Source organism: Wasmannia auropunctata, unplaced genomic scaffold (assembly GCF_000956235.1).
Source record: "Wasmannia auropunctata unplaced genomic scaffold, wasmannia.A_1.0 LD336076.1, whole genome shotgun sequence".
Taxonomy (NCBI): Eukaryota; Metazoa; Arthropoda; class Insecta; order Hymenoptera; family Formicidae; genus Wasmannia; species Wasmannia auropunctata.
The window spans coordinates 1,121,303-1,187,539 of record NW_012026814.1 but is presented as its reverse complement, the minus strand read 5'-3'; the positions used below and the strand labels follow the sequence as shown (position 1 = coordinate 1,187,539).

General features: G+C 39.7%; 2 protein-coding genes across 2 annotated transcripts; both read right to left on the bottom strand.

The window, feature by feature from the left end:
* Window positions 1-5,523: 5,523 nt before the first annotated feature.
* LOC105449184 (nuclear receptor subfamily 2 group E member 1) lies at window positions 5,524-14,516 on the bottom strand. The gene is made up of 4 exons (XM_011688189.1): window positions 14,282-14,516; window positions 7,069-7,305; window positions 6,668-6,891; window positions 5,524-6,192 (listed from the first exon to the last, which is right to left on the bottom strand). Exons 1-4 carry the CDS (start codon window positions 14,346-14,348, stop codon window positions 5,524-5,526), a joined length of 1,197 nt encoding a protein of 398 aa, XP_011686491.1. The 5' UTR covers window positions 14,349-14,516.
* Window positions 14,517-39,517: 25,001 nt separating this feature from the next.
* Window positions 39,518-41,778, bottom strand: LOC105449482. The gene is made up of 2 exons (XM_011688739.1): window positions 41,743-41,778; window positions 39,518-41,380 (listed from the first exon to the last, which is right to left on the bottom strand). The coding sequence occupies exons 1-2, from the start codon at window positions 41,776-41,778 to the stop codon at window positions 39,518-39,520; spliced, it is 1,899 nt and encodes a 632-aa protein (XP_011687041.1).
* Between the last annotated feature and the right edge of the window lie 24,459 nt (window positions 41,779-66,237).

Here is a 66,237-nt window from a genome sequence, read left to right as displayed (position 1 = left end):
CTCTCTCTCTCTCTCTCTCCCCTGTTTCTCTCTTACCGTCTCTGGACCTTCGAGGATCGGCGACGAAATCGAGATTGTAACATATAGTCGAGTGCCCTTTGTACATATACGAGCACCAGTCGCCACCGTGGGGCGCAATTATATCGTCGCCCCATTGTGCCTCGATCGCGTTTTGTTACTGTTACTTATACGGCGATACATACCGGGATCAGCGGAGGTGAGCGATGGGAGATCGGCGTTATTGTTTCCGGTATTGTTCCCCGGAATGAGCCGCGCGTTCTCGAATTGTACCGTGTGTTTTCATCGCGACGCGGTCGGGGGGAGGAGAGAGAGTGGCAAGGTGTTGTCCAATACACCACCGGTGGGAACCGCTCGTACACAAATTGGCATATGCACACGAACGGCCAATTGAAATTGCCAATAATCTTCAGCAAAATTTCCAAGAATCATTCTAAACTGCTAGACAAACTCTTGTTACGTTTCTTGCAAAATGTTTTAAATCGTGGACTTTTTCATTTTTTCGTTGCCGTATAATTTCTTCAAAATACGGTATAAATTATAAGATTATCGAAATGGTAATATGAAAACAGATAAATAATCTGTATTAATTGAAATGCTGTTCTGAGGATATATAATTTCATCAGATATATTAAAAATTGTTGTTATTCATGTTGGTATTAAACACATACCTACATGCGCGTACTGTTTGTGCGCACCGTGTGGAACAGCTTTTATTTTAACCAGAGAAATTCCGCAACGCCAGGCTATAGACCTGTGACGTTATAATGCCGCCTCTCTGTTATCGTCATTGTTGCCGCCGAAGTGGCTCCGTCATTGTTCAGAAGTCCCGGGATTTTATTATTCACTCACCCGGAAACGTTACAGTGTTACTTGCTGAAGTGCGTTGGCCTCCTCGATTACGAGAGTAGACTTCAGGGGGTTCAGGGAGGAACAAGCGGGTTTTCTCTCTCTCTTTCTCTCTGTCTTTCTTTGTTGTTAGTAGACACTTTGTGCGGGAAATGGTAACATACGGCGGCTCGAGGGCTTTATTAAATCGAGATGTTAATTGGGTGCTGCGATATCGCTCCTCTCCGTTTCTCTTGCGTGACACACGCACCCCTCGTCTCGCTCTCGAGGAGCTCGGTGATTTGAGTAACCACAACTGAACTCGCGATTTTGATCAAATTTATCAATGTTAAAATTAACAATCATTACATTATTTACATTATTATTTAAGGATATATTATTTTTGTATTGCATTAATACAAAAATTTGTAACGATTGTATTTCAAAAGTTTTAAAGTTTAAAGTTTTAAAGTTTCTTCACAATTTTAACATAAATTCTGTGGAAATTTAACTGTAAAAATTTCACATGACACATTCTATATTAGAATCAATCTAAAATCAATTAAAATACAAAAAATATAATTTATATCCAATGCTACCGGTCTTTGGCATGTATAGGAACTTGACCTTCCTAAAATGTACAAAAATAAAATAGAAATAATTATGGAATTTGTAGGTGAACCGATTATTCGGATGATCGATCTTGAATTATATCAGTAGCCGACCAAGCGTTCAAGCGGATGTAGCGGAATCCTTCAAAAGGTATTATCCTTCGAAAGGTAGAAATTTTAAGTCTGTATGCTGGACTTAGCTTGCGCCGGGTCCAAATACTAATTTGGTGAGATGTATTGGATTCGGCAAACCAGATCTGGTAATTATTTGGGCCTTTTTCAAATGCCGAACAAAAACAAAAAATTAAATAATTTTTTATAAAACATGAAGAAATTATATTTTATAAAAAATATTAACATAAGTGTAAATACATACATTTTTATATTTTATTAAAAATTATATAATTTCTTATTTACGGTTCGGCACATAAAAAAGCCCAAATAATTTCCGGATTTAGACTACCAAATCTGGCATACTCGATCTGAATTTATTTATGTATATAACTTCAATTTTAATATTATATATAAATTAAATTTATATATCCAATTCGATTATTAGTTATACGATAATAAGAATCCGATAATTGTTTAGTTTTCTTCGTGTGCCAAGCAAAAAAACTTATATTATTTTTTATTGTACTAGATTCCACAAAAAATCAAGAAAATCAAGAAGATTACAAATTTCTATAGAAATAGCTAAATTGCTGATACTATAAATTGTTAAAGATTAAGCTGTAAAAAAGCCGGATTGCCATACTATTTATATTTATCCGGTTCATCATACATATACAATGATAGTATGATCACTTTGCTTTAAATTAAATAGATTAAAATTATTTTTAAAAGACATAATGTAGTTTGATCGTAACTGGATAAAACTAAATGACCATCCCTTTTCCTATCAAATTAAATTCACGTTTATCTTCATCACGGAAGTATGTTAATTCTTACGAAACGATTGAAAGATATATAATGACCGCTGGAAGTCGAATATATATAAGGATGCGTCCTCACATGTTTCAAAAACATTTGAAAAACAACATCTTGATCATTGACTGACATTGTGAGTCAGTCGTAAATTTTTAAAATTTTATCTGAGTGTGTGTGTGTGCGTGCGCGCGCGCGCGCCATTATCTGTTAATCAATCAACACGTTGCTCCAAATACTTTCTTAACATATTTCCTATGAGACATTGATTATGAGACATATGTTAATGCACCCTAAGCACTATAAACTGAACGTTATTATGTAAGCTGCACGTTCAGTAGTGGAACTTGTTAATAATTACCTGTTAGAGAACTTTATTCTATTTCTATACCAATATCGGATACATAATCCAACCCAAATCTTCAAAACGCGTTCCCTTATTAACGCCAAATTTAGGTAGCCAGATATTAAGACCGAATGTATACCCAATGACCCAGTGCCCAATTCGGTTCTGACTTTTCCGGGACATAATTTCTATCCGAAATGACCTGTCGACTTATCCAGGCGAACACATTTCACCTCGGCGCTATTGGTGAAAGTTGTAGCTAAACATGACAGTTACATTCTCCAACGCTTTGAGATTTGCAGAATTTTCTTTCGGAATTTGTATACGAACAAATATAAAAGTTCTGCGAAAAAAAAAATATATATATAGTACTATAAGAGTCGGCTTCTTGACATATTAAAAATCTTCATGTATTGCTTTTTAAAAAAAGAATTATGTTTTTAAATAGGAAAAATATAAGTTATTTTATTAGAAACGGCAAATAAATAGAAAAGTTGTATAAACGGTTGCAATTCTATATAACTTATAGAATTATACGTATAATATAACATAGTTATACCTTTCTCACATATCGTTAATATTTTCAGATGTTTAGAAAACTTTTGTGCGTGCACGCAATTCAAGTGAGCAAGAGGAATGAAAAATTACAATATGTATCGACATAAACATATTTAGGCACAAGGAAGTACTAGTGCCGATAAGTAGCAACACTCGAGAGTCCGCTCATGCGAATAACGAGAGTCATTCAGATACAGTTGAATCGAACGGCGATATTATTTCACGTATCCCGCATCTCGCAATTTCGTGAGAATGTTCTTTAGTTCTTCTTCAGTAACTGACAAAGTTTGTCCTGATTTCGTTTCGCATAAATTCTTTCGGTTTCATTTTAAAATAACTTTTTTGCATAATTATTATGGTATAGTTGCAGGATACGACATGCATACCGACTCAATCTTAAGAAGAAAATCGGATAAATCTATGTTTTTAAAATAAGCGATCCTACACAAATATCTAAATTTAAATAGATAAATAAACACGATTCAATGTGCAATTAGTTCCGTTAGAAATTAAGCATCGTAGATTTAATTCCTTGATTTAGTTCCCTTTTGTCTACGTTCTTATTTGTACAGGTAAAGTTTTTTTTATGACTGCACTAAACTGCATCGAACTGTACTAAAACTTTCTATATCTCCCGCTTTTACCAAACATTAAATATATATCTATTTCATTTGAACAGATCTTTTACAACTAAACTGTGTGTACGACAAGTATATAATAGTTCAGTTATAAAAGATCAGTCGCGTTGCTTACACTTTTTACACTTACAATTAGAATCTTTGCTTTCTCTCTCTCTCTCTCTTTCTTCAACGTCTGAATATATATTTATCTCTTTCAAGTGTAAAAATTTTCAACGCAAACAAGCCAAAGAATAGACCTATAGAGAACTCAACTAAGGAGCTGACAGAAGTTTTACGAGACAAGTCAATGTAACAAAGATTTTGAAAAGGAAATCAAATTGAAATAACACAACCGCTGATGGAAGCGTGACGGCCGTTGACAAAGATGTCGACGATTTTACAGGTCTGTTGACTGGGACTATTTGGCCGAATAATTACATGCTGGCTTAGAAACACGAAATGTACTGACAGCGCCGTCCTGAATTCGGCACGGTTCGCTTTGTACCGCGATTAGAGTTTAAATCACCGTGAAACGCATTCTGTTGATCCCGACAGGTATATTTCGGGCGAAATCTCTTTGCTTTTCTCCGCTACTATGACGAATGGAAGATAGATCTGTATCTCTTCTAGTCAAGTAAATTTTTATAAGAGCAGACAAATATACCTAAAATAATTATTTCGCGCTGTTGTCCCGAAACTTGTAAATATATACTCAGGATGAAAATGTTAGGAAATATCAAGGAAGAAAAAGATTGCAGTGTTGTATAACGTTTTATTTACATATTTTATAATCCTATTTATACACACCTTTATGTTTTCAACATGTGTGCATCGATATTATTCTACCTTTCCCTAATCTTAATTAGATAGAATGTAACGAAGCTATATTATTTTTACACTTGTATTTACACGCGTTTGTATATTTTCTTACGTTTTCAATACATTTCTTTCATCGAAGCACTTCATTTGAAATATTTTAGACTGATTTTTTTAAATTAACTTTTTTGCACAACTCCAAAGCCTTAGAAAATATAATTTTATCTTGTTTTCGTATTCCTTGTTAATAAAACTTAAGTATATTACATATAATCATTCCATTCTCACTCTGGTATTTCATGTAAATCATGTTTGTTTTTTATAATCATCGTGTCCGAATTATGTAATCTTTGTCTTTTTTAACAACAAATTCGATTGGATGCACTAATATATAGATGGTAATTAGATAGATCGGATCTACGTGAAAAATAATCACATTAAAATTCTCCAATAAAATTGTTATAGAATTATTGCATTTGTCACATTTTATGCGACATATACAACATAATATAATAATAATAAATTATAAATTATTATATTGTGATGTACACAGCACACTATAATAATTCAATTATAAAATAAAATTTTGTATATTCTCTCTTATGTAGTAATAAACAAATAAAAAATAATTTTAAATTATATATACAGAGTTTCTCTTTCAGAGTTTCATCTAAATAAAATACGTTGTAGTATTGGGTATCAAAAAAAAAGTCTCAATGCGTCGCAATAAAAACATAACAAATAAGTGCTTTCCTCAAATTTCATATTGCTTCGTCGGGACGGGCCTGCCTGTTAGGCGTTAGGATGCCTTGTACACGTCGCAGATGATCCTTTCGATCGGGATCACGCCGATAGTCGTCCTGAAAAAGAGCTCCTCGATGGCGTGCGCGGACACGGAGCGCAGAGTGGGCAGTAGCAGTAGCAGCTTGTTGAGCCTGAAGGTAGTTCCGTACGAGGCCTCCCTGAGCCGTTGTCCTAGAGCCAATTGCGCGCTGTCCATCAGCCGGGCGACGCAGACCGCGTCTTTGAGCCGACTTCCGGGACTCGGTGAGTTACTGCTGGTGCTCCTACTGCTGGACACCGGTTCGCTGTCCAGACCGGCCTTGAAGAGCACTATCGCCCTGATGCAGGCGAACTCGTGCTGGTCCAGATTCATCGCGTGGAAGCCGGCCAGGGTCTCGCGGAAACGGTTCACCTCGATCGCGAGCCCGATACTCTGGATGTTCAGCGGTAGCAAGGGCGTGGGATCGAGGGTCGGTATCAGTTGCGCGGCGGCCAGCAGGAAGAGCTCGCGCCAGGAAGACTCGAGCAACATCAGCTGATCCTCCATCACGAGATTCGTTGTCGACACCAAATCTCGCGCCCAGTGCACGTTCAGAAAGAGCAACCTCGCGGCCTGCTCGCATATAGACTCGGGATTGATCGAAGGTATAAACGGCAACTGCAGATTCGGGATACTCGATGGCATCTGGAATAAACAATAGCCCCCCAACGATTCGCTGTTAAAAATAAGTTCTCCATTCTTTTTTCAATTTTAGAAAGAGAAACGTTTACAAAATGTTCAGATTTTATTAAGAAACTTGTCTGGACTTATAAAAATATCAATAAGATATATAGGGTACAGCAGGATAATTTAAATAGTGGGGTAATTTGGATAATAGTAAGCATTTACAAGAATTTCAGAAAAAAAAGAGATTCTAAGATACATTTCATTATATCAATGTCTGATATAAAAAAAGAAATTTTAAGATACATTTCATTACATCAATGTCTGATATAATAAAATACATCTTAAAATCTCTTATTTTTCTGAAATTCTTGTAAATGCTTACTATTATCCAAATTACCCCACTATTCAAATTACCCCGCTGTACCTATCCTATAGATTTTTTATAAAGAATATTTAAGAAAATGACACACTAGATGTGCATATACAGACGTACTTTTGATACTGTCAATGCGTTGCAATACGCCGGGTGCGGAAGAGAGGGATGGGGCGACGGTCCAGGTACGGAGACGCGTTGTTCCGACGGCGCTTTGGGCAAAACAAGATCTAAAGCCGTTGGCGGCGGCGCTACTATGCTATTCATAATTTCGGGCTCCTTAAAATATAAAGCCATTTGTCTACGAAGCGTCGAATTCCGTGGGCCTCGCTCGTGTTGCACTGCTATAAAGAGAGCGATTTGGTTTTTCGGTTAGTGAAGACTTGTTGACATTAACAAAGCCGGATAATAATCGAATGGTATGACTAAGGAGTTTTATTTCACAAAAGATTTACTAAAAAAAAAAAAAATATTTTAAGAAGTGATAAAAATGTAACGGCATTGCAGAACGCCTTAATTACCGTCTTTATTCATGCCGGCCTGAATGCATTTTGCCAATCGGCAGGCACGACATTGATTCCGATGCGTCTTGTCCACCATACAACCCCCCTCGGACTTTGCCTTGCACACGTATTGGCGATTCCTTCTAATTGATCGTTTGAAAAAACCGGCGCATCCGTCGCAAGCAAATATCCCGTAATGCTTTCCCGAAGAATGATCCCGGCATACCTTACAGGGTATATCGTAAAGAATGCGGCCTGAAACGGAAGAAAAACATTCCAGATGAAATGATAGCAATATAGCAAGAAATTTCATCTACGTGCCAAATTTTTTTTTTTTATCTAAAAGACATTTTATTGAAATCGTTTTATTGATTTTTCTCGTGGAAAGTAGAAAAATCTGAGAAATGTACAAAGTGGGGTGCGAGCAGCTTGCTTTTCTCCATATATTGTTGCATATTCCAACAGGTAGCGCAATGCCCTTAAAGAAATATTAGCGCAATTCGATCCTCCCGATTGACAACACAAGGTTTTCGCAAGGCAGAGACGACTTCAGTAGTCCGAGAAACGCGTTGACGCGAAGAGGCACTTCATCATTCCCTCGTCAATCAATCCGATACAGGCCTCGCGTCAACTTCGCCGCGCTCGACGGAAGGAGTCGTTTTGCCGGCCGGCGAGTAAGCACGGCATTGTCGTTGACAATCGGTGGAAAGGGCGCGTTAATCTCGAATGAAAATGCCGGTATTTTGGCTCGAAACCCGTTTACGAGCGACAACATGAGTCCGCTGAATGACGTTTCGGACGTGAATGGATCGATTTGTCGCCAATAGAGTTCCCGCAGGAGGGAATGCGGTACAATGTGTGCGCAGGCACACGCACACGCACAAACCCCCGGGCCCTATAAGGCGCGCGCGGATAGCGACGGGGACGACGCGGCGACGGCGGCGGCGGGGGTGCGCGCCACCGCGTCATCCGTAATGGGGCCACCAGCTCCTTGTCACGGGCTCCGCCTACGCCATTGAGAGCGACGAGATCGTGAATGGGGGCTGAATAGACCGGATGTGGCTGCTGCATTCAGTGATCCTAAGTGAGCAGCCAGAAACACGACACTTTGCTCGATATCGGGCCCCCCGATCTCTCCCGTCGGTTTCTTTATCTCTCGTCGTAGTTATTATAGAATATAGCCGCGGGGAGCCAGTGCGAGAACAACGCGGCCAGGGCCGCGTTTAATCCCTTAAATCGCGAGCGTCGCGTACGCGGTAAATACCGCGCAACAACCTGTTGATTGACGCGTGATCCTAACTAGCGACGATATAATGACGACTTTACATTACGGTTACCGTAACTAAATACCGCACTTCAGACTCTTCTAGACTCATCAAAAGTCTCGAGGGTCTCGTGGTTGTTCGTGAGAGTCATACGCTCCGGCTATCAAAAGCCTCAACTTCCATATTACACGTTTTTCCACCGCGCTTCTTACCTATGATTGCCGGTAATAGCGACAAATCGAGAAGTTTCTCGGTCGCCCCGCGCACGCGAGCCGCTCTTCTTCTTTAATAATATTCGCGGTTAAAAGACGCTCCCCCTTCTTGGCGGCACCGAGAGAAAAGAGTGGTTCCTCCGCGGTGTTCCTGGGGGTAAATCATTAACGAGGAGTTACGGGAAATGCGCAAAATGCGGCGCACATGTTCAAGCGGAAAGCAGACGGGTTGCGGGTCGAATGACAGGGTAATGCGCCCCTCGCCGCGAGGAATGTCCACCTTTTCTCTCCCTTCCCGAGAGAGGGAAACTCGCGCGCGCGCGCGTCGGAATCACGCAAAGCGTTTCTCTGCACTCGCGCCGTCACGTGGTCGCGCATGAAATTTGCATTCGGCCGGCTCGCGAGTCACTCGCGATTGAATTTTTCATCGTCGTGTGGAATCGAGCCGCGGGCTCGGTTATTCCGCTCGGGCGGCGATCATCTTCCTTCTGTCACGCGTCGCGCATCAAATATTCACGGGATTTTTATAGTAACGATCGCGAACGCGGACTCTTCCTCCGTGTCCTCCTCCTTTGCCGAAGCGGGCAAAGAGGGAAGAGAGAAGGAGGAGGAGGAAAAGAAGCTTATAGGGGAGGAGAGAGAAAGCCCCCCCTTTACGGGGTTGCTGTAAAAATCGGGTGAATATTTGATGAGGCGCGTGAATGCGCGCAAGCGCGCGTTTTCAATCGCCCGTTTATGCGAAAAATACTGTCATTAGCCCGGCCCGGAGGTGTGGCACGCGGAAAGAGGGGAATGTAAAATCGTACGTTTGCCGTACGGCACGAAGGCGGTAAGTATCGCTCTAAAGCGCGAGCACGTGTTTCACCCGCATCAATTATTTCATTTGAACCCATGGGCCACCGACGAAAACGGAACCCGAAAAATACGCGTTTACGTCAGAATTGGAAACTTCAGTGGGAATACCCCGTATACACGTGGAACATCCGACATTTGAAATTCGGCGGGGCGGAGGGGGATAGAAGACCAAGTTCCGCGAATATGGCCGGATATGTGATTCACCGGCTAGCGACTAGCCGGTGGCTTTATTTCGGCCGACGTTTTTTCTCTTTCTCTCCCCGAAAGAGCCGAAAGTTGCGAACCGCGTGTTCGTGACTACGAAATTAAGGGAAAAGTTTGTCGCGCGCATCCCCGCGGCTGGTGCGCGTTCGCATGCAAAGGGTGAACGAAAACAAGAGAAAGCGAAAGAGGGAGAGGACGGTCACCGGCCGGCCGACGAGGACCGGCGAAATGGCGACGTAAAGTGTGTCCTCCAGCCGAACTTTCATAGAAAATTACGAACTTCTTCATATAATTGCATGGGGACTGATAGACCGAGTCTTTCAGTCCGCAAAACGTATATGACTCGTTTTAGGCTCGTCGTTACCTCGTCGTTCGTACGGCACGAGTTTCATCGGCAAAAAATAACCGTTCTGTCGTCAAACTTTTTTTTTCTATTGGTTTCCACGAATTTTACTTTCTGACGCATTTGCATGTGTGTCGGTGGGAAAATCGAAAGTCATTACTAATGTTACGATTAAATATCTATTAAATTTTGACGCGTTAAAATGGCGAACAAAACATTAAGATGAATAACAGGAAGATTTTTTTTTAATAATTTTGAGAGAAATATAGGAAATTTTATCTATCAATCAATTTATCATAATATGTTCATATGACTTACAATAACATTAAATTGTTTATTTCTGTGCATTGAGAGATAAAAAGAGAAGGCGCTTGAAACATATATATTATTCACTTATCACAATCGAATTAAAGAAAAATCATCGTAAATAATAGAAAAAGATACACATAAAAAAAAGCGTAACTAAAGTGTAACTTTTCGTACATAATGTTAAATGACTTGTTTCCCGTAATTCTATCATTTCACGCACCATCAGGTGGCGCGCCGTAAATGAACATGGGAATGTAGTGACATGTGTTTAAGAGCCAGCCGTTTGCTATCAGTATACGTATTCATATATAATTGATCGAGTAAAATCTAACCGTCATCTGCTCGCCTCACCAATGCACCCCTTTTGCAAAGATAGTTTTATCTTCACAACTTCGAGAGACGGGATCGAGTTTTTCTACACACTTCATAATTCTAAGAATCCAATTAATCTTATGTCTTAAGTTCTAAATTTGTTTCATTAATTTGTCATCGTTATCATTACATATGTCTTACAACGACATATTACAAATTGTTATATTATTATTTATTTGCGTGTATTAAAAAAGAGTTGAAAAGAGAAGTTGCCAAATGATTATTTATTTACTATAATCAAATTATAGAAAAATTATTGTAAATACTAGAAACAAATAGGACATATACATAATTTTAAATGGGTTTGCATAACCACGCTCTAATTAGCCCGATGTGCTACACTGATTGGAAGCCAACTGACGCTGTGTTCAACCACCCGCGTCAACCTGCTATAGCCGACCACCACGGTGATTCGTTCTCGGCGCATCGGTTTTGAACCATCTGTCGTTACTTTCTCATGGATGAGCTACGCTCGGGGATGAATCGTTTTAAATGCACAGTATTCGCTACGTTTAAAGGCCACATGTTTGTTGTTTCACACGAGATGAAATTAGCATGCCGCGGCAGGGGCCATGAGAATCGTTAATTGTAATTGGCACGCCATCGATCGATCACTTCGACAGATCGCGACAGGTATGTCACGGAAATGCAGGCGCCGTAAACTTTTATTGCGTGCGTTTATACGACACACGGTCGGGGTGTAATTTTACTTTTTTTTTTGTAAAATGAAGGTGTGAGTTATTGACCACTCGGAGTTTTGTCTCTACATTGACGGCAATAAATGTGCGAAGCTCTCGAAGCACGACTGAACGAGCAATTCGGACTTCAGGTAGAAATTGTATAAAGTCACTGATAGATCCTAGAAAAGGAAAAGGGTTAAATATGTAGGAAATGTCTTACTTACAAAATAGAAAAGGGCAACAGAATTGTAAAGAAACTCGTGAAAAAAGTTAATATACATATAAAAAAAATTTTCCATGTTTTTAGAAAATTCATAAAAAATGAAGAGATAATATCTATTACATTGATTTTATCAGATACAGAAATAATTTCAAATTTTCTATCTGTTAATTGTTGCAACTCTTGTAAACTATATCTCATCGAAATTTTTGCACTTGGAAGTCTAATTTAAATATTATACAATAAATATTTAATAATAAATAATATATTTATATATATATTTTATTATATATATTACATGTTGAAGCAAGACGATAAAATAATTCTTTTGTCAAGATTCTGTAATGCATAAATATATAAGCTTATGAGTAATTAATGAGTAATTAATAATTACACTAAAATCGTATTCGAAGGTTAGCAAAAATTATATAGCGTCTTAACGCAAAATATAAGTTAAGAGAAAACAAAGACAAGGTATTATTAAGTTAAATAATATTTATTACAGTGTTCTACGCATAGTGTTACACGCGCGCGCGATTTCGTTTATTCCTTTAAATCCGAAATTCGAGTGCCCACTTTGTCGATTTTGAATGATTTCAAAATTCAAATTCTCTTCATTCGCATTTTAGTATAGCATTGAACTAAGTAAACATAACCCACATTCTTTACAAATGATTTTAAGACTCAGACACAATGAAAAAAATAAGGGACAGGAAATTGAATACAAGCAATTAGTCAAAAGTCAGAGACATGTGATTTTTTTAATCCGATTTTTCATTATCTGATTTTCCTAATTCTTTAAGCTTAGTTCCCTTTTCCTTTATTGTGTCTAAACCTTTACAGTTAAAAGATATCATAAATAATATAATAGAAAAAGAAAAATTTCTTTTAGTGCAAGAAAACAGGAAGTTGTTCATACATTATTTATCAATTTTTTTCGAATACAGGTTATATTCAGAGAGAATATTTTTTTAATAGAAAGCTCGAAATTGAAAGAAAGATTTTATGTAAAGTTTCACTAATATTGTATGTATTATATACTCGGAAAATTTAACATTAGTGAAAAAAAAAACGTCAAGTTTAATGTTCCATTTATCATCTTTTCAACAATTGTTTAAAGAGATTAGACTATTGAGAGATTATTGTAAAATACATTTAAATCTTAATTAAAAATAATTATGGAAGCTGTTACATGTATATAAATTCTATTTAAAAGATCTATTTCAGTAAATTTAATTAATTTTATTATTATTAAATAAATTTTATTATCTAAATATTAAAAACGAAAGAAAATAGAAGTCAATAAAATAAACAAACAAAAGATGTCAGAATATAACCATTTAAATTAACAATATTAAAGTAAGACATTTCGACTTGATTAAATCTGTTTCAGTTTTGCAAATACAAATTTCAATACATTTAATTATTAGTAATTTATTAATTAAATCGGAACACAGCAAATTTTTAACATTAAAATAAGACTATGTTCTCTGTGTGAATGGATCAAGAAAATCCATGTTGATAAATCGGTGGATTAAAAATCATAGCATGTATCAATTCTTCTGTAGCGTACGTTTCGTAATTCTGATTGTGAGTCTAATTATTCCTCGTTTGTCCGTACGAGAATGTATAGAGTTTAATATTTAAAATAAAAGTTATTTTCTTTAGTCATCGTCAATAACTTTTTGAAAAAACCTTTACATTAATTCAATATTTGTAATAATTATAGATCAGAAACAACTGGATAATGTAGATTGCAATACAAAAAGATCTTTTTTAATTTTTAGTCAATGTTTTTATAATAAAGGAGGAGGGCCCATAAGGGCCGATTTCGGCATTTTTCAAATTTTGTCCAAACTTTCAAAAATCTATATCTTGAGGTCAATTACATTTAATTCGAGCGATTCCAGCTTAAACGGAGCGATGGAGTTGCCATATTTATTCGGAAATCAATATTTTGATTGTCGTATTGGAAAATAATTTGAATTATTCTGGAATTATTTGAATTATTCTTTATTGAGATTACAGTTCTCAAATCTCGAATTATCAAATCTCTTCTCTTTTGTAAATTTTTCGAGCAGTGTATTTATTTTTATCTCATTATTATAGTGAGATAGCAATCGGTTAGCGTACGACCTACTCAATGAAAACAAAGCGCGTAGCGTTAGCCTCATGATTCAATGTCCGCGGGCCATAATAATGAGATATAAATAAATACACTGCTCGAAAAATCCACAAAAAAGAAGAGATTCGATAATTCGAGATTTAAGAACTGTAATCTGAATAAAGAATAATTACAAATTATTTTCCAATACGACAATCAAAACATTGATTTCCGAATAAATATGGCAACTCCATCGCTCCGTTTAAGCTGGAATCTCGAATTGAATGTAATTGACCTCAAAATATAAATTTTCGTGAGTTTCGACAAAATTTGAAGAGAAACCGAAATAGGTCCTTATGGACCCTCCTCCTTTATTAAATATTATTTATTTCATATAAAATGTAAAATAAATTCTCTTTGTTCAGTGCAATCATAAAATAATTGAAAGTTTATAAGTAAAAAGATAACAAGAAGGAAAAGTAGAACAAAATAAAAAGAAAGTTACAAAAAGCAAAAATATTAAATATTAAATACCTGAACGAATAGTTTAGCATACGGCACACTAAGCGGCACATACATATTTTAAAGCTTCAAAATAAAATATCTAAATATATATTTAAGTATTCGATGACGTTGGAAACAAACATAAAAATCGTGGGCTATTTACTTGAAGAAGTCGGCATCTTTGGCGGTGGAACTGACATATGTGGCATCTGTGACTCCTGATTCTGCATCCTTCGTAATCGTCACTACACAATGGTCATTGGAGAGGCTCGAGCGAGAGACAGAGCTCTGAACCAATCGCACCGTGCACACAATGGAATTTTTTCTCAAAGCCGGACTTTTCGGGCGGCTAGTCTTCCGTGTTTTTACGACATCACTTTCTGGCTGCGGCGGCGCGCTGAGGACTAACACCGGGGTGAAATGTGACTGAGAGTCACCTTAGTCGAGACTTTTTGATGCCCAGCACGATAGTGAACAACTTTGATGATGCTATGTGGAAAACGTGCCCCATTGGCCGAGGGCGTCCCTACCCTCGGCGAAGGGCGGATCTGACGAAAGGAGTGGCTCGTTTCTGATATCTGGGGGGTTGAACGTCGCCCCTGCGAGACGACAGGGGGTTGCGTCATCATCCCCGCCACCGCGAGCAACCACTTCGCGAGAATCACCTTCGAAACGAAGGTGAGAAGGAAGGTATAGCTTCCTTATACCCCATGCGGCGTCGCGCATAGCAATCTTAACGCATTTTATGTTTGCATTCTCTACGAGCAAATGATGAATAGACAATAATTATCAATGTTGCTAGCAATTATTTAACAAGTTAATATTAATACTATATGTCGCTATGTTCCGATAAATTTAAGATGTCTATAACATTTTTCTAATTCAATATTTACGTTTTTTTTTTTACGTTGCAAGAAAAATGGCTTACAACTTTATGAGTTGTGAAATAGATGATTTGATACAGAATGATTAATTCGCAATATTTTTTTACAATTTATTAATATAAAGCAGAAAACTTATACGCTAATACCTAGATATTAAAATCGATCGAGAAGATTTCTATGAAATTCCCACCTGGCTAAAATAAAAATCGGAGCATAAAGCAAATGCAAGACAGAAACACGAAGTTCCTCCAGAAAGTGCAAATTAAAATAGCGAAACGTAAAAGAAGCGTTTTGAGAGATAAATACCTCTTTTACATTTCGTTATTCCATTTTACCCTTCCTAGAAGCTTCGTTTACGGTTCACTCTCTCGTGTTGCATCTTACGCTCAAATTTTTACTTTTTCAAAGTTTGGTCTAATATTTACGTTTTCCGTTGCAAGAAAAATTGTTCACAATTTTGTAATATAGATGATACAAAGTATTACAGAGTGACTAACCAATAATAACAATTCGGAATATTTCCAGCGCTATATTAATATGTAGAAAGCAGCAAGACCTGTATTTCGGATATTAAAATAAGCAGCTGTATTTGCGGTATCATCCAGCGATCCTGCATTAAAAATTCCCACATATAGCCGCTGGTCCGGCTAATCGCCCGTAATTCTGCGGCGCCGTAATTCTGGACCGCGCTCTGTTTAGGACCGGAATTAAATCCCTCGCTCGCTCTCGCGGCCGTTGAAATTCGTTGATGCGTGCGCCCCGAGGAGAGGCTCAGGTAGAGGGTAGACTTTTGTTGGAGGTTTCGCCATTCAAAATGCCGCGGAGATACACCGTGGAGGAGGTTAAACGGCGGAGTGCATGTACTTGGAATAATAGCGACGCGGGCAGATGCGCCGCGCCTGACTCCCTGACTCCATCTTGAATTATCTCGTGCCCGATCCCTACCTATACCCGGGGCCACCCCTCATGAATGCGTACTGCAGCGTCCGTGTGTATGTATATCGCACGCGAAACAGGGTTGGGGTGCGAGGCTGTTCTTACACTCGGTGAATTACGCCAGGAATCCGTCATAACCGATGTAATATCGGCGGAGATTAGATCTCTCGATGGCATATCACGCTCCCCCTCGAGAGAGAGAGACCTACTCGAGTCGATGTTATCTTCGCAGATTGCACCAGGTGTATTTTTATGATGCTTCGCGTGCAGCAACGCGGAGGCACTCGCGGGGGTGCTCTGGTGATCATAATTAATCGCGCGCGTTATTAACCCCTTCGGATCCGAATCTTTAAATATTGAAGAAATTATTTGAATTCTTTCGATATTATTCTCTGTATGGCTATATATAACATAGGTACTTGAACTAAAAAACACGGAAGGTTTTATTGGAGAGTTATTTCGACTGATACTTTTTTGAAAGAAAAACCGTCCCCAACTATATCTGCACTATTAATGTATCTTTCCCGATGATTACAGGATAAAAAAATTGTAAATAATCCGAAGCGAGAGAGCTATAGCGGCACATTCGTCCACAAATCTTTCGTCGTAGATACGAATATTGTGTATGTTACAACGCATTTCCGTAATCTTTTCTTAAACATTGACACTTCAGGGATTCTGAGAGAAAAATATTTCTGCGCGGATAGAAACATATTCTTGGTTTGTATGTTTGCACCCTCGACTTGGCCGCCATTGAGAGACCGCCGAATGCTCGCCCGACCGTGCACCGTTTTAGCTTTGGAGCAATATGGGATAGAAGATTATCTACGTAACTGCCTCGGGAAATACGAGGCCTAACAATATAATAGCAACGTTGCTTGTTCATTCCTCCGAAGGAGGAAAAGTTTCGCGGGACATGAGTAAGAGATTCGAGTTGCTTTGGCAAGAAGGCAAACGTGCCTAATGGGGCCAAAATTGGAATATATTTGTATGCTGAAGCTCGTAAAAGAGACGGATTGAGATAAGCAATAACAATAGTATGTTGAGATAAACGATGTTATTTTAAGAAAATACCTTTTCGCCTTACAGGTATCTTACGCAAAGGACATGAGAGACATTTTATGTTAATTTTAGACTTCGTTGTGTTATCTAGATATAAATTTGACTAACAAAAAATTAATGGATAGTAAATTTATGACGTCGATCAGGGACATTTATTGAGTCGCACAAATAAATACAAAGAAGAATAACGGGATATAAATAGAAATTTGCTTTGAAAATCTATCTTGGCTTCTGCACAGAGGACGCGGCAACGTTTGACAAAACGCGCGACAAGATGTAATGCGATAACCAATTATATTTTCTATGCAAAAACGATCGATCACCGCGTCGCGTCTTACCGCACGTCAAATGTTACCGCGTCCTGTGCAGGAGTCATAAAATAACGAATACAAGCTTGTTGCGTATCGTATCTTTTTTCGTATCAATTCAATGACACTACATGATGCGCCTTTGCATATCATTTTAAAGATCATATTAAAAATTTCAATATCATGTTTGGTCTTTTTAAAGATTTGGAAGATTACTGATTACAAAAATGAGGTCGAAATATAAAAATTTAAAGTGGCATATCTAATATGATGAATCCAAGAAATAAAATATTATTATTAAATTATAATGAAATGATTTATAATGGGGAGAGAGAAAGGAGAGAGAGAGAGAGAGAGAGAGAGAGAGAGAGAGAGAGAGAGAGAGAGAGAGAGAGAGAGAGAGAGGAGAAGCGAGAAGAAGGAGAGAGAGAGAATTTTCCATGTTTTACACTGTCCAACAGCATTTTGCAATACAAGTATGAATAGTTATTTCAGACATATTTTTACAAAATGATCAAAGAGTCAACAATTTTAAGTAAAAAAAGAAGTCAAATGTTACCGGCCAGTGTGTTAGTCCGAGAAAACTTTTTTTACGTAAATAATTTTTTTAAATCTTATGATTATATTTATATTACAACATTTTTCAATTAAAAGTTTAGATAATTTTCTTTAAAATAAACCTTGATTGTACACAGATTAACTTTCTTTACAGTACAATAAAAGTTTCTTGCATCGCGTTGGGGGGAAGAATCTTATTAAATGCTTGTACGTATCAGTATTATTAAATTGATAATCAATTTTAATATTGTGATATTATTAATATATATATATATAGAATATATATGAAATTATATATAGAATATTGTGATATTCTAGTTCAATTAAGAACTGCGTCAAAACCGAAAGTAACGGCGCGCAGTTTGTATAGAATTTAAAAAAAATGTATATAAAATCATACGAAATTATAGCATCAAGCACCAAGATCCTGCTATGACCGTCATTAGCTTATTTCACGAATTTTAATTGTGTAGATTAATATGTACTAAAAATATGATTTTTATAGATACGGTACATATATGTATCACTAGAGACCAAAGGGTTAAATCGTGTTAAAAAATATGTGAAAGTAAAATTGAAGCTAGGTCACAGGTAAAGAAAAGAAATAAATAAACTATAACCTTCATAATGATCCTAATGTTATCTTTCGTTATCTGACTATGCAGTTCAACTAGTCAGAAAATAATCAGACATAGCTATGCACAGTTAGTTCGCATTTTTTTTTCACGACTTTCTTTTTCATTATATTTCAACCTCAGGTAATATACATACTTAAACTAAACTCTGCTTTTTTTCAATATCCTTTCTTGCAGTACCTGTGCGATGTTATGACATCTATAGAAAAGTTTTTATCTATAAAAAAGTTTTCACCGCTGCGGAAAAGAATCAATAAACTTTTCGTTCTTAAGCCGATGAAACGGAAAATTTATTACTGAATCTTATTCCAGTATTATTATAATTATTTTGACCGACTTTTTGTAACTTACTTTCGCAGAGTATGCTTTGACGTTAGCAAGAATCGGAAATAATTAAATTAAAATTTATTTGATTTGTGACGCCCTAAATAAGACATTAGAGTTTTAGTCATTATTTTTAAGCAGAAGAATTCGATTCTTGCGTAAAATGGTTTGTTAAAAAAACTTTAGAGGAAAGTTTTATAAACAAAATTATCCTATTTTTATAGCATTTATTCATTTATTTATTTTTGGGCTTTTATTATTTCTACGCTAAAGGTAAAGGCATTTTATAAAAGTGAAAGGATAATCTTCACAAATTAGGAGATTATCAAAACTCACATAGACCAGCATTAGTACTAAGACGAAGAGTAACATGACAGGAAAAGGCTAGTTAGGTACCGGTTAGTACTAGATTTTTGAGTCTTTTGGAATTACAACGTCCACAATACAATTCTTTGTCAGGATTATTATAATCTCGCATTCATGTTTTCTATTTTTGTACATTCACATTCATTCAAATAAGATATTTACTTTTAAAAGTTGCTTATATTATTATCAAACGAATTCTTTTTATGCCAAATATGATAAAATAACAGAAAAATTTCTTTATATTTCTTAGTATTCTATATTTAATTAACTGATAAAATAACTAAAAGAATTAAGACATATATGTATGTAGGAGCAAATGTGCTATTTTTGATGGAAACGCATTTAGATATATCCAAATGTTATTTACAATCTGCAGTTTTTATTTAAATGCAAGATAATTTAATAATAAATGTGTTAACGAAATGCCTCAAAATTTTAAAAGATACGAAAGTTTAAATTCCTTTTGTGTGTGTTAATACAGTATTTATTGAAAAATCTATTAAAATCGTCTTTTCCCAATTCGATTAATCAACGATATGTCGTGCAATTCTAAAAGTCAAATATTACGCTATCTCCAGTATTTTACGATTCCGCACTTTCAAATTTTAATTTATACCACGTGATTGCATTTCTTATAAATACTTTTTTCATTGATCTCTAATGAGCATAAACTACTTAATGACGCAGCGCGAAGACATGAAATTAGACAATTGTAGTTTGCGTGATCGGACAAATCGTCAGTTCGCTTATCCCAGACGTGATCAGACGTGACGGAGTGATTAGAACAATGACGGAGCACCTACCTGTTGCTACCTCCATCTAGATACCATCACGTACAGCAGCAACGTTAGAATGGCAATATTATGGGAACTAACGAGCATATGGCCGGGTCAATATCGCGTAAACGCGAGCATCGGTGATGCCCTCGCGTTTTACCTGATCGTTGGGGGAGTAAAGCGGGCGCCCTTTGGCGATGAAATCATACGAAAATCCGCCATATGCGCGAGCTCGCGCTCATGAGAATACTCGAGTCCTCGGTTAAACATAATTTGACATGGGAAGATCTCGCGTGGAAAGCGTGTTGCGCGGCGTATCGACGATTCACGAAAATTTCCCGTATATAAGAAACGTTTTATGCAGTTAATTTATTAAATTCATTTCAATTCTATTGTCATGAGATTATTTATCATAAAACTATGATAAAAACTCGTAAGAACAAAAAAATGGATGTTCAGAATCAAATATTTTTTTCTCAAGTCAGACGTTACGAGATTTTCGCCAAGATATTAGCCAGTACGACAATATGTCGCAAAGAGTGACCCGTCGACTTTTAACCCCTTCCGGCTGCCCGGTAACCATGAAGTTCTCCATCATGATTATAAAACCGATGGTGAAAAACGAGGGCGCGAAGACGTCGACGTCCGTTAGTCGGCCGGAAGTTCAGTGTTATGAAAATCAGACGTCGGTTGGTCTGGCACTCGGGGACACGTAACGAACTTTCCGCGACTGTTTTCGCGTTTCTCCTGCGCTCCTCTCAAAGTGGGCGGTGCAGAGCGCGGAGCGACAAGTAGTTACACCGGCTAGTATTAGATCAGAAATCAGAGACGGCGCACCTTGAGAAAGAAGACGAAGGAGCTTCTTGAGGAGAGTACCTTACAAGACGCGCATCCATCCTGGGCGGAGACATCCGGCCTCTGGTTACGCATTCATCTATGCGCGAGAGACTGCTTGAGATTGTCGTTATATCAAAAGGAAAAAGAAAGGGAAAAGGAGAGATAAAGAGAGAAAGGAGAAGAGAAGGCAAGACGATCGGTGGGAACCGTTCCTAGAACCAACTTGCAAAGGAGAACTTCCATGATGCAACGTACTTTTGATGGGAGGATTACTCTCTATAGTTTTCGATTCTTCGTCAAAGGATTGCGTTTCGATTGAAGCAAATCTAATAAAGAAATGAGAAAAACGTAAACATTTTTAACATAATCAAACATAAAATTTAACATAAAATTTTGATTTATGCGTTTCAACTTATATTATAATACTATTGTGGAAAATTGCATTTATTTAGTTCGTTTATTTCAAAGCGCTGTGTTTTGAATTTTACTTAAAATGATCTTTCATGAAGCCAAAAAAGTATGGAAGATGATTTTTCACCATCTTCCATACTTCTTTGACAACTACAATTATATGTATTTGTTATCCCTTTTCTTACACCTAAACAATTTATTATAATATTTTAGCAAAATGATCTGTACTATTTTTTTTATCAAGATTCACTTAAAAAATCTTACACATAAACACATTCGCGTGAACATAATTAAGCTAGATAACATTTTTTATTCGGACGATATGCATTGAGATTCCTGTGCTTCGTGCAATGGCCGACCATTCCGGCGGGACCACTCCCACATCGGACGCTTAAGAAAGATGTCTTCTTGCACAGATCATGTGGGCACCGAGCAGCATGTAAGAAGCATCCCCGTCGATTCTCATAGTCGTCTACCCGCACTGACTGTGAAGCGCAGCTTTGAATGGCCGTTCTAAAAAAGCACAGCGGCCCCGACCAAGTGACGTAATTCGAACCCGCTGTCAGCACTGACAGTGTGCTGACAGTCGATTCTTTGTCAGCATTGTCGATCTCACCTACTCTTACATTCTTTTTCTTTCCCTGTCTCTCTTCACCCAAGATGAAAACAAATTTTTTTAATGCTGATCTTTTTACGGTCGTTTAGATGATTATTATCAGTGGAGATTAAAAAATCATTGCTTGTCCCGCGTAAAGTTTTTCCCGTTTGTGATTATTTGAGTCATTTGAAACAAAAATCATTTAATTTCGTATTTTTCATTCTAAGTAGTGAAGTATTAATGAATTACGTAACATATAGTATGCATTTTTATAAGTTACAAAATAATTAATAATTATTTTTATAATTATATTTTATATTAAGTTATTATAGTATATTAATATTAATTAATTATAGTATAGTATATTAAGTTTAAGGAAAAAAAACATATTAAAATATCTCAGAGAGAATTAAATACAAAAATTAAGAACATTGCAAATTATCTATGCGTTTCCATTATTTGAGTCATTTGAAATAAAAACCAATTAATTTCATATTTTTCATTTTAAGTATTAGTAAAATATTAATGAATTACGTAACATATAGTGCGCATTTTTATAAGTTACAAATTAATTAATAATTATTTTTATAATTATATTTTATATTACACAGTTTAAGGAAAAAAAAACGTATTAAAATATTTCAGAGAGAATTAAATACAAAAATTAAGAACATTGCAATTTATCCATGCGTTTCCACTTGCTATACGTAGATTATATTTACCGTCCTACATTATAATTTCTTTTTTTTAAATATTATCTACTATTTTTCTATTTTCCTTTCTTATATAATTCTTACTTTTCCGTCTCACTTACTCTTCGTCGAAACACAATGTCTCGTATCCTTCTGACAAAATCTCGCCATCCCTTTCAAGTTGCGCGCCTTTTTTCGCCGGTTCTTACCCTGTTAACGAGTACCCCCGTCGTTTGCTCCCATTTCGCCTCTCCTCGGCTTCTCGAATTTCTACCGACGGCGTTTCGACGCTCGCCTTCCCCATTTCATTCGTGTCCTCGCCCGAGCGATTCGCCTTTTGACGAAGTGCTTCTTTAGTTTGAAAACGCACGTCATTCAATACTCTCGCCCGCGCCAAACAAAGCGCTTCCGGAAACGCCGTGAGATTTAACTATCTCGCTGCATCGCAGGTAGTTGATGCTGGCTGATTTACCCACTTCGCGTCCAACCTGTATAGCACCGACGAAAACTTTTGTGAAAAGAAAACGCGTTTTTTCGTAAATACTAGAGTCAAAAAACAAATATGTTTAATCAGTTTCGTATCTGAAAATAATTTAATGTAAAAAACCTTTCTAATAAATAATAATTCTAATTTAACAGTAAAGGAAATAAAAGCCAATAAAACAATTTATTATAAACCGCCTTAATATAATCGAATAAAATAATTATTAATATAAATAATATAATTAAATTGCAACATATTTGTTTAATGAAGTTTCTAATTTTAAAAAATCCGAATATATACATGTATATATCAATTATAAATTGTGGTATATATAAACTAACAATAACTATGAAGTGCAGCTACAGAATATGAGACGCAGAAGTGAAGAAATGACCACTTATAAATAATAATGTAGTCTTAAATAGTCATAAATAGTATTAATGCATAAATTTCTTAAGATCTTGATTTTAAAAACTTCTAATCAAATTATACATCAAGTTCTATAAAATTTTTTTAATCGCGTATGTTAATTTTACAACTTATATATATTCTTTCACTATAACTATAAATGTGTGTGTGCGCTGATTTTGACATATTAATGTTTTAGGAAAGTATGAACCAAATAAAATTAATTTCAAAGTCAGCTGTTTTGGCGTAATAATCATGTAAATCTATTAATTGATTCACAGAACATTCTTTCGCAGAGCCTTATAATTGAAAGAATGAATATTTCAAATATTTTCTGATATACTATTTATTTCTTTCTTTTTCAAGAATGTGATTGAGCAAAACATCGCTATAAATTCATAAAAGTGAACTGTTTAAATTTTATGGATTTTCCCAAAAAATTGTGGCTTTTCCTTAAAACAAAAAACAGAAGAAAAAATAAAGGGTCAGTTTCCAGTGACGCCGAAAGGCTCCTAAAATACCATAAACAAACTGCATTGCGATACGTAATTCCGCATCATATGTTCGTGAATAAATGCGGAACAATATTTAGTTAATAGGCACCTGCGGCGTCAAAGAGAAAGCGAGCTCTGGAGCAAAATATTGGAAAAATATATATATAGAGGCACTAATGATTGTTAAACCTTCGCAAAATTGCACATCTGGTAGACAGTCATAAAAAGTCGGCGCCGTAAGGATCATAAAGTATGGTGAGAAACACTTCGGCACGTCGTAAAACGTCGCGGAAAGTGATTCATAGTATAACTAGTATAACTAGTATAACTTAAAAGTTAGTTAGGTTATACATTTGCTCACGCATGTTAAAATATAACTTTGTAATTAATAAAATATAATATTTTATAAAATTATATTTTAAGAAAAACAAAATTATTTTGATATATAAGCAATATAAAGTTAAACTAGACTGCATAAGTAGATATTACAAGTAAATTTGAAAGCGCTTTTTACGGTGGAGATTGAATCTTGGCCTAATGATATTTTCAACGTATATTCTAAATCCATTATTCAGACATTTAAACAGCGCCGAATTAATTTTAGACTTGTAACACAATTATAAACTAAAACCGGAATTAAATCGATCTACAATACAATGCGAATAAGCATCTTAAAAAACTTTAAAAAACTTATTGGGAAAAATATGTATTATTCTCAGCCAGGGTTGAAATCTAGAACCTCTCGACTTTCCGAAGAGGACTGCCTTTATCAATTCGATCACCGAGACGTAATAATATTTCACAATAATCATTGCTGAATAATGGGTTTAGAATTCACATAGAAATATTATTATCCACCAAGATCCATCCTCGACTGTAGAAGGCGATCATAAAATTATTTTGTTTTGAGTTAAAACTTTGCAAAAATTTTGTACTTGCTATTATTATATACTTCTTTAATTTATTTTACCTATGTAAAATACCAACATAATTATTAATTAAAATTAATATTAAAATATTTTGTAAAAGTTTTTAACGAAATTATTGAGACATTAATAATTTTTTAGTTAAAAAATAATTGAAAATTTACAGATTTTTTCACAAATTAAGTTTGGCAAGTACAAATGGATAGTAAGATCTTTCGCATTTATCTTTCCTAGATTGCTATCGTACGTATCATTAGCGGAAAGCAGATAATTGCTAACCAGACATTTTACTAATCGGTCGCTATCAATCAATCTTCCAATTTTGTCGACGGAGTGACGCGAGATAAACGGAGGATAGGAGGTATCCACACGGGGCGAGACGTGATTCATGCGAAGCATAGTACGCGGCATTCTAAGGCAGGGGATGGCGCGACGAAGAGAAAAATCCGAGGGAGGATATAGGAAAAGGAGGGAAAACGGAGCGCACGTGTTTCTTGTATGAGAGCGTTCACACGAAGACTACCGTCGGTTAATCTAATCATTCGAATATAAGGTACATCACGTATACAGGGTGTTCTTTCTTATTCACAGATTTTTTTTTATAAACAACACTTGACCTTGAATTTTGACTAAGCGTAATTTTTTTGTAACTCGTTTAATTTAACTAATCTTGTTGTAGCGACGAAAAATGTTGTTATTAATTTTTAACAAATTTTATTATTAATTAAAATAAAATATATACATAGATATATGTATGTATGAAGAGGCGCATATATGATGATTAAAATAATTTACAATCATCTTTCTCTCCGATACATTAAATCTCCTTAATATTAATATTAAATATTTCAATATAATTCATATTTTTTATCATTCAATTTACAGCACGGGAAATCTGTATACATGGAACAGCCTGTATACTGAGGCTGTCCATACAGCATCGTTCCTTCGCCAGTACCTCATCCCGCGACGCCGCCCTCGATTGCGACGCCTGATCTCTATTCGCCCCCGCGGCACACGACATTTCGCAGCCGTGTCAATGCGACCCCCGTTGAGAATTCCATTATCGCGGCCACGATTTATGCCCGTCCCGACTCGCGAACGACGAGCGGCGCACTCCTCGTCGAGATGGAAGCGAGCGTCGTCATCCTGGACCCCCTTTGTGCCTCGCCGATGGCGCGCGGAATGTATGTCGCGGGGGGTGTGGGCGGTTTCCATAAGCGACGCTATTTTCGCGCCGCGCGACCTTGCGCGGTTGGATATCGTCTGATTTATAGTGATCGAAAAAGTGACGGGCTGGGAATCGCGCGATCTGCCCCGCGAATGTAATGTTATATAGAATCATATCGATTTTTAATTAAAGATCGCAAAATACAATTAAGATGTGTCGTAGATTCGGCGATTAACCGCATTTTCTTCAAGAAATATATTCTCAAAGCGAGAGAATGCGTGTCTTAGCAAAAATTCACTATTAAAAAGTTGTCATTTGTCTTATTTTCTCAATTTTCACATATTTTAAAAATCGAAATTTTTTAGACGCGACTCATGCTACGAATTTAATGCAATGGCGTGACAATATTTTTCAAAAATATTTGAAACGTCCGTCTCTAAATAAATATATATGTAATACATAATATCAATATCGTGCGGCGGTCAAATTACTGAACTATTAAATTTCAGAGTCAATTATTAAATCAATTCTTAAATCATTTTAAATGCGACGCATCATTTTTATCCACTTGCCTCTTTAAATTTATGTACGGTATGAATTCGATGACGCGAGAGATAGAGGAGAGCGAGAGGGACAGAGGGACGCGGTACCAGGTGTTAATGGAGCCGTTAGGGGTCGAAGAGGAAGGGGGATGTACGCCCGCCAAAGAGATCAGATCACCACGCCTTCCGCGACGTCCACCGACGGCACCCGCATGCGCGCGACGTGCCCGGCGATGCGCCTTGTGGTGGTCGTTCGTGCCACAATGGTACAACGTGACGTATACTTAACTATACGCGATATACATGCGACCTGTTCGACGGGGGGGAATGTACCCCCTGCGTATCCCCACGTGTGAATTTCTGCCGGCGCGCTTCGTGCAACAATGTGCTGTGGGGATTCTATGTCATTACGCTTAATAAATTACATGTAAATACATGTATATGTTCCGGGAATAGCGCACGATTCTGAAACGTGGTCAAATTTGGGTAACGCAGCTACACCCAATGTGATGAACTCGTAATCTTGTTAAATATACGATTATATCGGGTTTTACAATAATGTCAGTTAATAAACTGAGGATTGCATCCGTTCTGTTTGTCGATACATATTGCTTTCCTTCTTCAAGAATATAATTTTGCGATGTCGGAGCGATACAGAGAAGAGAACGGAGAAGACGATGCGAAAAGAAATGTTACACACCGACATCTCACGCCCCGTTATTGTCTATCATTTTTCTTACGCGAAACAATTGTATTGCCGGCGATTACTAATTTATCGTGCTGTCACGTATCGAAAACCGTGAAGAGTCGGCACGGAAAAAATACGAGGGGGTGCACCGTGCCTTTAGCGTTGCCGAGGTACGAAGTTGCGGTGGAAATTGTAGAGCGCGTCATGCAACCCGCTTGCACGAAACGCACTCACCCTCACCACACTCTCCACACACGTGGCTCACGTGAACGTCCATGAGAACTCCGCGGTGCTGCGGTGCCGTGCAATCGTCATATGGAGCTCATTAGTCAACTAGCCGATGACGCGCGATCCACGCATTCACGCTCGAGTGCACAGTCGACGCACTCGAACGCATCCAGCAGGTCCGGAATTATCAGTGCAGTAATTTCGAATTAATATAAAAATGAAGAAAATCGTTCGCTTGATCTATCTTCGAGATATAAGCGCCGCTTTCTAAGATCATTTTAATGAAATTACATTTTATTCCTTTTCGTGTGCAGATTTATGAAGCACGCAACTTTATCGCGTCACACACTTATCTGTATAAATCATAAGTAAAAGAGAAATTTGTGACATATTTTATTTTGTTATTTGAGAAATTTTTAGCAAGTCGCTCAAATAATTCCAACAGAATTTGTCAGTGGTAGTGTACGGTGTATCTTACAATATCTGCTATCTTTTGCATGACTAGAATTCTTAAAGCAGTAGTAATATTTATATATTTCTAATGTTTTTTTTTTTAAAGTAACTTTTCTTTATTCAGCTAATGTTATAACATTTTTTTAATTTGTATTACAAATTTTTTAAAAAACATTAACCTCCCAAAAGATCAAATTTAACGAATCCAAAGAAGAGAATTCATGCCCGCGTGGAAAAAAGCAAAGGTGGAAGACGGCATCTCGCTCAGGAATTAATCGGAGCGAGAGTAGCCGACACGGATTCCACAATGCGAGCACAGCGGGTGCTCGCGATATAAATATTTGTCTCGCGTGAAGGGAGCACGAGAGGGTACCGGGGGCAAGCGCGAGCCGTCGCGAGGGATGAAGTACCTCGCGGAGGGCCTCGAGAAATAATGGCGTGCACGCGTGTGCGCGCGTATGCGTGAATACGCACGAGGTCGGGGAAGTTCTTCAGTCGGGGAAAGCCCTCCCCGGTACTCGAAAGACAAAAACATCTTGGCCGTCAGCGGCCCGCATGTCTTCGCCTTTCAGGTGAGTTTTGTGGGAAAGTTTGTCGGACTTCATCCTACATTTTCAATCGTGTCTTCGCGGAAACGTTTATTGAGATGAGAAATAGGAATTTCTGTGTTGTATTTTTATAACAATCATAGTATGTATCACGTGACAATACGCTTCTTTTGTCGCTCGGAATTCGCTCGCCATCAGGACAAATAAGATTCGAGAAAGCGGAGACACCGGTTTGTGTAACGAAATTTATTTCAATTATTTATTTATTATTAACAACACATTATGCACATTAGTTACTTTGCTTTCTACATGCGCGCACGGAAAGAACAATTTTGCTGAATTCAGATCTGAAAATAATTTTTGTTCAATAATCAAAATAATTTTGTGCGAAAGTCAAAATGATTGCTAAAATATCAAAACATTTTATAGCAATACTTATCAGTTTTAATATTCCAACAAATTATTTTGATGATTCAACAAAATATTATTTTTAGATCTGTTTTTAGCAAAATTTTTAGACCTTTCAACAAAATCGTTCTTTCCATGCGGAGGTGCAAACCGCAACTAGGCACGGACGATCGGATTCCGCTGTTGATCGATGGTAACTAATCTTACGACCTATCATATGACATATTACTACAGAATTCAGCGGACCGAATCGCAGACGGAAACCGTCGAAAACAGCAGGAATTGCCAATCGGGAAACGTCTGGCTGTAATAATTCGCACACGTACCCGAGTACGTTGTTAGGCCCGTTCTACAATAACGTCGGAGTCATAAGTCGTAAGAATTGATCAATTATAGTCGATTATAAGAAGAATATTCAATTACGATTGGTTTTACCGCGGCTTACGATTTACGACGTGACGTATTGGCTGCGTTCCATTTAACGCTCGCGAGCATTATTTGTCCTTGTTTGATAAACAACAAGAATGAAATAGTTCCAAGAGCATTGCGAGCGTTAAATGGAACGCACACGGAAAGAACGATTTTATTGAAAGACCTAAAAATTTTGCTAAAAACAGATCTGAAAATAATTTTTTATTGAATCACCAAAATAATTTGTTGGAATAAAAAGAAAGAAAAGAATTGGTTAAAAACTGATAAGTACGTTTGCTATAAAACGTTTTGATATTTTAGCAATCATTTGACTTTCGCACAAAATAATTTTGTTTATTGAACAAAAATTATTTTCAGATCTGGATTCAGCAAAATTGTTCTTTCTGTGCAGCCATTGTAAAACGGACCTTACACGACTTACACCGCACGGCCGCCGCGGCGCTTGTCACCGGCACGACAGAAAGACCGGCAGCACTCGGTTCGGAGACGGAATCGATCAGGAGTACGCCAATCGGTAGCGGGACTATGTGATCCGCACACCGGGAGCATCCGCTTGCGGACGGGATCATCCGTGCGGCGCGGCGAAGAGGTCGGGACAACCCAGCTTAGAGTCAGGCTCGATGTGGCGAACCGGGAATACGGTTGCTGAACTTCGCACATCGGGAGCACTTGGCTAAAAACGGGAGCGCCTGACTAAGAACAGGAGCGCCTGGCTAAGAACGGGATTTAGACCCGACCGGTCTAGTAGATAGAATAAAGCGCCCGACACGGCCGGTGTGATCAAGATCGGGACAGAACTATGTAAAATATTTCAAAAAATTTTTGCTGACCAAAAGAACTAGCTTTATTTGTCATTAAATAATTATTTATGTCAACAAGCTTTAGATGTATAATCCTTTACATTATCTCTACTTCATTATTATATATTAGTTCCATTTTTTATTAATATATTATTTTATTATTCATTTATAATTTATAACTCATTTATTATTTCTTTATTAATTTTCATACGACAATAGGAGAAAATCTCATCGTATAATATAATTGGCCTTAAAATCGAGTGGAATAGATTTCCTCGAGAAATTAGCAATGGGCGATGATTGATTCGTCCATAAGTGCGAGTAACGTTCGACATTAAGGTCTTCGTTTTGCCTGGCGAGTCCTTTCTGGAAGGACGAGAAGCGGTCCTCCCTTTCTCGATCGTACGTCTGTATTCACAACGGCGCATAATGGTGGCTCCTCGGGGTGGCAAGGACAAATCACTTAAGACCCGACGCTGCGCGCCCGACGTACGCTGGTATGGCGCCGACGCTCAATAGCTCGCGCGATGTGACAAATTACTCCTCCATTATAGCCCGCCGATGACGCGCGGTGTCGGTGATAAAATATGGAAGGCGCTCGCCCGTGTCGGGACTTACTTAATTAGCGAGACGCCCGAGTGCCGGGGCGCGGCGTAATGCGGTGCAGTAAATGCGACGGAGACCCGCTTATCTCGCCGCGCGACTTTAATTGCCGAGCGTGAGATAATTGCCGATGAACGCGGGGCGCGTTAGCCGCGTACGCGAATCGAGAGAAAACCAAATTCCCGAGTCGCCACTTAATAACTATTTGCTCGGACGATATTTATACGGCCGTCGAGAACCTGGCTGAATTTATTGCGGTCGCTCATGATGGTCTTTGTTGCTCGATAAGCGGGCTGCAGCGAGCTTGATTGCACTTCAGATTTCTTCGCCGAAAGACGGATACAGTCTCTGGATATGACGTGTATTTTAAGACCCCATAAGACTTTATATATTTTTATGAGGCGGTTGATGCACACATTTTAATATGATAACTGAAAAGGTAATTGGACAAAAAGATATCGCATATATATAACACGACGGAAAGTATAGTATTTATATCTAGTATCTTTTAAGGCCATCAGTTTTTAAGGTTCAATTACACGGTCATCGAACGTAACGTAACATTGTATACTCTCTAAATTTTCTGGAGTGAATCTCACTTCAAAAAATTGAAAATACTGCCACTTGAGTGGCAGAATTTTCACTCTTTAGAAGTGAGATTTACTCCAAAAGAGTGAAAAGTCACTCTAAAAAATTTAGAGACTACGGATCCTTCAATTAAACAACGTTATTAAAAGTTTTTCGCATTAAATCTTTGACATAAATTTGACGGAAACGTCATGTATAGACGTCGCTTGGAATAGTAAAACGTTAAGCAGATCTTCCGTATACAAGATAGAAACTTGTTCGACGCCATTGTCACTGTTATGGTGACCTGAAGAACCGTCGTCGAAATTCACTCGTCTTTATATCACGCAGCAGTTGTTAGATCGGATCTCAAGCCAGGTCGCCTCGCCAGGCCGGAGATCCGCCCGGATAGGGATGCGACGACATTTCCACGTTCGTTTTGTGGGCGTGCGTGTCCCAAGGAGTCTCCACGGGAGCGGGATCGGCTGCTGTTGAAGAGTGGCGGAGGGACGGATAGGGCTTTGAATGGACGCGGCATTCAATGTTTTATCGTGAATCTACGTTGGCTGAATACCTCCGTCTCGACTATACCTTTGTACCAGATCGCGTTGCGAGATCCTTCTTCGTTCGTGGAATAAGAGAGTGGGAGGAGTAACGAGTCGCAAAGGACGAAGGATGTACCGGGCCTTCCCTTCTCTCCCTCTTTATCTCACCGTCGAGTGGATATTTCCCCCGTTGTGACGGTGGTAAGAAGGTGCGCACAGGTGGTACAGCCTCTTGGTACAGCGGCTTACGCACCACTAATTTCCCGCTCGTTATATCCTCCGTAGGTGGTCATTCAGGGCGCTCTCCAAGGGGCATTTCTTTCGCATTTGCCTAGCTTGCCGGTCGTTTGGTACCGTAGAACTAAGAATTATACCGGCTTGTAGCATGGCTTTGTATACGTCTACGATATCGGCAATCTCTGTCATCAAATCTGCCGAAATGCGAACTGCGGAAATATTATAAGGACCCAAGAAAAAGGACTTAAAGAAAGAAAAAGAAAAGGATTTTAACAAAATCTGACGCTAATTTTAGGCTGTACTGATTTATCTTAGAACTATAAAATCTTGTAAACTTCTTATGAAATTGTTTTGTAAGTTGTAATTAAGAAATCCATTAATTATTCTATTCTAAAATCTCTTCATTGTAGAATAAAAATGTAGATGTTATTAAATTATAGAATATTTGGAATCCTAAATTATTTTAAGTTAAAATAAATTTTTGATTTCTGAATTTTTCAATAAAAGCGAAGAATTTCACTCTATATATTCTATTTTCATATTCTCTACACTTTTCGATATTTTGATATATATAATCCTCATATATATTTTCATTTCAACTTCTAAGACCCATGATCCCCTGCCTTTTGCGCATCAATCCTTTAATCCTCCATCTCTAGAATCGCGCGAGCGGTTCTCGTTTTTTCAACTGCAGAGCAATCTAACGTATCTTCTGTCGCGAGCAAATATACGAGACAGTCGTGGGCGATAGTTTAAAGCGAAAGTGTATCGGAGTCACGTGTACCCCCGCGGGGTGAGTGCGTTTGCGCTTCCATTTTTACGGCGCTCATCCCGTTCCGGGGTCGCACCCCCTCGAGCACGCACTCCTAAATAACGTCGGGTCGTCGCGCCACGTCCGATCACGTCCTGACTGTCAACGCGAGGGCAAAGGGGATTAGTGTTTCAATTATTTGCACAATAAGGAGCGTGACCAGACGGCGCGCGTCAGGACCGGCGCTACATCGAGTGGCCGAGTCGCGTGACCATATTTATTCGCCGTCGAATCCCCGGCGGTTGCTCCTTTGAACGCGCCATTCCTCTTTCAAATCGAGCACACGCCGCATCGGTAATCCGACCGTGTAGCGGTAAGACCTTCCGCTAACTTACCGGCTCCTACCTGCCTCGGGTGACAGTTACCTGGTTCCATCTACACGTTTGGATAGCGTTAGAGCAGTGATCGATCGGAAAAATATCGTATAAATTTTTTTTAAATATATTTTTGGACAAAAATTATTTTATAAAAGATTTAAAAGCTACATGAAAAGTTACATGTATTTTAGAAAGTTATATATGTATTTTACAAATATATTTTTATGTTATTATTACCCTTTTGCATTTATAAGTATTATAGTTTATTTTCATTTTTATAAACATTTCCTATCAAAATAATTCTAAAAAATTTTGAATAACAAAAAAATTTATAATAAGAAAAGATAGGCTGAATTTGTTAAATATTTTAGCGTAATCTCAGACTAATTTAAGATTTATTCAAGTGGAACATCGGATTAATCGAACCGGATGTCGATCGATTCAAATCAATTCAATTCATTTTAATGGAAATATTCGGTGAAATTTTGTTGTACGTATAAATTATCGCTGTAGACAAATTATGATTGATTTACCAAAGCAGATGCCACCGCACACGCGTGGTATAATTTGCATATATTTCATCCAATTAATACGCGTCAGTGAACAGATCGATTTCGAGATGCTTTCTCATTCGACATATGTTGTCCGATGATTACCATTATTCATGAAATTGTTCGGCCTCGAAAACACGTAGGAAAATTTCCAAGACCTTTGTAAGTTTTATTAGACACTAATTCAATATAATAATGTTATAAAAAAACAGTAAGAAGCCTTATCTTTTAAATAAATAAACTTAATCATACGCGAAAAATAGAAGTATATACAGGTGTAATTAAATACCGACTACTAATCACATAGCATTATTCCTTGTAAAAAAACTGAATCGAAAAGTCCTGAACTATTTTTTTCTACAGTGCTAAATAATGCGATCATCATTGCAGTAATTTTTGCTTCATTAAGCATTGTAGACAAAAATAGTTCTTAAATAGCACTCACTAATCATATAGCACTACTCTTTATAAAAAATTGAATCGAAAAGTATTGCACCATTTTTCTCTACAGTGGTCAATATAAAGCAGTAATTACTGCAGTAATGATTGTTTTATTTAGCACTGTAGAAAAAAATCGTTTAAGACTTTTCGACTAAGGTTTTTTTTACAAGGAATAATATTATGTAATTAATAGTCAGTACTTAAGTTACATCCGACATATGTTTATATGTTAATAACTGAGTAATAGATAACTAATTGCAAATGCAATTAAGTAAAATTTCTTACATGCTTTTTATAAAGTGTCAGCTTTTTTCACGAAATCCAGAATATTCTTCAAAAACAAAACAAAAATGTTGATTATGATTCCGACATCGTTGTTCGCCGGGCTAGATCGTTGATAGCGATCGTCGAGTTATCGAGACGCGGACGAAGGTACCTGGTGGAGAAAATTGCCTGGCCTCCAAGGACGTTCATTACTCCCCAAACCGCACGAGTACCTCACGAGCACCTCCTGTCTGGCGCCACGATAATGAATAACCGGTCAATGTCGCCGCACGCGAGTATTTGGACTCCTGAACGCCTCTTCGATCGCCACGGGCAGAATTTAATAATTACGGCGGAATTAAGATCGGCTTAGAGATGTTTGTACAGCACACGTAAAAACGCAGAGGAGATCGCATCTTGATGGCCGTCAAGTTTATAAGTATTTCTGACACAACGAAATCCGTATAAACACGATTCAATCTTTAACAGAGCCGTCTTGCATCGATAAACGTTAAAATATCCAAACATAAAATACGAAGCTTCTATTTACTCAACATTATTCAACTCAACTCATTCTCAAAGAGTTTACAAATTTAAAATTTTCATAGGGCAAGTTCTTTTTTTTATTATAGAAGTGTCAAAATTTCTGATATCTGACATATATAATGCCTCTTGCTTTTAAGGTTTTAATATCCAGAATTATAATTAGATTAAAAAAATCAATAATTATTGACGGTCTTCCTAATTTATGATAATTAAAATTCTGTATAATCTATAAAACGTTGTAGATAAAATGATCTCCTTTCATTACAAAGAGTCCAGCACTCCAAGAGTCTTGCAATAAAAGTTGCTGCTGATGAAACATTGAACTGTCAATATTTCTTCAATGGAAGCATCCCGGCAGGACGCTGTTATTAATGTCGCCCCGCCCTCTGATCCAGCACCGACATTGATCACAGTGAAATTATCGCGTGATTTATACGAGTATTATTAGTGCGATTATTAGGTCGCAAGAAAGAGGATTATGTGAGGTATTCACAAAGGGAGAAAACCCTCGTTTACCATTTTTTTTTCTCTGTGCATGTTCGGTAGCACAAGATTTCGATCTCCAAGATCAATTTAATCGAAAGTTTCCATGTTTAAACAGCTGCTTACTTAATTGCTATAATCTCTAACTTGCAGCAAACGCTCGTATCAAAACATGCATTATCCTCTCTTTGATAGCACTAAAGTCTTAAGTGGCTCCATTATGTGCAAACGTGAAAATTTCAACGACGGTCGTGATCCGAATAATCCTTTCCTTTTTATTCGCTACAAGTCATGCAGAGAGGGAGTTATGGTTGTTACGCACGCAACTAAAAGTTTCTGAAAGGTTCAACTTCATTTTTAATACGTACTTAATTTCTCGGCAGCACTGACTTCTTAATCAATTAACGTATAACGCTGATGATGGACCTATTTGCGTTCGAAATCGGTAAAAATAGTTATCAGATGCGTCACGATGTTCATTTGTTTATTTTCAAACCATTAATAAAAACGTAAAATAAAAAAAAGTTTCAGCATCGGTAATTAAAGAGATGCCAAAGTGCTTGATAGCAAATTTTCTCGATTGAAAAAGTCGCGATTGTCTCGCCGCGAGCATGAATACGATTCGTACTTCGTATTCCGTCGTAATCCGACGTATACATTTATGTACATCCTCAGGGCTATGAAGCTAACTAGGGCTTTCGTGTATTCCGTGAAAACCATTTATGTACGGTAAATGTACATAAACGGGCGCCGAGAACCTCGTCTTAAGTTCGTACATGTATCTGCGATCAATGACCCCCTATTTTCGCTGATCACATTCATCAATGCGTGCATTATTGATTTACCTTCCCGGTAGCAACAGAACCATAAATCATCCTTTACGCTGGTAAATAACAGGATCTTCGATCAAAATTTTTTCGTCGAAATGGTGCATACTTAGCTTTATATTATTAAAACATTCGACTACCGAAGTTTTTTGTACGGATATAAATTAGTAAAGTATGTAGGTTGTTCACAAAAAAGCATTCAGCATTTGTAGATATAATATCTTGTGAGTAAAAAAAGCCTTAGTAAACATAGGTCGAACTGTTTCAATAATCTGTACAAATTAAATACGCACAAATTAAATGTAAATTAAATAAATAGCATAAATTAGAATATAGAATATTTAAGATTTATAGCATAAATAGCATAAATTGGAATATAGAATTTTAAGATTTATATAATAATGTAACAAATTCTTATATTTCAATTTTCTACAAAGATCTTTTAGAACAATTCATTTTAGTGCTCCACAGCCCAAAAAATGGAACATTGAAAAAGAATTACGAAAGATATAATAAAACTAACATGTTTAGGAATAATTCGATATAAATTCATAAATTCGCTGATGAATTTTGCTCAGGTCGTAATAATCAGGGATACTTTCTTTATGGCAATGGATTTATTACAAAGTTGCTGTTGAAAAATGGCGGTGGCTTGCACACACAGCATTACATAGTATTTCTATAGTAAATATTATCTAGGATGCATGTCTTATACAAGAGAGGATTTTCTTAAAGATACCGTCTGTAATATATTGAAACGCTTTAGAAATGTACATACGGGAGAGTAAGGTAGAATATAATCGAGACCTTTACAGTCTACAAACGTGAGCAATACGCGAGATATGCCCGCATACAAGCTGCCCAGAAATTAACGTCGCTGCTTTCAATTACGTGTGTTTCTATCTTTTCCGTCGACGAACTCGAAATTTACCTTCCCGTAAACGCTCGGCTCATCGGAGAAGCGAAGACGATTTCGGAACACCCCGTATACATGTTTCTCGCGAGTTTCGCGGAAATGTTACTCGCGCTTAGAGTATGAGTGTGCTCGCTCGATATTGCGTGGCGAGAGGAACTATCTCAAAGGACTGAGGTAATGTGAGAGAACGAGCTACAGTTGTAATCGCTAAATAATACAATCGACGTTACGGAGGAGAAAAAGAACGAGCTTTCCCGCTGATGATGAGATACTTCCTTTGTCAGCCTTAAGATCTAGGGAACTTACGGAGCTAGGATACGCGCGCGGAGACGCTGCCGCGACAAGTCGGTCCCGTCCATCGCAGCTGCGGGGCCCCGCCGGCTAATTTAGGGAACCGTCGATCGAGGGCCCTGGCAGTTGCAACTTCCATCATCTACCTCTTCATCGCAGAAGCGTGACCGCGATAAAAGCGCACGAAGGGGACTCTCAGTCAATGATTTCGGAGGCTGTCAAACGTTGGAACATTCGGACGCGGTCGATTCATCCGCTAACAATAGATATTTCGACATATCTCGTGATAGAGTATCTTATTTAAGCGCTATATTTGTTTTATTTTTTACATTTTTATTAAATGCCTTGAAGTACAGGACATTTAAATAATCTGGATCTAAACATTTCTTGTATGCGTTAAAAGCGATGAGAAAAAATTCCGACCGTTCTAGCGTTAACCGCGGCACAACAGCAAATAATTTGTTAAGTTCCCTTCGGCGATTAAATTAATCGCTGATCAATGCAGATCTCTTGACACGGTGACAACGTATCTCTTCAATATACAAGAAAAGACATTCTTTCGTGTCACGCGAGATCGCATCGTATCAATCGATCGACGATCTCTGATGTTTATTATACGAAAAAGTTTGAAAAGATCACCGGCAGGACATCGGATTATTTCTGTGTCCCGATGCGAGTCCTTCCGACGAAACGCATGCGTGTTGAAGCCAGCCAAAGTATTCGTTGCAGTCAAAATATTTGGAATCCGAGCCTTCGGCAGAGCGAGTGCGACTCGAGATTTCTTTCTTACCGGAGATCAAAGATCAGAGATCAGGGATCGAGGGTCCGTCGCGGGTACATCCTCGACGAGTGCACAAAGGTGGGATTCTCGTTATACGAGATATTCAGTTGCGAAGACACGTCTCGATATACGCACGTGCAGGGAATCGTTGCCGGTGTAAGCTTAAAAATCAATCTCCAGTCGCGCCGATATCGCATCGGGATTAGACAACAATTCTCTCTTCGACAATTTGTGCGTTCCGTCAGGCACGATTCCCATTTTAATTCCTATACTGCAGTTATGATAACGAAACGACGGTCATACGAATCTGTTATCGCGCCTGCAGGCAAATGTAAATACCACGTCGAACGTCGTGTGAAATTTGCAAACGAAAAATTACCAACGTCGTCGATATTAAACGTTAAAATTGAAAAAATCGTCCAAGCCGATGCGTGTCAAGCAGAGAAGCGCAAGCTTCTCGACGCACCGAAATCCTATCTCCAGTGGCCCGCGAGTAGCCGCGTTTCTCACTTGAATGTTTCTCGCGAATAGCTCGTAAGAAAAACGTTCGACAGCCACTTCGATCGGCTGCCACAATCGTCAAAGGCCATCGAGCAGCACCGCACACAAAAGTTCGTACTTTCGCCGCCCAAAGAGTAACTTTCATCTGTCAAGCGTTTCGCAATGACTGTGAGCATTCGAGATTCGACTTTCGTGCGTCGGTCCCGGTCGACCTTTCGGGTTCCCGCTGGTCGGCGGCAGATTGTCTTCGGTCGAACGGTCGAACTCTTCCTTAGATCCTAAAATCGTTGTCCTTAAAATTAATTGTTGAGGCAGTTGAGTTGGCAAGAGCAAAAGAATCAGTCGTGTTCGTCTCTCGTCGACGACATCGCCGAAGGCACCTCGAGGGAGTCCGCAACTCGCGCCGACAACTCGCCGTCGTCGTCGTCGTCATCATCGCGGGATCGAGTCTTCCTGAAGAAAGAAACAATGGTTTCCGTAACCCATCATTAGCTGACATTGAATGGGTCTAGACTAGAACCCCATTGTCTACAGGACGATTGCAAGACGGACGATATCGCGTGGATCGTTGCAATTACAGCCAGATCGAATTATTCTTGATTTTTGAAACACAGCACGGATTATACGTGAGGAAATCGGTCCAGCGGCGTTGCGTGATCCTCTCCCGAGGTATCGGCGACGACTCGTCGATTCGTCTCTTTCTCTCTCTCTCTCTTCCTTTCACTTTCTTCCCGTTTATCCACGGGCGCTCACAACGCGAGGAACTTCATCAGGGCGTCGTAGATGAGCTGGGGATTGATGGTGCCGTCGGCGGTGTATCTGACGCCGCGCAGCGAGCCGTCGTCGTGGCTCACGACGCCGTACTCGCCTACGATGAAGCCGTCCGGCGTTCTCTCCTCGACCCGGTACTTCCGGTAATTCCTGCCCTCCACCACGTAGCCGACCTTGTGACCGTCCTCGCCGGACGCACCCGGGGTCTCCTCGGTGACGACCAATTGCGGCCCGTGGACGTTGCCGTTGCTGCCGACGCTGACCGACTCGTCGATCTCGTAGTTCTGCTCGTCGGGCTCGCCGTTCTCCTGCTGACGGTCCACCGGCTGACCCTCGGAGTCGTACACCTTGCTGGGCTCGCCGTACACCTTGGCCGGCTGCGAGTAAATCTTGGCCGGTTCCGAGTAGATCTTGGCCGGCTCCGAGTAGATCTTGGACGGCTCGGAGTAGATCTTCTCCGGCTCGCCGTAGACTTTGGCCGGCTCGCCGTAGACCTTCGCGGGCTCGCTGTAGACCTTGGCTGGCTCGCTGTAGACCTTAGCTGGCTCGCTGTACACCTTAGCCGGCTCTCCGTACACACGCTCGGGCTCGCCGTACACCTTGGCCGGCTCGCCGTACACCTTGGCCGGCTCGTTGTAGGTCCGCGGCGATTTGTACGCCTTCGACGACTGGCCGTAAGCCTTCGGGCCCGACCGGTTGTAGAGCGACGTGTCGTAGTGACGGCCCATCTTGCGCCCTTGAAGCCGATCCGTCGATATCTCCGGCACTTCCTCGTTCAACTCCCGCCGTTCCGAGTTCTCCACGGGCAGCTCGTAATTCTCCTCCGTCGGCAGGGTGATCGCGTCGACGTCGATGATCCGCGCGGCCTCGTTGGCCTCCTCGTCCTGGTGACTCTTCGCGGGGACGTGAACTCGCGGGGTCATGGTCACGCGGCTGCGCCAACTCGTTCTCGGCAAGTCCTCGTCCACGGAGAACTCGCTTCTGTTCGACTCCGAGACGATGTTGCTGAGTTCCTCGGTGACGAATCGACCCGGCGGCGGCGGCGTCGCCGTCGTCATCGTAGTCGTCGTGGTCGTCGTCGTCGTAGTCGTGGACGACGGCGGCGTCGGCGGTCTGCTGGTACCCCTCGCCGTGCTTCTAGTTGACTCCCTGATGGGCTCTCTAGTAATTTCTCTATTCGCCGCAGATTCTAAACTCGGTGGTCGCGTAACCACTGCGGCGTCCGCGCTGTCGTAATGCTCGACGCGCACTTTGTACGGCGTGGCCTCAACCGTGGACGTGACGCTGACGCCAATCACCTTCTGCCGGCTGACACCTCTGCCGACGGCGGCGGATCCGTTGGTCCCGTTCGACCTCGAGATCGTTCGATCCTGGTGGGCCAACGTCGGCGCGCTCGTCATCGTCGTCGTAGCCGCGCTCGAGGGCGTCAGTCGCGTCGAGCTTATGCCGCCCGGCGTGCTCAGATCGTCGATCAACGACGCCAGATTCTGCTGCCGGTTCTCCAGCGTTTTTTGATTTATGGGATAGAAACGGACGACCTCCTCGCGGCCGCTCGTCTGCGGCCGCGACACCGAGATCGGCCGGCCGCCGCTCGCCGGGTTCGTCCGAGATATTCGGTAGATCGACGATGCCTCGTGCTGATGCGACTCGGCGGTCGCGCTATCGCTCGCTGCCACAGCTTGGTGACCGCCACGCGGTCGGAAGCCCCGGCGTCGTGGCGGCGGCGTCGCCATAGCGCCGTTTATGAAGACCGAGAGGAATTCCGTACCGGCAAGAATATCGCCCTTCTTCGCCGGAGCGCCGCGCGCCTCCTCCCAGACTAGTGCCGCCTGAAGCAGTACCTGAAAAACCACACGATTGCTAAGTATTGCAATTTCGATTGTCTCAGAAAGGTATTTATTTCATAATAAAATTTCATAAATAAAAAATCAATTCCCAATTTGTCTCTTACAATTAGAATTAATAATGTGACTAATTGTAAGGATTGAATAGGTACACATTAAAACAGGACATATATTTGTGAAAAAAATTGTATTTATATCAAAATTATCAAAACTGAACGCGTAAACTAAACGTTTGATGTTTTCCACTCTCTTTATTACGCGATCGCTCCCCTCGCAGCATAATTGAACCTTAATATAAATTTTGTTTGGAATGAATAAATAAAAGCACGCAAATGAAGCTGTATCGTCGTCCGAATTACCGTAATATCCAACGTGAAGAGCCCGGGGTGTAACATTTACAGGATATAACATTTTAATCGCGCATCTTTTCTGACGTCGTTAAACGCACGCGGAACCGGCGGACAAGCTCGCGAATGTCTTAGTTGATCCCTCCGCCTCCCTCCCGAGAGATGAGAAGAAAAACGCGAACAACGGCGCGATCGTGTCGAATCCATGCCGAGAGACGATAAACCGCTTTTATGCGTCCCCGCGTTTTGCACGAAGGACGCAGGCAGGTGTGCATCCGCGCGATTTATAAATTGCCCGACGTGGTCGCTCGTAAAGTCCTCCAACGACAGCCGCTCGCGATGAAAATCTCGTATATTTTTACGGCGGACCCGTCGCGGACACGTCTCGACTTCGTGGCGCATTACTTCCTGTATAACTCTTCGAATCTCTGAATCTCTCGAAATTTTTTTTTTGCAGCTATACGAGAATGTAACTCGACTGCGTGGAGAATGGAACAAGGAGATTCGTTTTGCGTCCAACACATTTGAGAGGCTAAAATTAATAAAATCTCACAATCTTTTCTTATGACAAAAATAAATTCGAGAGTGCCTTCTACGTTATTTTAAAATGCTTATAAGCGTCGGTTTATTAAGAATTGAAGATCAATTGTGATCTCGCTATTTCAGTTTCAGCTAATGATGATTGCGTCGCAAGTCTGACATTGATTCGGCGTGCAGTTTAAATAGCTGAATAATGGATTTAAAAATTAGAATTTATATAGAATTTTCAACGTAGAAGGCGCTCTCGAATTTATTTGTGTTATTCATACACGCGGTCTAGTTCAAATTATTATTGTCTTTTATTATGACTTTACAATGCTAAATCAGGTTATTTATTTATTTCGATCTAGATTGTACATATAATTAATTCTTTAAAGCGACCTTGGAGGAAATCCCTATTATTTTATATAAAATTATTTATATTATTTATATAAAATTATTTTATATAAATGCATTTTATGTGCGCGCAACAAAATGACAACATGACTCTTCTAAGTCTTAATCTCAATAATAGACTAATTATAACGCATTGTACGTTCTCTTACTATTTATTATCATATATGACACGTTCCGTGACTTTCAATTCCGAGCATGAATTACGCGTTGCCCAGAGGACGCGGATAATTACCGTCCGTTCCGATTTTTAGTCGCTAGTTATCGATCGCGTTCTTAATCGATTTCCTCTCACTGTTCTCGCGCCGTGGGTTCTATACACCTATGTAATGTAATATAATAGTAGCCGCACGTATAATAAGATACGTGGCTACTACTGCGAGTGTAATATAAGGTACCTGCGTGCTCGAATTCTTTGTAAACGCGACCTTGACGAGTCGCGCGGGGCAAGGAGCCGCGCACAACGTCGCGAATACGATATTTATGCGGGAGCGAACGGTCTATCGGGATCCTCGCTCCCCGTGAAGATCCCGGGGCGCGGTACAGGCGAGATTATCGCCCAAACATAGAAATCCTAAGTCTAATAATGCCGGGACCATTACGCGCCCGGGACTCGCATTTGCAAACAATGGCGAGCCGTTGCATCGACACGACGATCGACGGAAGGGAAGCGGAATCGTCGCGCGAGGTCTCCGTATAGGTGGGAAACCACGCGGAAGAAAACAAGTATCGACGTTTACGCGGAGCGCGAGAATTCAGATAACAATCACCCAGAGGAGGGGGGAAAAAAACATCTCTTCGTTATCTGGTTTATTTGTGCAGTCCTCCGCGTCAGAGTTCAGGAATTTCGTGACTATTTAATGCGAACCTTGAAGCAATTTTATAAACCATTCTTTTTTGTGCCGTCAATGGTATCCACATTTGAAATACTTGTATACGCAGGGACAATCATCTACATTCGTATGCATTATGATTACAGTGATCATCGTGGAGGCTGTACGTGACTTCGGTCGTGCGAACTTGAGCGATGGGTTTCACGCCAGGTCTCGGGTGCGAAAACAATGTTGACGCACCGAGAGAAAAGTGTTTGGTATTTGCAACTATAATTGCGCGGTAAAATAAATTATGGTTAGGAGTCCCATTTTCAGAGCTATTACTATATTTTAGTAATATAATTTTAGTAATAATAATTCTATTTATTATAGTTCTACGAAACAAATATATATAAAAATATATACATTATGGTAATTGCAACCATTTTTTTCTCTAATCAGTGCGTTCGTGACGTTCCAGAGATTAATCGTCTGTTAAAAAATGCGATCGGAAAAATCGATTTTCGAATCCGCCGAGATAAGGCACGCTCGAGAAGATTGGGAAAAAAATCCGGAGAATCGACGCGCGGAAGGACATTCCTCGGGTGCCGCGAGAAACGAGGGAGCGATCGTAATGAGCCGTTCGACACTGCGAGCGTTTTAAGCATTCGACGGCCATCCCAGCGGCAATTAGGCGTGCGTGCTTCTCACGTGCCGGGGAATCCGCGGCCGCGAGATAGCGGCCACCGCTGATGCGCGCGCGAACATAAACGCTTAATTTATCTCTTATTACGCGATTGCCCGGCGACATGCACGGGAGAAAGGGCGCACAGAGAGTTGCCATGGGCGCCGCAAGAGACATGCGAGAAGATGCACTGCTTTACATTCACAGGCTGGAGGCGGGAGAGAGAATTTGTTTGTGAAAAGTATCTGCAATAAAGATTTTATCAAACATTTCTTTTTAAATATTAAAAATAAATATTATAGCAAGTGAGTAAGGTGCAGTGGATATAAAAATTGTGCGATAAGCAATTACAGAAGATTAATAAAATATACATAAAAATACAAAGGAACATAAAATATATGAAAAAATCTATATATGATAAGTATGTTGCAGCAATAAAGTATATACTTGAAAACGAGCAAGAATATATTAAAGTTTGAAACATATCTTGAGAAATCCTGACGACGCCCATGGATCTCTCTTTACCCTGATGACGTTTCACGGGTCGAGATAAGAGATGCAGACGTGTTTTGGAAAACTTAAGAACGCCGGGAATTATTTTAATTCACGTCGGAGCAAATTAGCGAAAATGGTTTCACGAACATGCTATATAATTTCGATTAGCTATCAATGCACTCTACCGACAAAGTACATGTGTCTCGCGAGGCGCGTTTAACGGTGTTATTACCGCGATACCGTATAGACGCGATGGCTGTACATGAAAAAAACGACACGGGAGGAAAAAAAAATTCTTTTTTTTTCTCGTTGAACGCGAGGTTCCTTATGCGGGCGCTGCACGGCGGTGATATAAAAACCTGCGCGAATTTTAAAGATCGCGAATATAAAAGTGTCCGGACCTCCCGAGTTTGATTTTATTGCCGGGCTCTTGCTGTTGCGTTACAGCGCATCGTGTTTCGTGTTGCAGCACGCCGCGCTGGATTTTTGCGACGCCGAGAAGGTCGCTGCCGTCCTTGCCGCGACCCGAGTGACGGTTCGCCTGGCAGAATGGTTAAGATTAAGCGCACCGCGTCGTGCGATTGTCCAAGGACTCCACAGTTATTTCATTTTATTATCTGATTTCTAAGAATCATTTTAATTCACAGCTTAATCCCCCCAAAAATGACATGATTAAAGAACAAGTCAAAGGTATAATTAACGATTTTTGCGGTATATATAATGTAAGATTTTATATGAATCGTATAAATGTGGCGATCGATGGCGCGACAGGCTACGCGTCGGCTTTTTGTGCCAAAGATCCAGGTTCAAACACAGTTCCACTCAGAACAATAATACAACTCTATCGGTTTTAACCGATTAGAAGCGATCGCCACCTTTCGGAAGGCAAAGCCGATAGTATAACACTGGGAAATCTCTTCTAGGCCATTCTTCGGAACTGGCGTACTGTAGGTCTCGGATATGTCTGCAGATATATGTATAAGAAGAGATCGTCTACACGCATAACAAGCGTTATGGTGCGCGAAGAAATCGCAAGAAATCGATCTGCAGGAAATTCGAATATGAAAAAACTAGCACACCAATCGAAGAAATCAATCTGCAGGAAATAAAAAAAAATAGTTAGCATCTATTATTATTGTAGGAAAGTTATACTGACAATAATCTTTCGAAAATTTCTCTTATCGAAATATAAGGCTGCCCTTTAATTTAACGTTCCAAAGCACAATATTCTTGTTAAACAAAGACAACGCTTTGAAAGCGTTAAATTAAACTGCAGCTTTATCTTTCGATAAGAAAATCTTCGTAATATTATTGTCAGTACTTTCCTACAATAATAATAGATTCTACCTATTTTTTTTATTTCCTGCAGATTGATTTCTTCGATTATAAGAATGATTCTATTTTTATACATGGACCCATGCAGACAGAATGTGCATGAAGCCACCGCTGATCGTGTCGCGTTTCTCGCCACAGGAGAAACGAAGCTGATGCAGGCGCAAGGGTGGGGTACAGTGTAGGTGACAGGAGAAGGGTGGCAAGGAGGGACCTGCGGCGTGGGTGTATACGTAGCTACTTTACGATACATGCGGCGCGACGCATTTATTTTCGCCCGACTCCGTCGTCGACACTTTTCACTTAAAAACGCCGAATTTTAATATTGCTAACATAGAGTCGCGTAACGAGTAGTGACAGCATTTCGGGTGGGAGGGAGGACACGATAAAAACCAAATGTTCATTCCGTCAAACCAAGACCAGATTCGATGTTCAGAACGTTACCATATACGTTTCTTTTTTTTGTGTGAGTTATTTTATTAACGACGCTGTTTCGACAATTATTTCGATAGCGATTTAACGCGCATTTGCAGAACTTTATCCTCGCTTTTATTTCTTATCGTCTCCCCGCGATTGCGAAACGGAAGGTAAAGAGAAGGAGGAGAGGAAGAGGCGGAGGAGGACTAAGAGTTACTCTGACTAAAGAGGCCGAGATCCGCAAACCGGTATACCACCAGTACCATACTCTTACATCGACGGATAGAAAAAATGCGCCCGTATGTCTCAAGAATAGACGCGCGTTTCGAGAATAGAACATGTGTTAAGTAAAATTGTGTCGCGAATATTAAACACTAAGATTTTTTTGAATATTATATACTTACATATTTGATACTATACGAAGAGTTAAATCTTGCGTTTTCCATTAAAATACCTTCTAAGTTAAAACTGCTAAAACTATCATCTTATAATTAAAATAATCAGAATATCCTCATGTGTTACATATCAATTCGTTTAATAATTTTCTATACATGTATACAACACACAAGAATGCCTGTAAACAGTTTATATGACTAGAGTAACTGTCCCTATTAGTGTGCCCTGTACCTATTAGTGTGCTTTTATATTTAATTAAGTCATGAAAATAAACTGATACAAATATATAGACAAAGTTTTTTTTTTAATAAAGTTAATACTTTAGCTTAATAAAAAAAAATACTTTGTCTATATATTTGTACCATTTTATTTTTATGACTTATTTAAACATAAAAGCACACTAATAGGGACAGTTACCCTATATGAGACACCCGAAAATTCTCCTCGTCAGATTTCAATTTTCTTGAAGCGATACACACAAACATACATATTTGTTTCGACAAAAAGAAAAAGTTCCGACCCGTGGGCGACGTCGCGGTCGCTCGGCCGCTACGGTTAATTCTTTACGGGAAATTAATACTCGTGGGGCCCCTCGGGATGATTATCGACGCCAAACAACGCGGACGTGAGAATTCGATGTTTACCCGATACTTTGTATCGGTATTAATCATACTGTCCTCGGCTCTCATAAATCGGCGCGCGCCTGTATTAACATACATATTGTAAATACACATAGAATTAATATCGGCCGTTTTGTTAAAGGCGGCTGCATGGGCACCGAGATGCTAAATGGCGCGCGCGCCGGGACTGGCCAGCCGGCGGAATAGAGAATGGTAGTTTCCTGTTGAAAGGAGAACACGTACTCCGTCGTGCGGACACCTCGGCGTGAGGTCACCGGCGTGACGGTGTCGAATCATTCCACGAGTACCTATATACGTATCTGCACGAGCGCGCACGCATTCACGCACGTTTTTCTTTTTTTTTTTTTTTTACGAGTGCACTCTCGTAACCGATGCATCCCACGCGACAGCGTCGTTCATTAAATGAAAGAGCGATCAACGTCGCTCGCGTTAATACGCGCGATGATTGATGACCTTTTAGCGCGGCTAAATTAGACACCGTCGCGCGGTGCGGCGCGCTTTCTCTCGTACCGCCGTATTTTTATTTATTATATCTCTCTCTTTTTTTTTTGTCGTACCGCTGCTCTCGGAGATACGCTTGTTGCCGAAGAGCGCGAAGTTTATCGGGAGACGCGTCAAGGTCCATAATCAATTACAAACAGCGCGCGCCCGCGGGACTGTTTCTATATCGCAGATAACAAATTCTTTTCTCCCTTTTTTTTTCTCCTGAGATTGGCTCGACGCGATAAATTGCGTTAATATATCTGTAGCGAGCGCTGTATCGATATGAGCGTGCGGTATTGGGGGGTAATTTATTTCGTCACGCTGACATCGGAGATCGAACGATTCCTCGGCGCGCTAACAAAGTCGTCATTTCGTTATATTGATTATTTCCCGCGGCTTCATTTATCACACAAATGTATTATATCTTTCGCGCGGATCGTCCAAGAAGCCGGCGCACGTTTGCACTCGATCGCAGATACTGCGGAAATCAAATTGAGGAGAATTTTCAGTCGAGTCATTATCCGTGAACGATCGACAATTGGAAGGTCCCTTTGAAACTGAAAATAATTAACAATGTCGTTTCTCGATTGTTATGGATAGCTCTTTAATGAAATTTTAATTAACAATTAAAAATCAAGATGTCAGGTGTTTATATAGAAGTTACATAATGTTTAATACTTGAAATGAAATTAAAAATCAAGATGTCTAACATTAGAAGTTTCACAACGTTCATATTTAATACTTCTAATGACATTAGAAAAATTCTCACGCATCTCTAATACAAGCTCGACGTTTTATTGTATTGTACCGCGAATCGCTTCCTATATATTAGTTCTTCGCAAACGTAATGTACCAATGGTCTCCAGGCGATAATTATTCTCTTTTTTAGGTCGGGACCATTTCAAGACGCCCAGAGCGTTCTGGCCGGAGGTGAACGTACCTGGATCAAAGTCAACAAGATACGCGATTGTAATCTATATCCCGACTACGCACGCGCGAAATCGACGGCAACCGGTGATACACACCGGTTAATAAATAAGCGGGAATTCGCGCAGGAATTCGCGTGGGTACGAATCGAGTGACGAGGTGCGCATATGACGATGTCTCGGACAGACGGATTTATCCGATGAGTTATAAACAATATGCAGGTGCGGCCGGTCTTAAAAGACGATCCCATCATCGCGAAAGAATCACGGATTTGTGTACCGGCGCGGCGCGAGGTGGGCGCGAATCAAGTTAATGCCGTCGCCCTCGTTTCGCGTCGAACGTCCCCTTCGTGGATATATACCCGCGCGCGTCCCAGTTTCGTCTCAGCTCTGAAAAAACAAGGAGTTTCTCTTCAACGCCTAACGCGTGTAATTTCCTACAATTTTTCCCGCGCGCCAGGCACTCTTTCGAAGTTAAATAAAGCTCGGAAAGCGGAACTAAGTAACCCCCCTTGACCCTGGCTCATAATTAAGATCTATTTTAAGCGTATATCAAGTCATATCTCAGATAGATCTTATAAACGAAGGCTCTGATTCACTCTAACTATAAACACCTTCGATGTACATTGCCTAATACGGCGTATAATTATTATTTCGATTCGCAAAAAATAATAATTTAGTGCTTCTCTTAATGGACTCGGAACGCAGCGAAGGTAAACGAGGTAAAGTGCATATCACTGCTGCACAAATGGATGCTGCCGTTCGCCGCGGTCGTTCTTGACCGGCCGCTGGTTCTCTTTCGAAGTTCTTCTCGTGTATCCGGTTCTGCGTGACGCGAACGTCACAATGTGAAGCACGTGATCGAAGAATCGTTCGTGCGGTACGCGAAGCAAATGACACGAGCATATCAGGTTCTGAGGAATCTCGCGAAAGAGGCCGATCAAGGTTGCGGCTGGGTGTGGTGCGCAAGTGTATGTGTAAGTATCTAGATATTATATGGGGTGCACAACAGAAGTGTAAAAGAGATAGATATCTTTATGAAAAGTCAATCTTTCATAGGAAATCATTAAGACATTTATTATTCAATACACAATTTGTCATCCAACAATCTGTAAATAAGCGTTAGGACTTACTTTACATTAATTTAAATATGCGTGCTTGAAGCTTAATTATAATGGAATTCGTTTAATATTTACAATATCTTACCTAAGTACAATTCGATTTAAATTACCATCAAATCAAATATTCTAATTTCTTTTAAATAAAATTGTCATTCTTATTTATGTAATTTTTCGATTACTCTTGGTATACGAATGCAATATTTTTCCTCTTTAAATCTTCAAATCGTTAACTAAGAAATGTCATTATCTGTCTTGTTAGAATGTACCTGTTTTATCGTATTTTGTTTTAAACTTATGTCTTATCGTTTCACGTAATTCTTCAACAAAACAGACTGTGTATTTAGAAATTCCAATATCATAATCGTAATAATTCTAGAATTAAATTTTAATATGACTACAGTTTGCACCGCAAATATCTCGGTATAACATGGAATTACGACGTTCTCACGCTTCTTACCGTTTAAATTACGACACGAGAAGCGCGTAACGAGTCCTATCGATCCTCGTAGGCGGTAGGAGTCAAGATAAAACATGCGAAGCTAAAATTATCCGTAAATTATATTTATGGCGCATTACTTATGCAAATATATATCCTATTTGCAACAAGCACATCAAAACAAGTCATTCATAGATTTCTATGCGATTTGTTCGATACAGTGATGCGCGCTCTGCGCGATCACATGGACTGTCATGGAATATCGGATCAATTTTAAAAGCCCAAACGCAGGCAGTTTCGATGCGAGAAGACGATTACGTTCAGAAAAAATTTTTCAATAACGTTCAAATATCATATGATATTTGATTAGCGTCATAAGCAATAAATGCAGTATAATTATACACGTATTACGCCGAAATGCAATGTAATATACATTTGAAGTATGCAAAATATATGTGATTTGAAGAACGTCTATCAAGTTAATCCGGAAGACGCGATTTATGTCGCAAATTTCATCGCATTTATCGATTTTTATATGCAATTATATTGTATATAAATCTTCCCTCTAAATCAGCATTTTCACGAATCCTCATAATTACATAATTAATTTCACAGATTAGATAACAAAGACAGATACTTATTAAATTATACATTATTAAATTATTTGTTAATACGATTATTTCTTTTGTGAATTAAGTAATGAAAAAAATATCGAAATGTGAGAATCAAAGTTCGATACCGATCTTGTGGTCCAAATACTTTTCGAAATCTACCGGTTGTTTACCGTGTGGAACGTATCTGTGCCGTTAATCCGTCTGGCACATTTTTTTTGCATTGTGAGCGTATCCTTCGATCGGTATCAGAGATCGGTAGCAGATTTATCGCGCATTCTATCGCCCAAGACAGTCAAGGGTCAGTTTTCAATGCTCGTCGAGCGAAAGTTTAACTAGCCTGCGTACGACAATACTTACACAATAAACACAGTGGCGTAATTTCGTCCTCCGAGTCGCCGTATCTTATAAATACGCCCCTCCCACACGCAGCTTCTAAATAATTTACGTAAGAGACGCGGGCGAGCGCGTTCGCGCGTTTTATAAGCGTCGACACGGCACAGGCATCGACGCCTGTAAAACAAACCGCGAGATTTTTAAGCAAATAGTTGCATTAAGCAAGCTCGGGAAAAGTGTCCCACACCAAATATCCGCGATATGAAACGCGCTTACGGTAGTTTACGTAACGCAGGTCCCACAGAAATCATTTAATAATATCGTAGACATTATTGTTAAATTATTGATAATTGTATTTGGATATTACGGAAACAGCTGTGTAAAAATTTCTAGCGATTTAGCGTAAAACGAGCCATTTACTTTCTACGCGAAACATAAATGTTTTTTTTAATAATCTACAATTTTTTTTGTTAAATTTCAAATTGAATTTCTCTCCGAAACTTACGTAAGAGAGACTTATTACCCTAATACGTATTTTTCCACTTGCGTATATTCACGATAGAAGCACTTGTTATTGAATTTCGATATCCATACGTTGGCCGAGACGACTCTATCGACATATTTGCGCGCAGATCTTGCCACACCTGGACCCAGATACCATCGCAATTCTATTCTGATTTTGAAAGCAGGTCGCTTAGAGCAGATGAGAAAAAAATCTCTCGTTATTACTAAGAATCAAAGATGAAAACGCATTACGTTCTCGAAAACGTTTACGGTGCTCTTGCTACAGCGTTGGATAATCGCAAGGTTACACGGAAGAGAGTCCTGTGTATACAAGAAAGTAACGGGCACGCGTATCGAAAGTATTCGGGTCGAGTCGCGGCACCTCGCATCAGATACATCATCCTAATGACTTCCTTGTACGTGGGCGTGTGTTTGGATTCTCGGCATTCCCGCGGCATTCGCGCCAAGTTCGACCGCGGCAAAACGACACCGTCGAATGCCAGCGATTGACGATAGCGGTAACGCACACATATGCATACGGAACCGAATCGCAAACGGCAGAAGAGGCTATTTCAAATTGCTTGATTTCTCTCCCGGGCGCACTTAACTTTTATATTATTTGCTACATTTGCCTAATAAAGATTTAACGCAGAATGTTACGAGCTATAAACTCGTGTGCATTTACCGTGCAGATATGTCTGCTGTGATAATTTTCTGACATGAATGTAATAAAAACACGTTTCCCTCTGCAGAGTAATCCATTATCTCCATACAGGCATCTTCGTACTCCGCGCAACGATCCAACTTTTTACTGATCCCGATATACTAAACGGTAAATCCTTCGTTCTTGCGATCGCCTAAGATATCGCGCAAAAATTTTACGGAAACACTTTACGCCCGTGAAGAACGAAAATGCCAACTCGTTCGCAGATCGATTTGCTGTATAGGAACCGTTGGAGTTACATTCTTTCGTTCGCGATCGGTACGCGAGGCGTTGCCTCCGAAAGTGAAAGTTCGGAAATTACGGCCGATTACGTGAAGAAAAGTTTTATTTTTTGTTTGGATGTGAAAAGAAGATTCCATTGATCTAGAACGACTAAAAATATACTTCGGTGTTGCTGTAGTAGGGCCTTAAAACTTGAGATGTGACTTGCGAGTATAATAATTTTACATGTATATATATATATATGTATATATCATGAACTGTATTTTAATATTCTTCTCATTCAAAATATGCCAGTAAGTTTTGAGATAAGCCTGGAGATTGTTAAATATATGTTTAGGGAAACATTTAATTTCGATACATAAGGGAAGAGAAATTATCAATCTGTGAATTTGCATAAAATAGTGATAAAACCCAATTAGTCCCAATTGACTTTTTATTTAAGAAATTTTTGAGACTAAATTTATTACTGTTTTGATTTAAAACGCGAGTCTTAAAAATAATTCTTAAATTGTAAATCATTTTCTACATATTATGCTGCGTAATACAAATTACGGAACGTGTTCGAAAGTTTAATGAAGCGAGCGTATCAATCTTGTATCAATAATGAGATATTAAATATGGATATTATATGCGAAATACGTAAGAAAGAAAGGAAAGAAAAAAAAGAAGGAAGCGAGAAGCAAAAGGAGAAAAAACATACATGTCATGCTTTATTTAATCAAGGAGACAAACGTCGCGCGCGGTACACGCGACGGTGGAATTTATGTGCGCGCGTGTAAACAAAGTCGGTTTAATAATCCGGTGCGATTGAATAATAAAGAAATTCGCATTCTTCCGGCGACGACGGCGGAGGCGGAGGCGCGGCGTTTTTTCTCTCTTTTTTTTTATCTCGTATGCTCTGTGACAGGTTGATTACGCTGCATTATAGACTCATCAGGTAATTACTCGGGATACGCGGTATCGCGAAACGGAGCCGATATGTAGGATTAATAAATCGTTTGCCGTTCGATATCCGTGGCGGTGTAACTCTGGCAGGGACGATATATGGTCGCAGCGGGAGACGTTATTACCGATGGTGCTTGCTTATAATGGCCGGCGAATGAAGCGATAAACGATTATTGTGCTGGTCGGCCGGCCGGCCGGTGCACGCGGGAATTGGCAAGTAGCTTGCCGTCGGCTCGCCATAGCCCCTGCCTCAGCAGCTTCGACGACGATGGCAATTATCGGAATAAGCGCGAACGAGTGCGGCCTGCGTATAACATTCGAACCACACATTTGAAAATGCAGCCAAAAACACAGTGGCATGCATAATTATAGAAACATTTCCATGTAACGATAAAAATTTTTGTACATCGATAGTACTTGTATATATGAAGTAATAACAAAAAGATAAACAAACAGTACCTAATAAAATAAAAAGGCTCTAAGAATAAATCAATGAAGAAAGAAAAAAAAATAGTTTAGTAGAGCCAATACGTAAGTACGTAATGATTAATACATTTTTTTCTTAAGTATAATACATAACATAAATACATAACAACACATACAAAATGCAAACATTTCGATCATCAATTTTGATCTTCTCTTCAATACAAGATAAAATATTTGATAACAATTTAGACAAGGATTTGAACCTAAGATTACGCAAGACGTTAGTAAACGCAAAAAATTGTATAAAAATAAATTAGAATAAGTAGTCAAGTCGTCGGTGTGAAAAATTAAAAACGCAGAAAATGTATAAACAAGAAAGTTAAAAGAATTTATGCTGCTGCCTAATCCCTCCTCGATGGAGGTCCAATCGTAAAAAGATGCAATATAGTCGAAAATAAAATTTTGCCGTGACCAGTGTTTAGCAAGTAAAAACATTGTTAAAGGATCATGCCACCTTTGAGGCCCTAAAATAATACCTAAGTTTGGGATTTTTTTCTGAGTAAATAGATAACTTTATTAAAAAATTACTTTAAGGATATTGTTGTACATATATAATAAAGTAAAAAGAAATATTTTTTATTTTTTTATGTTTAAAATTGTGGCACACTGGCCTACTTGCCAAATGCTGTAAAATGTTGATTCTAATTCTTGACCCACGTTGTCAGACGTTGATTGTCGAGAGAGAACGGATTTTGTCTAAATCTTGAAATCGGTGTACAAGATTGCTGACACACAGTTTGACCTTAAACAAAATACAAAGAATTTTCATTGTCTACATATTAAAAACTATGAAAGGACGTTGGGATTTTTCTAGATATTGATTTTTCTCGAAATAATAGTTATTTTACAAGTCTTTCTTAAAATAACTGCCATTTCGAGAAAAATCAATATTTAGAAAAATCCCTACGTACTTCCAAAGTTTTTAATAAGTAGATAATGAAAATTCTTTGTGTTTTGTTCAAGGTCAAACCGTGTACCTGGAATCCTGTACGTCGATAGGAAAAAAAAAATTTCGCAAGTGTAGGCCAGTGCGCCGTCATTTTGAACATAAGAAAAATTACAAAATATTCTTTTAGTTTCTTATATATGTACAATAATGTCCTCTAAGCAGATTTTAAATAAAGTTATCCATTTACTTATAAAAAAATCCCAAACTTTAGGTATCGTTCTAAAACCTCAAAGGTGGCATGACCCCTTAAGTCAATAATTATGGAGCAAATAAGCGACACAAGTGTATCGAAGCGGACGGAAATTGATAACAAAAAAAAATAATATAATATATGCGCTGAAGTTTAGAAACACGATAAGTATTACCAGGTATTCGAACTTTGTTACAAAAAATTCGAAATGTTTCTTTTAATTAATTCGGTGATGCCGCTGGTATTCGGAAATTCATAATGCGAACCAATTTCGGAATGATTATGGTAATGCGATACGCGCGCCTGTCACGACATCGCCGGGTATTATTGAGAATTAGTTATTCTAAGTGTTTTATAAGTGGACAGCGCCCCGGCCGCTCGGAGCGATTTCTTCGTCGCGGCCTTGCGCCGCGATTACGTCAGGAAAGCAGAGCAAGAAGAGGGACGGTTCAGCCACCGGGCACGGTGGAAACGCATTTTGCATGCGATATATGTATATCGATATACATACGGCGAGGTTGAAGGTAAGTATGATTGCACGAATTGCGCTCGTGATCGTGAAAGGCTTGCGCCTGAGAACAACTGGGAAACGAACCTCAACTGACTATAGTTTCTCAAATCACAAATTAAATCCGCCAGTTTTTTTTGTTTAATAAAGCTATTTAAAATATATACGTCTAACGTTCATGTATTTTTTATGTTAAGTATTTTACTTTCGTTTCTATGCGCAAAAATAGTTCCACCAAAAAAATTCTACATTTATATAGCCCCATATTATTTCAAGAATGCAAGTCGCAATTTGAGATCCCTCACGTCTCTTCTGTCTTTCAATAGGAAACTTTCTATTTCTTTTCGTCGAATCCATCATCAGGCGCCAGTTTTCTTGATGGTTGCTGGCCATATTTGGCACATGTGTGACCGTTCTTCCGCAAAAAAAAGAAAAGAAACTCCGACCGGGCTGCACGGATAAATAAAAAAACGTGGGTTCGACATATCAATACGAAACTCCGTCTAGACTCTAGTATGATGAAAGAATGAACATCGTGTTTGTATGCGCCGTCGGTCTGCAAGAGGTGCGGAATATCGCGAGCGTGCTGATTTTCAAGCGGAATTTAATTGAGACATGGGTACGCGCGCGCGGCGTGTGTTCGCGCAAGGCCGCCGAAGGTTCTCCCCGTGCGAGAACGTTCCCGGCGAGAACGAGTGGAAAGGACGTCGTCGCTCTCTCGTCAGCGCGGCACCCCGCGGCCGCTCGAGGATCCTTAATACCTTTTTTCCCCCCTCTCCGCCCCCTCCCGCCTCCCGTCCTCCGCGTATGCTCTCGACACTTTCGGCTCGGACAAAGTGAGGCTCGTTTGCGGTAGACGCGTGTCAGACGATCCTGACGTTGGAAGGACAGGCGCGCACGATGAGAGAAGGATAATTTCGCCGGGGTATATCCAGGTAGGTATATGCGATCGCGCGCGCCGCAGGACGTTTTAATCACCGTTCTCCGGGTCCACGCGGGTAATCGCGCTAAGCTCGCGCGTACCCCGAAGGAATTAATTGAAACGATCCGCGGCGCATTAACGATCAATTATTACCGTCAGTATACTTTCCCCTCGCTTTTGTGCGCCCTCGATCGTTTAATCCAGTGTGTGTGTGTGTGTGTGTGTCCATTGTGCGTTACACTGTGTGTGTATTATATCGCACGGTCGGCCTTCACGCGGCACTAAAGACGTACGCTTGGAGCGAAACTATAACAGGATGTCCGATTTTATGTCTAGCGGAAGCTTTGCCTCTAAGAAATGAGCGGCATTTGCGTTGCGCAAGGTGTCGCAAGGGAAATTATAAGCTAGTATTACGTGGGTTACACGTCAAATACAATTAAGGGGGACACCTGGTTTAAGACGCTGAAAAATAGGTGATTTTCGCGAATTTTTTTAACAAAGAAAAGTAAAGTCGATCTTTCCAAAACTGTAAGAATACTTTACTGGATACTTATAGTACTTATACAAAAAAATTTTTTAATTAAAAAAGTTCAAGATAATAACGTTACAATAAATAAGTGATTAAAACGCCTCGCTACTAGAGTTACAAATTGGCGTGCAAGATAGAAAAAAAAACTATTTGACGTATCGACTTTGTTCAAAGTTCTTTATTTAAATTATTATCAACCATCTTAAATGAACTAAAAACATGTTTAAAAAGTAAAATTGTAAAACTTTTAAGACTTCAAAGAAAAAGTGACAATTTAAAAAAAAAGTTTCACTTTCTTTAAAATTGTTTAAATTAATTTTTTTAAACATGTTTTTAGTTCATTTAGAATAGTTGACAATAATTTAAATAAAATACTTTGAATGAAGTCGATACGTCAAATAGTTTTTTTCTATTTTGCCAATTGTAACTCCAGTAGCGAGGCGTTTTAATAAACTTATTTATCGTGACGTTATTATCTTGAATTTTTTCAATTAAAAAATTTTTTTGTATACTATAAATCCAGTAAAGTATCCTTACAGTTTTGGAAAGATCGACATTACTTTTCTTTGTTAAAAAAATTCGCGAAAATCACCTATTTTTCAGCGTCCTAAACCAGCTTCCCCCCTTAACGTACGCAGAAAAACATATCTTTAAAATAAAATATTGTAAATATAATCATGAGTTAATTTTAATTCTTGTTGTTAGTGTTGAGAGAAGATGAATATGTGCGCGCTATTTACGTGTTTTACGTCGTATTACTCTAATTAACAAGATGTTCGACATTTAACATAAGAATCGTAACTCACGAAATTTTTCCAAAGAAATTCGCAAATTCGTCGTAAAATCCATCAATGAAAATAAAGCGCGAAGTTCCGAGACATTCTGTATGGCAAAGATCAAGAAATAATATTGCAGATACAATCCCTGCAGCCTTACTAATCATACAATCTTATCTATCCCATCCATACAACTTGATTTATAATGTAAAGTACGTTTCAATCAAACTCGCTAACTCCGCGGTTGTAATGTTCCTCAACCGCTAACGATCGATCGTTGCCCGATCATCGGAAACGTCACCGCAACGCAACGATCGTGACATTTCGAATGTGGAACACGTACTTTTGTCCGAGGTCACGCAACGCCGATCTAGGCGGTCCTACAATGCAAATCTAAATTTCGTGTCAATGCCGCAATCGCGACTGGTTGCATTTTAAAACGCGTCCCGGGTTTGTACGGGCCGATGATCCGAGTCGCGAGATGCTGCAGCGGTTCTTCTTTTAATTAGGATTACGGTTATAATCGCGGTTACAAGACGCTTTTAACTTTAACGTAAATTTTAACGGTTATATCACCTTCTCGCCGTCGACATAATTTGCGCGCCGATGACGGCGGTGGGTCGTAACTTCAATTCGACACGCGATATAAACGCACACGCCCGCGTGTATCGCGCGCGAAATCGATTCTGAATTTCGCGCGATTCCATCCGCGCGATCGTTATTGCGATTTCGCGGAATTATTGACTTCGGCCGCCACGTGGAAGATCAGGGATCTCCTCGAGGTCTCCTCCGAGCGCCGCGGCAACCTGCATCGCGCGAAGCTATGCGATGCAGCCTTATGTCTCGACATCGTTTGCGGTACATCGTGCCGATACTTTCGACGCGCGGCGGTTAACACTTTTCCATTAGCATTTATCTGCTAAATTAAATTGAACGAGCTGAACTTTCACCCATAAACGCAAGACAATAAAGATTTTTGGAAGTTCTCACTCCGAGAAATTTCTTACCCATGTTTTAATGTTGTGTCATTTTATATATGTATATAAAAACACGTCGAAAGGTTGCCTGAAAAGGTTCCATAACTTCATGATAAATCTGATTACAATGAACAGAGCGTCTGGTTTTCATACTATTGCTTGTCGCACTAAAATCTCATTACACGTTGAATTACACACGATGGACATTGATTGAGAATTAAAAGAGAAATGAAGTCTCGTTCTATCTAACTCCATTACAATGAGATCTCCCTAAGAGATACAGTTAAATCCCTCATTGCGGCAAAGATTTCAAGGCAATCCCGTCACGTTAATAACTCATTTATTACAATAAAATCGTCAGTAAACGATTGTACAATTTCATAACAATGTACATGACCGTTATAAGAGTATACGCATAGCTGCTTCAGGAAAGCGGCGCCAGAAAGGATCAACGGATTAAATTGTCGTCCATGGCGAACGAAATATGGGTCAAAATCGCAGCTTTTCGACGTAGCGGAGCGTCGAGAACAAGTTATATTGCTTATTGCTCGACGGGATAGATATAGAGGATAGGTCTCATCTGGGGAGGTGGAGCACGGAGAGCCGCCAGCGGCGCGCGCGGCTACGGCCTGGCATTTACTCACAGTTATGTGAAAGGCATATCTCGCCCGGTGGTGCCCAAGGTACTCCTACATAGTACGCACACTTGCACAATACACCTCGCCGTGTGCACCGCCGTTATTGCGGCCGGCCGACGCTCGTCTCCGACGGCTAATAGCCGCGCGGAGGCAAGCTGCTACAATTAAAGCGAGCGCATCGTCGACCCGATCCGCCGTGGATTTCAGTCGTATACCGACACGAATCGGGCATTGCCAATCGTAATCGAGAACACGACACGCGATTCCTATCCCGCGATGACACGTGCTTGCATAGACCTGCCGAACGAGCAAGCGCGCTTTTGACGCGTTAATACATCGTTCGGGCTCGTTTGACTCGCAAAACGAGCCGCAGAACCGGAAAGCAAGTCCACTTTATTGGCGCTCTGATAATTATCCTTAAAAATTATTCTTATATAACGAGCATATATGATTAAATCTGCAAGGCGGATACGTCCCACACAGTGCAAAACGGCGCACGATAAAACTAACTAGCTGTTAGCCTAATCGCTGCATTTCCCGAAGCGAGACAAAGGTATAATTTAGCGCGCTCCGCGCCGTTTCAAAACTGTCGCAGCGACGACGTGCGTTCGCCCTGATTCCCTTTCTTCGGTTGACATTTTAATTAACGCAGATCGACCGCCCAAGCTGTCGAGCGGAGAAAGAAATCGTGATTGGTCGCAGAGAGTCTCTCTCTCTCTCTCTCTCTCTCTCTCTTTTCCTCGTGCCGACGTTTCCTTGCAAGATTATCTACATATGTTTGCGACGTAGCTCGTCGTTTCGCGAAATAATCGTGATAACGGACGTGGGTCTCTCGTTAATTGCCTGTTGTAGTAACTCAATCGGGACAGGCGAAGGTGGGCAGGGCATGAATTACGGATGCACGTTTAAAAATTAAATTGCAAGTGCCACCGTTCGACGAAAAAAATTATATATACGGCCGTAAAGTGACATAGTAATTCGCGATTGATATCTGCGACCTGACAACCGTCTGTTATCACACACGAATAACCACGACGCTAATCATATCGACTCCTTTTAAAAGGAATTTCTCTCCTTGTTGCGAGACAGGAACCGTTAAAACAACCGTAACAACGTTGGTTAAGATCTCAAATCCGTGTAATTTATATCTCGTACGGATTCTCTTATTAGTAAGTTATTAATAATTCCTATATCGACACTTTAATTAAATTAATAAATTTTATTTTCCAATGCAATACCTCAGAATTTATACAGCACATTCTCGGGCAGGTTTATGTGCGACAGGCGATTAAAATTAATGCATATTTACCCAAAAATAAGATATCGAAATTGAAGTGTCGAATAAGATTGAATTAATGATACTTTGCGCATAAATTGTTCAGAAAATGTAATTTAATTCCTTTAATTCTCCTTTTCATCTCCAAGAGATATAATAACAATAATTTATAAAAAAGAAGGAAATATCTCTCCGTTCCATAGTACATAATCAATCAGCAAGTGGCAATCCCGAGGAGAGAATGTTTATTTTCGCGTCATCCAGTCCCGCTCGTTGCCGTGCAGGCGAGTATCAGGCGGTTGTAGCGATTACAGGTAGTAACGTTAAGTGGGCTAGAGGCGAAGTAGGTACCTGCGGTGATTCAATGCACGAGGCTGCATTGCAGCGGGTCGCGGACCTTATCGGTACACTCGAGTAAGCGCGATTCCCATTCCCTCGCGCGAGGATGCGAAACCCGAAGACGCATCGCTTCGCGGAATTTTGTCCTCGTGCGTTGCGTGGAAATCGGCGTTGGTGCGTTTCACAAAAATATTAATTGAAGAATGCCGCGATAAAGAATACAAGAATCGGCCCTTAGCAGAGGCTCTCTTTCGATATGAAAAAAATACTATAAAACATTCATTTACAGTGTATTACAATTTTGCTAATCTTTTAGAAGATCGGCAAAATTGAAGCGGATCAAATTAGATAACTGGATAATTAATCCCAAGGATACCTTCGTGCCAAATTGGCCATTTTTATCTATATACATCGCCGCGCGTCTTCCGTTGCAAATTTATTCCGAATTTAATTAATTAGATACAATCATCGTGGAATTTCAAACTTTTTCTCTCGCGTCGCGTCATCGGCAGCCGTTATGTCACTTATGCTTTACGAGCATTTATGCTTAATCGGCCGTCGAGGTTTTCCTTTTATTCTATTCCCGTGACAAATTGCGCGAGATGTAAATTTATTAATACGGTCTAAGTTGTACGATCAAATGCGTCCGATGGACGGAGCAGCGACCGATCGCGCCGCCACGATAAAGGGGCTCTTTCGACGTGCCGAATTTTTTGATGACCAGGTCCAGATTTCGGCGTGACTGATGAACAACATTCCGCTATCTGGCGCGTAATATATGTTGTTGCTCACTGCCTTTGCTCACGGCCGTGACACGGACGGACGCGTGCATGAATAAAGATCAGTTCGTATATTATATATAACCCGCGCCGTGCAGCTCGCGCGCGGGCGGCACCCAATTTTCGGCATTTAAAAAACGATCGTCGAAGAATTACGAGAGAATCAAAAAGTGTCGCTGCACACTCTTTTCAATCAATCACTTCAATAACATCCGGCCGAGGAAGACACATTTCGGGAATAAACGGCCGCGAGAAGAGATAAAAGCCGTTCTTCTTATGTGTTCTAAATTAAGTACATGTTTTTTTTTCACGAGTTGAGAATTTGTGCGTGAGCGCACTCTCGCTTAAAATGTAATCTCTGCTTACGTTGCAGTGCGCAAGTATTATTTTCAAAGCCGAGTACGCGCGCACTGCGCACACACCGGCGCACGCACTCACTGCGCGTCGAGACGGACACGTGCGGCGAGAACGACGAGGGAATTACACGTATACGCGTTCATACATACATGTATAACGGCATCCGTGCTGCTCCGAGCGTTGCGTGCGATCGTAAATCACGGGAAATACGAGGTGACTTTAATGGCGACTGCGATTTTTATCCTCTGTCGATGCGCGCCGCGCGTCTTTGCGCGCGGAGGCGAACGCGAAAAAAAGTAATTCGCCGCACTCCAAGTGTTGAAAATATATATATCCGACGCGGCGGTGTACGCGGGTTCTCCGTCTGGAGCACGTGAGAGGAGCCCGCGAGCAGAGAGAGTCCGCGCGCTGCTCGACTCCGAAATCCGAACAGAGTACATTAGAGCGCCATAAATGGCGTTCTTTAATTTCCGAGATTTTTCACAAGGTCGTCCTCGGGAAATTATAAAAGAGAAAATTTAATTGTAATGGAGTTGTCGAACATTAATGTTTTATCGCGCTTTTTTTGGAAATATACGTCGCGCGTAACAGCCAGGTTTTTTTTATTAACGCACCCCCCCCCCCTTCTCCTCCCCCTTCAGTCATCTGCAACTTACTTATTTTCTCATTACGTAAGAGATTAAGTCATACATTTTGATGATATGTCACCGTGTGCGCACGGCACGATCGTAAGAAAGCAAAAAGCAGCAATTGTTTGAGGGTTTACTGCAACTTTACCGGCCCTTCGTGTCGCAACTTCGATAACACACACATTGCGCAACGGACATTCTACATTTGTCAAAACGCGCGGGGAGTAATTCTCATTTTTTTACGACAAATTTTTTAACTATAATCACCATTTGTACATCCGAGGATAACGTACGACACGCCGTTAATATCCCTCCTTTGTACGCGGGCCCGCTCGTGTATTACTCCGGCGAATTCGCGGGCGGTTTATGAACAATTAAAACCTCTTAACGAGGGTACTAAAATTTATTAAGGAAACGAAAGATATTTATATCGGCCGGTTATAACCCAAGCCCGCTTCGTGAAAAAGTAAAAGTTCGCTTTTACACGAAAGCGCGGATCGTCCCGTCGTCGTCGTCCGGACCGTTTTCGTCCCGACGGCGCTTTTTCGACGGCGCGAAGTGCACGAGGCGCGTCGTAAAGTCGGGAGAGGAATGCTGTTAAATATGGACCGCGGGTGCCGTGAATTAATTTAATGACGTAAATGACACCTTACGACACCTTAAATCATTTTTTTATCTCGTAAACGCACGTAGGGCCGGCCTGCAAGGAACGGCTGAGCGTAAGCGCTTAAAATGTATGTTGTGCAAGTATCCAATTTCCAAACTGGTATAACTAACGTACTAGTTCACTTATCAACGCTACATATACGCGAAAAAGTGTTGTAGATCTCTTTCGCACTGACAACATCTAGAGATTTTTAGAAATTTGATAATATACTGCACACGGAAAGAACGATTTTGTTGAAAGGTCTAAAAATTTTTGCCGAATGTAGATCTGAAAATTAATTCTTGTTGAATCATCAAGAAATTTTGTTGGAATGTTAAAAATGGATAAGCATTGCTATAAAATGTTTTGATATTCTAGCAATTAATTTTGAGCTTCCAACAAAATTATTTTGATTATTGAACCAAAATTATTTTCAGATCTGGATCCAGCAAAATTGTTCTTTCCGTGCATAAACATTTGTTTTTATCTGATTCTAGAATAAATTATCGAAATTATTTTTGCAAAGAGAAAAAAATTAATAATTTCAGTTTTAAATGTGTACAAACATACATCTTATTTACTTCCCAGAGATCGCGTATAAAAATGACATTATTTGCGGTAATCTGAAAAGATTAAAAATAGTAATGCAAAATTATGGGAGAATATTGTAGTCATTGACACAATAAACCGCCCATGTACTCAAGCGCATAAAGGCTTTAAAAAAGGTCGTCGCAGCTTCTCACAGGCGCGCATTACTATAAATTATGTACATATCAGGGGGCTGACAACGAGTACAAATGCGCTTCGGCGAGATAGCGAACGGTGGTCGTGCAATTTATTCGCGCCGCGGTCCCAAGGTCGTTTAGGAGCTTTTAAAGTACGATCACTCGCCCAATTAGAGAGCGAGCAACAAAGTAGCACGTTCTCTTGCTCGCATTGTTCGGCCGTTCGCGTGCTCTCGTGGAGAAGCTTTCGCGTCCGCGCACTCAGCTCGTCTCTCGCCGGAAGAGTTAGGCCTATAAATCGCGTCGGCTCGTTGTTGCTCTGCGCCCCGGATGCGCCCATATGGTAATAATGTATCTCGTGGGGACCATCGCGTGTCCGAACGCGACGACATCCGGATCAAGGGTCACCAGCCGAGCGCGTTTAAGCGAACGAATGGAGAACCTAATCATTCCCGACGATGTCTCGCCGACTCGTCCCGCGGTGAATTCAACTGAACGAGAGAACTGGACGATTGAAACCGTTTGATGGCTCTCATGCAGCTTCACAAATGAGTCTTCCTCTAGTTTTATTAACTTCATATGCCAATCTAGTATTCGCGTGCCGTTAAATAAATACAAATTTTTTCTACTACAATCTAATTTTATTAATTTTTTTCTACTACATATCTAATTTCACTAATTTTAACTACAATAGAATCTGTTGTAAAGCTAAATAAACCTAATAATTAAGTTAATGTTCAATGATGTTGAATAAAATTTTATTTTATATAAGATTTATGTGTACATATTTATATATAATTTTATATATAATACAAAATTTATTTATATATATAAATTTTATACTATATACATTTCCTTTTATAGATACTGGATAGAAAGAAGAATAGATACACGGATATCCGTATCTATAACGGTACGTTAGTATGCAATGTCATCTCTCTATCGAACAGGATTAAATAAAAGAAAGAAGAAAGATGATACACGGGAACCTTGTGTCTGTCTTGATGACATCATCTGATCGTTTCGATTCCGAACTAGCAGCTGGGCCGCGTTCAAACGTCACGTTATAAATCAGTGTGGCGCGTGTTTTTTCCCTTATTTACAGCCATAAGGTGAAAACAAGAACGACTCGTATTGGCCTTCGCTATTATATTGAGGCACGACGAACGACATTAACAACGGATAACCGAGAGTTCCCCCGAGTTCGCCGCGATCAATGCCACATTGTCGCCGATGAAGATATTTATAGCCGCGCGATTCGCGACATTGTGCTCCGAATGCCGATCATCAAGTGTGGCCAGGATAGCGTATAATTCGACCGGCGGGGCGTTCAGTTACGATGCCCGTGCGCGCCTCGATGTGTGCCGCCGTGCCGTGTCGATGTAGCCGAACGTAAAAATCCTCTTTCCTGGCGTGAGGCCGTTCACAGGACAGAGACCCCGATTTGCGAAGGTCGTTCAATGCCATTCGTACCGGGTGGTCCTATATAATTCCTTTCGGATTCTTGCACTCCCCCTAAAGCACCCTAAATGGTTCATCGAACTCGTTCCTACATACGGACGTACATCGATGAAATTGCGACAATGATCTTTACTCGTAACTTTACCGTACAATTTGTCGTCCTTTTATCAACATTAATCCATTTAAGGGGTTTCACCACCCCTGAGGATTTAAAATGATACCACGAGTTTGGGATTTTTTGTGGGTAAATGGATAACTTTATTTAAAATCTGCTTAGAGGACATTATTGTATATATATATA

What these genes read in the sequence shown, in the direction of transcription:
- LOC105449184 (XM_011688189.1), bottom strand. Translation starts at nt 14,348, where the DNA reads ATGCAGAATCAGGAGTCACAGATGCCACATATGTCAGTTCCACCGCCA. An exon ending in GGCCGGCATGAATAAAGACG is followed by an intron (nt 6,892 to 7,068) that starts GTAATTAAGGCG and finishes CTCTCTTTATAG; the next exon opens with CAGTGCAACACGAGCGAGGC. An exon ending in ACGCATTGACAGTATCAAAA is followed by an intron (nt 6,193 to 6,667) that starts GTACGTCTGTAT and finishes TGTTTATTCCAG; the next exon opens with ATGCCATCGAGTATCCCGAA.
- LOC105449482 (XM_011688739.1), bottom strand. Translation starts at nt 41,778, where the DNA reads ATGTTACACCCCGGGCTCTTCACGTTGGATATTACG. An exon ending in TCTTCACGTTGGATATTACG is followed by an intron (nt 41,381 to 41,742) that starts GTAATTCGGACG and finishes GTGGTTTTTCAG; the next exon opens with GTACTGCTTCAGGCGGCACT.